This window comes from Crinia signifera, chromosome 4 (assembly GCF_055691185.1).
Source record: "Crinia signifera chromosome 4, ASM5569118v1, whole genome shotgun sequence".
NCBI classification, from domain to species: Eukaryota; Metazoa; Chordata; class Amphibia; order Anura; family Myobatrachidae; genus Crinia; species Crinia signifera.
The window spans coordinates 33,497,278-33,560,300 of NC_139220.1; the positions used below are offsets into that span (position 1 = coordinate 33,497,278).

General features: G+C 40.5%; 4 pseudogenes; all 4 read right to left on the reverse strand.

Annotated features, from left to right (window-relative positions):
- Window positions 1-4,513: 4,513 nt before the first annotated feature.
- On the reverse strand, window positions 4,514-7,168 carry LOC146072923 (protocadherin gamma-B4 pseudogene; annotated as a pseudogene).
- Window positions 7,169-24,482: 17,314 nt separating this feature from the next.
- On the reverse strand, window positions 24,483-26,390 carry LOC146073924 (protocadherin gamma-B1 pseudogene; annotated as a pseudogene).
- Window positions 26,391-41,749: 15,359 nt separating this feature from the next.
- On the reverse strand, window positions 41,750-44,498 carry LOC146072276 (protocadherin gamma-B1 pseudogene; annotated as a pseudogene).
- Window positions 44,499-52,553: 8,055 nt separating this feature from the next.
- On the reverse strand, window positions 52,554-54,875 carry LOC146072924 (protocadherin gamma-B7 pseudogene; annotated as a pseudogene).
- Between the last annotated feature and the right edge of the window lie 8,148 nt (window positions 54,876-63,023).

Sequence of the window (63,023 nt, forward strand, 5' to 3'; positions counted from 1 at the left end):
CCTGAAAGGTTTTATAAAATTCATTGCTAAATCCATCTGGACCTGTCGCTTTATTTAACCTTAGGAGTTTAATAGCATCTCTTACTTCTTGTTCTAATATTGGTTTATTTAGATCTATAATTTGTTCTGTCTTTAATTTTGGAAGATTAACTCTGCTAAGGAATTTATTTATATCTTCCTCATTAGGTTGTGGGATCTCTATATCAAATTTAAGATTATACAATCTTTTATAATATTCTGCGAATATTTCCGTAATTTCTGATGGGTTCGTTATTTTAGTTCCATTTTTATTATATACTTCTCTCACTTGTTTCCTAATTTGTCTACCTTTGATCTTATTTACCAGTAATTTTGAGGCCTTATTGCTTTCGGAATATAGTTTTTGTTGGAATTTCCTCATATTCCTCTTTATTTGCTCTATATTCTCATTTTCTATTTCTATCCTAAGTTTATTTAGTTTGATTGATAATTCCCTGTTTTGGGGGTTTTTTTTATGTTCCTCCTCTAGGGTTTTAATCTCGCCTGATCTTTTAATTTGGGTATCCATAGAGGCACCTGAAATTAATAAAATACAGCAGAAAACCTTGCTGTTTGCGGACGATGTCCTAATATTTCTCACGAATCCCCAATCATCAATTCCAAACTTAATGCAAATAATAAATCAATTTTCCAAAATATCATATTATAAGCTAAATAAAAATAAAACAGAAATGTTACCATTAAATATACAGAAGCAAGAATTGGACATATTGAAGAGGAAGTATAAATTTCACTGGAAAAGTAAATCCATAAAATATCTAGGCGTAAACTTAGTAGCTGAAGAAAGAAACCTGATAGAACTCAATTATATGCCATTACTGAAACAATTAGAGAAAAAAACCAAAGATTGGATGTTTAGGGAATTAACATGGATGGGCAGAATTGCGGCAATAAAAATGTTTGTACTCCCCAAAATAGTATACTTATTCAGAGCAATCCCAAGAATTCTCCCAAAGTACTGGATAAAGAGATTTGAAACTTTGATTAATAGATATGTATGGGATAACAAAAAGGCTAAGATAAATAAGAAAATTTTAAGACAGCCTAAAATCAAAGGAGGAGTAGCATTTCCCGAAATATACTTGTACCAACAAGCTTGTATTCTAAACCAATTTCCAGAAGCAATAAAAGGAGGGGAGACCAAACCCTGGGTAATCCTGGAGGAGGCTCTAATGGGAGGTTTTGGATTGAAAGACCTAGTCTGGCTACCACCGGACATGAGGGCGATAGATAAGGACCAGCCAAGGGCCATTAGAGACTCCCTCAGGGTGTGGGATGGACTTTTGAACTCCCAAAAGGAGTTCAAAACTCCTTTGAAATATATGGAAATCCAAACGCTAAGAAAATTGATCCCACACTTGGAGATAGAGTCTTGGAGGAGAAGAGGAATAAAAACCCTGGAAAATTTGAGAGACCAATATGGTGTCATTCCCTTTACACAGCTCCAGCAAAAATATGAGATACCTGCATCAGAATTCTATAAATATTTACAAATAAGAAGTTGGCTTAATAAGCAACAAATTAGAGATGTAGAACCAAAACATTTATCTAATAATGCACTCAATAGACTGAGAGGAGGCTATCAGATAAAAGGAATAACATTCTGGTATAACTACCTGTTAAACATCAGTTTGGAGGGGAAAACAAAGGCCCAGTCTAGATGGGAAGAAGATTTAGGACTAGAGATGAGTGAAGAACTCTGGGAAAGGACCTTTGGGACAATCCATAAAATGTCCAAATCAATCACACATATAGAAAGGGCATTGAAAATGGTATATAGAGTCTATTATACCCCAGAGAGACTGAGCAAATTTGACCCAAATCAGATTAATACTTGCTGGAGATGTGGAGAGGGAGGAGCCGACATAATACATGTTTTTTGGAACTGTAATAGGGTTAAAAAAGTGTGGAGAGAAGTGAGTAACTTAATAAGAACAATAATAGGAGAAGAAGTGGAATTAAACCCTCAAATGACCTTGTTACATATACCCACAGGAGAAATTGAACAAGGTAATATATACTTGTTAAATCAAATATTCATAGCAGCTAAAACAGCAATCGCCCAATACTGGAAACAAGAACAAATACCCTCAAGGATAGACATAATAAACAAACTAAATTTTGCCTATAAAATGGAGACAAATGATAAGACGGGAAAGGGGAAAATGTCCAGAAAATGGGAACTTTGGAAACAATATGTAGAAAGCGAAGGAATAGCCTAGGGAACTACAACTAAAATATAAAAATTATTGGGGTTTGTACAATGTCGGATCTGACCCCCCCCCCCCCCGTATAAATAAGATATATATGAAAATTATGTAAACAGCCCAGCAGATATAGAATATATAAGAGAATATAAATAAGTTCTTCCCAGAATGAATGTTTAAGGATGTAAGAGTGTGGTGTGAGAGATAAGTACACTAAAACATGTAGGAGAGAGGAGATGAGAGAGGCCTAAAACCTTAAAGCTAGAGAAAGGTATAGAAATAAGTAAACTAGAAAAGACCCAGTTGACCTCTCCCCCTATCATGATCACTGGTAGTAAAATAAAATGTTTTTAAATGTTTTATATGGTTTTGTATAAACTCTGTGATAAAGATAATGAATAAGTGTAATATCTGAAGTGAATGCATTTATGTAGACATGGGTGAATTGAAAACATGTCTAAATGTCTAATTGTATGTTTTTTTTCATATTTTGAATAAAAAAAAAAAAAAAAAAAAAAAAAAAGGGCTTCAAGGGAGTAAATCTGGGTAAAACCGAACACGCACATCTCTAGTAAAAGAGCGAATATTGGTGCCAAACTGCATTGTATGTCCTTTTATCCAAAATTTTACATTTGGCAGTTAGATTAAAAAGGTAACTGAATTTTAGTTAATTTAATCGCAACCTAAATAACACTATAATTTGCAAAAATATCAAGACTGGATAAAATGGAATTATGAAAATATGTACAGCTGGAACAGCTCACATTGGAGCAGCTCCTGGTGATTCTATCGCCATTTGCCAGCAGCCACCAGAAGGGGGCATATGTGCACAAGACACTCGTGCGCCCCATTCTGATGGAGCCCGCCGCCACCCTCCGCTTGCTTCCCACTGCTCCCCCATCCTCTCCCATAGCTGCCCACACCCACCACTCACCATGCCCATCTCCCTGAAGCGTAGATGGGCAGGCAATCCATTCCCTGCCGCTGTGCTGAGGAGGACGTGCGAGCAGGGCCGGCGCCACCACTAGGCAGCTCTAGGCATTTGCCTAGGGCGCCGGCCATTGGAGGGCGGTAGTCCGGAGCTGGAAACCCCCCTGGATGTAGGTGAGCGGCTAAGCTGCCCCCCCGCCACCCCCAGCAACCTCGTCGTCTCCCCCTGTCACTTCGCTTTTGACTACTTCAACCCACCCGCCCAACGCTGCTGTGGAGAGACGCGACTTCCCCCCACCCCCAGAAAACTCAGCAGCTGCCGCCGCATCGCTACCCGACGCCTGCCCAACGCCGCTGTGAATCGACGTGGCAGGCACCCGGCAGGTGAGCGGGTTCCCTCCTACCCCCCCCCCCGCAAACTCGGCGGCTGCCGCTGCACCGCTCCCGCCCCCCGCCCCCCCTCCCCCCGGAGCGATCGCATCCTCTACCCCCCCTTCCACAGCGGGCACATCATCTTTCCCAGTAACCGCGCGACGGTGGGCGCCGGGGCGACCCCCCCGCCTGGGGCGCTCCGGTGCCTAGCACCGGCCCTGCGTGCGAGTGTGTGAGATGCTCGTGCATGCCCATCAGATAGAGCTCCTGTCCTCCAGCCTGTGCCAGCTCAGGAGATCTGGCAAAAGTTCAGGCTGACTCACAGGCCATCCATCTGTATAAGCTGTAATTGCTAACAAGAAAGAACAAGGATAAGAAGACTGACCCCAAAATAATCTATTTTCTAGAGCAAATAAATAATGTCTACTCTACAACTAGTCTACACATTTACAGAGGTCAAATTAAAAAAATGTGAAACAAATATTCGCTACTGATACTAACGTAATTTCAGATACGAATAAATGAGAGTGTAATGGGCCCTACACACATTGCGATGTGTGCAGGGCTACCTAGCTATGCTAGGTCGGGCTGTGCTGCGCCGCTATCGCCTAGCACACAGAGCTGAAAGCCCACACACAGAGCAAGCTGTCAGCTCTGTGTGCTAAGCGAGCAGACAGCGCCAGTGTTCTCCGGTGGGAGAACACTGCCGATGCCGAGATTGATGGACACTGTCCATCAATCTCGGCCAGCGATAAAGACGCGCGGGGACGCGCACGGATGCCGATATAGCCCCCACACATACACCAATGTGAGGGCATTTGCTAAGCGACTTTGCCAAACTAAGCAAAATCGCTTAGCAAATGCCTTAATATCGGCATGTGTGTAGGCCGTATTATGCAGTTATTCCTCATCAATACATTGCAGGAAACTGTACAGCAAACCATACTGAGAAGCAGACTCTGCAATTAGATATATCTCCTTTTCATTTGAGAAAAGTCCAGGTGCCTTACCTGTGCAGAAGTAACTATAGGAAGATTGTCATTCAATACATTGCTTCCAACAGCAGAATCATCTGTGTCAATGAGGTTGTCTGTGGGGACATTCTGCCCTGGCTTCAGATAGGCAATTTCGTTATTCTTTGAGTCAAGGGTCACACACACATCATAGGAGAATGGATAAGGTAAGCTCCCATCACTGATCTCAGAAGGACATCCCAGGGTGAACTGTGGATACACGTTTCTGCTCAGAGCCTCAAAAGATGTTGGAGTATTTGATTTGTGGCATTTAAAGATGATAGTAGCCAACACTGCCACAATAAATAATATAGAGATGAGAGCTATGGCTATTACTAGATAAAATGTTACATTAGATGGAGTCTCTGAATTACGAGGTTGGCGTCTTATCTCTGGTTCAAGTTGTTGAAAGTTTTCAGCAACAACCAAGTTCACAGTGACTGTAGCTGACAGAGAGGGTACACCATTATCCTTCACCAGGACCACAATCTTTTGTCTCAAAGAGTCTGTGTCTGGAAGGTCTCGTCCTATCCTGATTTCACCAGTGTGTTGGCCAATGGTGAACAAAGACGGATCAGGAACTTGATGAAAGTGATAGGAGAGCCAGGCATTGTGTCCAGAGTCAGCGTCCACTGCAATCACTTTGGTTACTAGATAATCTTTCTCAGAAGAGTGAGGGATAAACTCAAATAATGCTGATCCCTCATTGTCTGGTGTTGGGTAGAGAATCTTAGGAGCATTATCATTCCTATCAATGATACATATCCTCACAGTGACATTGCTGCTTAGAGGAGGAGATCCGCTGTCTTTAGTTATCACCTGGAACTGAAATTCCCGCAGCTGTTCATAGTCAAATGATCTCTGAGCATAAAGAACTCCAGTCATTGAGTTTATGGAAACATATGATGAGACTGGTATATTCTCAATATTTTTGTTCACGAGTGAGTATATGATCCGTGCATTCTCCTTAGCATCCAAATCTGATGCCCGAACACTTTCTATAGAGGTTCCTGGTTCATTATTTTCTGGAACATACACACTATAAATAGTTTTTTCAAAAATTGGTGGATTATCATTCACATCTGAAATACTTAATGTTATCATGGTTTTAGTTAGTATTGGAGGAGATCCTTCATCTACAGCTATAATTTCTATATTATATTGGGTTTTTGATTCTCTATCTAGAGAACTTACAGTTACAAGCCTATAGTAATTATTAGATGATGGCACTAATGTAAATTCCGGTGTTTCTGTTATGTGACAACTAACGTCTCCATTTTTTCCAGAATCCAAATCTTTGACATTTATTAAAGCTATGAGAGTTCCAGGTTTAGAATCCTCGGAAACTGGGGAAGATATTGAAGCCAGCAATATCTCAGGTGCATTGTCATTGATGTCTTCAATCTGTATTAATATAGTGCAATGTGAGACTAGACCGCCACCGTCTTTGGCTTCTACATTCATCTCATAACTTCTTGTGGTTTCAAAGTCCAACTCTCCAATTGTTCTAATATCTCCATTTTGCTGGTCCAATGTAAAGGTATCCATTGCATTCTCAGGAATGTGGCTAAAAGAGTAGACGATCTGTGCGTTTGTGCCTTCATCTTTATCGGTTGCATTTAGATGGAGAACTAGAGAATTGATTGCTATATCTTCATTTAAAGTTATTCGGTAGGTGTCCTGACTGAACACAGGAAAATGATCATTAATATCTAGAACCAAAACTCTAATTAAAGCTGTCCCAGTCTTCGCAGGTTCACCCCCGTCAACAGCAGTCAACGTTAACTCGTATAAATCTTGTTTCTCTCGGTCCACTGATTTTTCTAACACAAGTTCAGGGTATTTAATTCCTTCTGCATTAATCTTTTCCCCCAATCTGAAGTGCTGATTAGGACTCAACCTGTAGCTGAGTAAAGCGTTATTGCCTATATCCGGATCCCGTGCATTTCCCAATACAAAATGTGTGCCAGTTAAAGCAGATTCACTTATTCCCACTTCAAAAAGATTCTTAGAAAAGCTTGGCGGATTGTCATTTATATCTTGAATTTCAATTTTAACATGAAAAACATTGACAGGGTTTTTAGCCAATATTTCTAGATTCAGAAAACAGTTCTGCTCGGTGCCACAGATTGCTTCCCTGTCAATTCTGCTAATGACATAGATATCTCCATTCTCCAAGCTGATATTAAAATAATGCTTTTTAGAGTAAGAGGCAAATTGCAAGTTACTAATTGCTAATTCATTAGTATTAAAGCCTAGATCTTTTGCAATGTTTCCGATAACACTGCCTTGCTTTATTTCCTCCACAATTGAGTACTGGAGTTGGCCTGAGGCAGAGAGACAAAGGAGGTAAAGATATGAAAAAATGACTTGCCTTATCATTGTTCTCTGTGTACTTTTATATTCGGTCATCTCAGTCCTTCTTAATAGCAAATTGTATCCTTTAAAATCACTGATAATGTTCAAAATCCCCCAATTAGATGACAAAGATGCAGGAAATCCAAATTGCACAACATGGATTGTATGGTGATTTCTGTTCTTCTTTAGAACAGCAGTCTCACTACTGCAAGCAATGTGTGCATATCCAGATACTCTGTTACTCTGCATTATTGTCCAACAGCGACACTCTGTGTTGAATTTTAGGAACTGCGGGGGATTTTACCAAATAAATGCATAGTTTAGTTACTGTAAATATAAAATCCAAATACAAATGAAATAAATCTAAGCATAACTCAACAATTTAAGTGACTATTCTACCACTAATATTAGTAATTATGCAAAACACAAAAAGTATGAAATAATAATAAAAATCTGAAAAAAAGAAGAAAAATGTATCATCAAAGTGATTTTCACTTTAGAAAAATGTTTCAGAAAGGCAAAAAAATTATCAGATAAAAGTGAAAATTACATAAAATGACCAGTTTTGCCACATTAATGAGTATTCATTTTAATAAATCACATATACAATGAAAACATGAGGTACATTTACTCATATGGGAGTTTCAATAAAGAACTAATCAGATCATATTTCTTATTTAATTAGTACCTTCTAGAAGATAATAGATAGCATCTGATTGGCTGGTTGCCAACATCCCATCTTCAATAGAAACGTAGTAACGTAGTAAATTTACCCCATGGAGTCAAAACACATAAAAATCACGCACCCTTATTCTGGTTCACTTGCAAAGGCAAATTCCTTCTTGGACAAAACCATGTGCACTGTAGGTGGTGCAGATGTAACTTATGCAGAGAGAATTAGATTTGGATGGGGTTTTACTTCAAAAATCTATATTGAGGTAAGTATAAAGCAGCCAGTATCTACCCTGCACTGTATTAACACTCAAATGTAACTCTCTCTGCACATGTTACATCTGCCCCACCTGCAGTGTACATGGATTTGTCCATTTGAGAAGGAATTTGCCTTTGTGAGTGAACCAGAATAAGGGCCATGATCAAAGTCTCTATCCCAGATAACCAAAATGAAATGCAAATTCTGTGCACCAAAAACTTCTCATTGATAATACAGATGTGTCCTCATACATTGTGTCTTTAGTTGCCCCAAACAGCACCCCCCTACTGCTTGGCGCACCAGGGCTTAGGCGACTTATCCTCACAGAGGGTAATCTTTGCTCACAATGTGCATGTTATCTGAGCAAATAAAACATGGAAGTGAAAAAACTACTTTTCTAGATTGCACTAATCTAGTTTATATGGGAAATTTTATATTTGTCCGTGATGGAGTGTAATCTGTTAAAGAAGTTGTACAATGTACTGTAGCAAATGTGGCTTTTTCTTACATCATATTCCATTAAGCTTCATCTGTGACTTTGGTTTGAAAAAGCCGCCCAGAGTGCGGCAAAACGCGTTCCCAAGGATACCTCCGATATCCCCCTGAGCACCTCCACACCGCCGGAGCCAGATCTCCTTGGAAACCTCTCCCCGATTACAACATCTAGGCACCCGGCGGACGCTGTGGCAGAGTGCCGCATGGAGTGTGGAGAGAACTCTCAACCTTGCACGGGAGATGGCTCACATAGAGCAACCCACACAGCTTACCTCTAAGCAGAGGGTCAGATGAGGCAGCGGGACGGAGCGGACGCTGAGGCTTCACTCACACACACCAATCAGTGTGAGCCTCGCTAAGTGGTAAGAAACATCCACCACTCTGTTGTATGGATTGTGCCATTTGGCATTTTGACTGTTCCCCATAAAGGAAACTTGCCATCTAAACCTAATTGGATCGTATACAGCAGTATTTGCAGATACGGCTTGCAAGACAGATTGGATCTGTCAGTGTGTACACCTACCGCAAAATCGGATGGTCCTCAGTCACATTAAGGAATTTTTAAAAGAAATACCAAGTTGGTCCTTTCAAAACACCAGGATCCACCTTTATTAATTGAAGGTCATTTTGCATTAACAGATTACACTGGGCCCAATGTGTGTCAAAATATTCAGTGACAGTCACTGATTGTGTTTGCAATTATTCCTTTATTTTTAGTTTTATTAATTTATTTCCATATGTATTGTTGTATTTGTGTGTTTTAATAAATTGCCATTCCTTGTTCACCCTTGAGCGTCCCACGTTTTTCCTTGGTTCATCTGTGACTTTGTTTTTAAAACTCATACCTTTGCGGTTAATGTCACAGCCCAGCATCCCCGGTACACTGTGAATGCAGATGCATTTGCAATAAGAATAAAGTGCAAAATGTAAAGAAATAGACAGTACACTATACTTCTCGAAGGGTCTCGGTCATGCCACATATATCATAATGTATGGCGTATTGATGGTAGGGGCAAGGGAGCGGTATGCCGGGCCCCGGTAAAATGTGAGGGGTGTGGCCTAATTGTGGGAGGTGTGGCCACCACCCGCAATTATGCCATGCCCCCAAAATGTATAGAGGGGGGTTAAAAAACATTCTAAAGTTGAGCAGGCGGGTGTTACTGCCCATCCCCACAGCAGCAGTACACACCTACAGCATGTGCTTTGCTGACAGCAGGCTCAGCATGAGTTCTCATTGAGATGCTCATGCTGAGCCTGCTGTCAGCGCAGCACATGCTGTAGAGGTGTGTGCTGCTGCTGCCCAGGAGGGATGGAGAGGGAAGGGAGGGTCGGACCAGCAAGCCCGGGCTCGGGTAATTTGCACCTACTTCCCCCTCCCCCCCATCTCGGTGGCCCTGGGTAGGGGTCAGAAGTAATAGCATCTGAGTTCAGCAGCTGTGTAGGATGCTAGCCGAACCCAGAAGTTTTTTAAAGGGTAAATCATTTACAAGGCAAAACTATGCCAAAAAATTGTCTGAGTTTAGGCGGCATCCCGCATGGCTGCCAAACTTTAACTCAATTACATCTGGCCCTAGGTGTCTGATGACACATCTGTATTTGCCTAATAATGATGTTAAAGATGACGGGAACTCTGAGGGGATCATTAGGATAATAGATAATATTGTCACTCTTTGTTGGCTGACACTGGGGGTGGGATGGGGCGTAGGGAGGGTGGAGTCGGCGGAGCACGTGCTCCACGCGCCGATAGATCAAATGGCGTTGGAGCCGTGCACTGGAAGCTGTGTTGCCGGCTCGTCCATCCTGCTTTCCCGACCACTCCCTGCTCTCCGTCTCTACTGTATCAGCCTCCCCGACAATCAGGGCTGCCAGAACAGAGAGCACTGCTTAGCAGAGCTCTCTGTGCTAAGAAATACACAGAGGACTCGGTGCCTGGCTGAGGGGACAGTGCACACTGTTAGCAATAGCAGTGGAAGTGTCAGGCACTTCCCTGCACCGCGCTGCAGTCTCTCACCTGCTGGGCTAGCAGCTGGCTAACTATCTATCTATCTATATATCTATATATCTATCTATCTATCTCTAGAAACCCCCCTTTGCAAATCCTGCGTTTGCCCCTGCCATCTACTTGGAGTCACAGCAGAATCACCCACTTGTCCCCTGATCTGCCATCATGGCAATCAGCTCTGTAGAAGGGAGAGATACCCACTCTACCCAGGTGCCTGTCACCAACCCGAGGTCACAGCGGCATTATTGTACAGCGGCTAAGAAGCATCTGCTTATACAAACATAAATACAATAGCCTTGAGTGACAGGACACCATTTATATGTATATGTTTGCAAGTGTTACCTCAACATTATTATTATTTTATTTTTATTTACTCTATTTATTTACAGTATCTTATATAGCGCAGCATATTCCGTTACACTGTCTTATATAGCGCAGCAGATTCCGTTACAGAGTCTTATATAGCGCAGCAGATTCCGTTAAGGTGTCTTATATAGCGCAGCAGATTCCGCTACAGTGTCTTATATAGCGTAGCAGATTCCGTTACAGTGTTTTATATAGCACAGCAGATTCCATTACAGGGTCTTAAATAGCGCAGCGGATTCCGTTACAGTGTCTTATATAGCGCAGCAGATTCTGTTACAGTGTCTTATATAGCGCAGCAGATTCCGTTACAGTGTCTTATATAGCACAGCAGATTCCAATACAGGGTCTTATATAGCGCAGCAGATTCCGTTACGGTGTCTTATATAGTACAGCAGATTCCATTACAGTGTCTTATATAGCACAGCAGATTCCGTTACGGTGTCTTATATATCGCAGCAGATTCCGTTACAGCATCTTATATAGCGCAGCAGATTCCGTTACGGTGTCTTATATAGTGCAGCAGATTCCGTTACGGTGTCTTATTTAGCGCAGCAGATTCCGTTACGGTGTCTTATATAGCGCAGCAGATTCCGTTACGGTGTCTTATTTAGCGCAGCAGATTCCGTTACGGTGTCTTATATAGTGCAGCAGATTCCGTTACGGTGTCTTATTTAGCGCAGCAGATTCCGTTACGGTGTCTTATATAGCGCAGCAGATTCCGTTACAGTGTCTTATATATCGCAGCAGATTCCGTTACAGCATCTTATATAGCGCAGCAGATTCCGTTACGGTGTCTTATATAGTGCAGCAGATTCCGTTACGGTGTCTTATTTAGCGCAGCAGATTCCGTTACGGTGTCTTATATAGCGCAGCAGATTCCATTACAGTGTCTTATATATCGCAGCAGATTCCGTTACGGTGTCTTATATAGTGCAGCAGATTCCGTTATGGTGTCTTATTTAGCGCAGCAGATTCCGTTACGGTGTCTTATATAGCATAGCAGATTCCGTTACAGTGTCTTATATAGCGCAGCAGATTCCGTTACAGTGTCTTATATAGGGCAGCAGATTCCGTTACAGTGTCTTATATAGCGCAGCAGATTCCGTTACGGTGTCTTATATAGCGCAGCAGATTCCGTTACGGTGTCTTATATAGCGCAGCAGATTCCGTTACACCATCTTATACAGCGCAGCATATTTCGTTACAGCGTCTTATATAGCGCAGCAGATTCCGTTACAGCGTCTTATATAGCGCAGCAGATTCCGTTACAGTGTCTTATCTAGCGCAGCAGATTCCGTGACAGTGTCTTATATAGCGCAGCAGATTCTGTTACAGAGTGTTATATAGCGCAGCAGATTCCGTTACAGTGTCTTATATAGTGCAGCAGATTCCGTCAGTGTCTTATATAGCGCAGCAGATTCCGTTACAGCGTCTTATATAGCGTAGCAGATTCTGTTATAGGTTCTTATATAGCGCAGCAGATTCCGTTACAGTGTCTTATATAGCGCAGCAGATTCCGTTACAGTGTCTTATATAGTGCAGCAGATTCCGTCAGTGTCTTATATAGCACAGCAGATTCCGTTACAGCGTCTTATATAGCGCAGCAGATTCTGTTACAGTGTCTTATATAGAGTAGCAGATTCCGTTACAGGTTCTTATATAGCGCAGCAGATTCCGTTACAGTGTCTTATATAGCGTAGCAGATTCAGTTACAGCGTCTTATATAGCGCAGCAGATTCCGTTACAGTGTCTTATATAGCGCAGCAGATTCCGATACTGTGTCTTATATAGCACAGCAGATTCCGTTACAGTGTCTTATATAGCGCAGCAGATTCCGTTACAGTGTCTTATATAGCGCAGCAGATTCCGTTACAGTGTCTTATACAGCGTAGCAGATTCCGTTACAGCGTCTTATATAGCGCAGCAGATTCCGTTACAGTGTCTTATATAGCGCAGCAGATTCCGTTACAGTGTCTTATACAGCGCAGCATATTCCGTTGCACTTTACAATTGGAAACAACAGTCATTAAACAAACTGGGTAGATACAAACCGACATGGAGGTAGGAGGGCCCTGCTCGCAAGCTTACAATCTAATATTGCCAGTCTGATACTTGAATCACCCTGCAAGGGCCCCTCCTACTACAAATCAGAGGGGGGCGCGAAACATGCCCTTGCTCCGGGCACCGTGGCACGTAGCTACATCACTGCTCCGCCGGCTACAGCTTTCATACTAATCTCATATGAAATTAGTAACGCAAAGGACAGCTCTTGCGAAAAGAGCTGCCCTTTGTGGTGCAATACCATCCCTGCACATGTGCAGAGTGATGGTGCCGGCCCCATGATCAGTGATGGATCCATCTGACAGCGCTGCGGAGGGTTAAAGGGCCAGATTCTCTAAGCTTCAAAAGTGATAAAATGGAGAGTGATAAACAGCCAGCATATCAGCTCCTGTCTGACATTTTTCAAACACAGTCTGTGACATGGCAGGTAGGAGCTGATTGGCTGGCTGTTTATCACTCTCCAATCATCACTTTTGAAGTTTAGAGAATCTGGCCCAAAATCTGGTGATTCCCTCAGCAGAAGTGCCCTGGCAGAGGGGCTTTAGTGCACCCCTATAATGGGGTTTTTACCACATTTTTTGTTTAGAGCATCCCTCCCCTTATAAGATGCAGTTGTCAAGTATGGCTTGGAGTGTTTATGCGAGAGCATGTAAAACAAAATGCACCATACAGTATAACCAAGTTAGAAAACATCCCCAGAAGAATGATGCCAGAATTAGTATGTGGCAACTCCAAATCATTGTAGCATTTATAAGTCTGTGTCTTCTCCTTTCCTTCACTCCTATCTTCATACAGTATAATGACAGTTTTATATATAGTTACGTAGTTACATAGTAGTTGAGGCTGAATAAAGACTTGCGTCCATCTAGTTCAACCTATGTTTATAATAGTTATAATTGTTGTATAGTATCTTCCGATATTTAACTATATGCTCCATGCTCTTGGATCAGTCCTGGTTCCAAAAATACGGGGGACAAAAAAACTGGGGTGTCCCCCATATTTTGAAACCAGCACAGGGCTCCAACAGCCAAGAGTTTCATGTCACAGCCGGGGGACACTTTTTATACAAGGTCCCCCGGCCGTACCATGAGTCCATGGCTAGTCTGTGCTGGATGGGGTCTGTGGGGAAGTCAGAAACCCCTCATTAAAGGGGGTCCCCCATCCATGGCTGAGGCCCGGGGATTGGTCCGGCGTCCCAGAGCGGTGGACGCCGGACCAGCATGTGGGGCATTAATGGGCCCTTTTAGACTTCTAGTTCACCTGTAAAAAGAATTTTAAAATAAAGACACACTCACCCACAATAGTACAGCTTTATTACATTCATTATTTTACACCAATATCGCAATACTGTATCTCTCTCCAAATCCAACTACTCACCTTATGCATGCATGTATCACATCCAGCACCCGGGGCATGTGACCCACTAGCCCCCCCCCCCCCCCCCCCTGGTTGCAGCTCTGCTGTAGGGAAGCTGGCAATCATGCTTGGCTTTCAAATGACTCTGCTAATATGTAGCAATACAGAGGATACATGTGGGGACAGCTGTTGTTATTACTGAGTAGTTGCCGCAAACAGTATGATGCTTCAATGTATTCCTCTGCTGCTGGCAGCTTTCTCCAGAAGAAAACAAAAGAAGGAACTGTAAAAACCAAAAGAACATAGAGCCAGCAGCCAGCAGTTGTGTATTCCTGGCATACTATGGGGGTGCCATCTACCAAAGCTTGGCGAGAGAGATAAAGGGGAGAGAGATACAGCTCCAAGTAACTGTCAGCCCCTAACTGTCTTTTGAGGGTTTTGAAAAATGACAGTTGCAACTTTGGGGCCAATTCAGGATCGTTAATTGCAATCCAAATTCAGCCCAAGCCCCAAGGTTTACATATGAGCATCTCTGTGTGTACGTGCATGTGCCGGAGGGCCGGAGGCGTGCAGGGGGCGGAAGCAGGGGAACACTGAGTGTTTTATGGGCACCCCCATGAAAACACCCAGCGATCCCCTGTAGAAGCAGGTGCGGCGATGCCTGCTTGGGGTGGGCGGCTGGCATCACATGACGTCAGTGCCCACCGCATCTTCGGCGAACAGCAACGGAAATAAAAGTCAGTATAGACTGCCTGTTATTACCGAAGGGGAGAGAAACCATCCAATGGTCAGCGACTATCCAATGATTTCTCTCCAACTCGGCCGCATGCGGGGGGATGTGGTTGAGTATGCATCTCCTGGCATGGTTCCCGAGGAGATTCCGCGGAGGGGGGGTGTTTGGCCGGGTGGCATGGGGCATTTATGGAGTTGCTAGGGGGAAAATGTACGCTGCCTAGGAAGCCAACCCCTGAATCAGGCCCTTTATCTCTCTCTATATTATCTCCCTCTAAGCTTTGAAAAATCTTCTCCTAAATGTAAACTGTAAAAGGACATAATTGCCATATATATATATATATATATATATATATATATATATATATATATGTTCTTATGTTACTTTTTGGCCGTTCTGCTAAAAGATCTTTCAGTCCCATTTGATGGGATAGAGTTTTAGCCAATCAAATATATATATTTAAAAAAAAAAAACATTTACAATGTGTATTTAAAATGAGTACTAGTGGAGTACTGTTAATTGTAAACAGCAGTGTCATTTGCTGCATGACGTCTTGTCTCTGCTCATGCACAGGCCAGGCGTGAGTGAGTGTAGAACCCTGTGTGTGTGTGTATCTTCAATACTATAATAATAAACTACGTGTCATTGCAACTTGTTCAATTCAATGTCGCCTGTGGATGGCTAATGCTTAATGAGACCTATGACAATGTATTTACTTTATAAATGATAGAAGGAGAAACCTTTTAATGAATGGTATTCTGATAAATTGCCAGCTAGCTGGATATATAATTTAAAAAATATAATAATTATAATTATTATTATTATTAATAATAATAATAATAATAATAATAATAATAATAAAAGACGTATGACAGCAAACAAAACAGCAGACTTTACATTTGTAGACATTCCATCACACTTATGTGTAGCTAATGCATCAGATTTCTAAAACCAGATAAAGCATGAACAAGTTATAGTATTCTAATATAGTCGGAAGGGGGTTGCACGCAACTGGGGATGCTGGGCTTTCCCCAGAGTGATGTAAATAGGATTCCCACTGAGACCACACCCCCTTTTGAACACATACCTTCAGTGAGTAAAGGAGACATAGAGTGCACAACAGGTGTCCCCACACCCCATAATGCCTCTGTATGGGGGTGATCCTATTACACAAATCTAGAAGCAGAGATGGCTACAGATTTCCTATTTTCAGATATCCTTCTATAGTCAAGGCCAATTATTAACTGATGAATTCAGCAAAGAGGAATACCTCAGCACAAGTATTCTGTGATGGACCAAGATCAGAATACATTTTGTCTAATTTCCAACCAATATTAAACTAATATATTCAAAGTATAACTAAATACCCAAAACTGCAAAAAAGTTTTGAAAACATTATTTTATGATGCTATGATAAAGTGATGTATATTTAAAAATGATTAAACACGTCTTACCTGTGCAACATTAACTGTTAACAAACTGTCATTGGGACAGTTAGTTTTGCTCTCTGCATCAATTGTATCAATCAAATTGTCTGTGGGGACATTCTGGACTGGTTTGAGATAAGCAATTTCATTCTGCTTCGAGTCGAGGGTCACACACACATCATAGGAGAATGGGAAAGGTAAGCTTCCATCACTGATCTCAGAGGGACATCCCAGGGTAAACTGAGGATACACGTTTCTACTTAGATCTGAAAACGATGTTGGGGTGCTTGAGTTTCTGCATTTAGAAATGACTACAATCACTACAGTCACAATGAATATAAGAGAAATCAGAGAAATGGAAACTACTAGGTAGAATGTAATATTAGAGGAAGCGTCTGAATTGCGAGGTTGGTGTCTTATTTCTGGAACAACTTGTTGAAAGTTTTCAGCAACTACCAAGCTCATGGTGACTGTAGATGATAAGGATGGAACTCCATTGTCTTTCACCAGGATCACAATTTTTTGTCTCAAAGAATCCAAGTCTTGAAGATCTCGTCCAATCCTGATTTCACCATTTTGTTGGCCAATAGTGAATAAACTTGGTTCAGGTGCTTGCATTAAGTGGTACGACAGCCAGGCATTGTGTCCAGAGTCAGCATCTACCGCAATCACTTTGGTCACTAGATAACCTTTCTCAGCAGAGTGAGGAATAAACTCCAATAATGCAGATCCCTCAGTGTCTGGCGATGGGTAGAGAATCTTAGGAGCATTATCATTTTCATCAATGATACATATCCTCACGGTTACATTACTGCTTAGAGGAGGAGATCCGCTGTCTTTAGCCATCACCTGGAACTGAAATTCTCGTAGCTGTTCATAGTCAAAAGATCTTTGAGCATAAAGCACTCCAGTCATTGCGTTTATGGAAACATATGATGATACCGGAATACCGTCTATTTTGTTAATAAGGACAGAGTATCTTATTTTAGCATTTTCATTAATATCAAAATCAGATGCATGGATACCATGTATAGAGGTTCCTTGTGGCTTGTTTTCTTGAACATAGACAATATAATTTGATTTCTCAAAAGCAGGAAGATTGTCATTAACATCTGAGATAGTCAACTGAATAGTTTTGATGGTGGACAATTGAGGAGAACCATTATCCGCTGCTTTAATTGTTATGTTATAATGAGCTATTTTTTCTCGATCGATATTTTCTTTGCTTACCAGTTTATAATAATTGGCAGAGGATGATATTAATTGGAAGGGTAAAGTTTCAGAGATTTCACAAACAACCTGTCCATTCTCTCCACTGTCCGAGTCTTGAACATGAATTAGGGCTATAACTGTAGCCGGTGCAGAGTCCTCTGGAATATTCGCTGAGAATGAGGTTATTGTTATTTCAGGAGCATTGTCATTGATATCATTGATATGGATTATTATTTTGCAGAGAGTGGCTAGACCTCCTCCATCCTTGCCTTCCACGGTTAATTCATACCTCTCTTTAATTTCATAGTCTAGATTTCCCAATATGTTTATATTTCCATTTATTGGGTCAATACTAAATATTGAGTAATATGATTCAGGGATGTCACTAAATGAATATGTTATTTCTGCGTTTGAACCTTCATCTTCATCTACAGCAATCAGCTGGAGAACCAAGAAACCAATAGGTGTATTTTAATCTAGACTCAGCTCATAAGTGTCTTTCTCAAATTTTGGAAAATTATCATTAACATCATGAACTATAATCTTGATAAGGACAGTGCCAGTTTTCGAAGGCTGGCCCCCATCCACAGCCATCAGAGATAATTCATAAATACTCTGCTTTTCTCTATCCAGTGGCTTCTCTAAAATAAGTTCTGGAAATTTAATGCCATCATTATTTATTTTTATTGCCAGTGCAAAATCCTCATTTTCAGAAATCTTATAGTCCCATAAAGAATTGGTACCTATATCGGGGTCCTGTGCACGTCCCAAAGCAAGACGTACTCCAGGTACAGCAGACTCACTGATCGTTATGTCAAAAATATTTTTGGAAAAACTTGGCGGATTATCATTTACATCCTGAATTTCCACTTTAATTATGTACAAGTGCAAAGGATTTTCGATCACAGCTTCAAAGCTTATTAAGCAACTGTTCTTCATCTCACATATGACCTCTCTGTCTATTCTCTCAGCAACACACAAATCTCCAGTTTCTAAATTTACATTAAAATATTGTATTTTACCTCGTGAGACAATATGGAACTTTCTAAAAGATAATTCCTTGACATTGATGCTCAAATCTTTGCCTATGTTTCCTATTACAGTGCCTTGCTTAAATTCTTCCGGTATTGAGTAGTTAAGCTGAGCATATATATGGTCAGATATAACATATAAAAGGAGAAACACTACTTGCCATTCCATTGCCCTTTTGCCTCCACTGTTAATCTTGTAACCGTGTAAACTGGAAAATTTCCACTTGGTTGTTTCCTCTAATGCTTCCAAAATACAAATATATATACCTGTATGCAGTCCCCAATTATTATTTTTTTCAGCAGAATAATCCAAGTTGCTGGAAAATGAGTAGATACAGTATGCTGTGTTGTTCCTTGTCCTGCAGATTTCTTCTGTTATATTGTAACAGGATTCAGCAATGCTACATACAGTACACACTGAGCTACAATTTACAGGCAAGCAGCGGCACCTAGAGTCTGTTTGAGGAACTGCAGAAATCTGTATTAGATTTCATTTTAGAATTTGTTTATTTCAGGAAAAATTAAACATGCATCACAATGACTTGTTTTTTAATTTTTAAATATGTTTTTCCGCAGCAATAAAATCCAACTACTAATCTTACAACACTATACATGAATGATATTTCTGTATAAAGTTTTTAAATAAAGATTTATAATATAATTTATCCTTCAATAACATAAGTAATCTATATGTACTTAAAAAAATAAAATGCAATTATTGTAGCACCAGTGTTGTTTCACGGAACATAAGAATATTTGGTGCATGTGTAAAACAAGACATAACAGTAATGTCTCTTATGTGTGTTACTATGTTACAGATATACTTACTATAGTCAGGGTAAATAAATGATGATAACGATTATCAATCAACATCAACAATATAATTATAATAATAACAACAATAATAATAATTTTACAATTCGTAATTACAAATATTTCTGTGAAATTACCTAGAGCTTAATGCAGAAGCTCAGACAACAGGGCCAGATGTACTAAGCTTTAAAAGTGATAAAATGGAGAGTGATAAACCACCAGCCAATCAGCTCCTACCTGCCATGTCACCGGCTGTGTTTAAAAAATGACAGGTAGTAGCTGATTGGTTGGTGGTTTATCACTCTCCATTTGATCACTTTTCAAGGTTTAGTACATCTCGCCTATTATAGCATATTATGAGATTTTGATTAATTCCCATATAAAGTATTAGTATCACTAAATATACACAAATTGCACAAAGATGTTAGTACAGTATATACATACTCTTCGTACACTTTACAATTATTAATGCTCACATAATAATCAGTTCCTGACATTGATTGGATTCACTCATTAACCAATAATAAATGATTGAGTAACAGGGAAGGGGGGAGAATGGGAAAAGCTGTGCACTAGCTGTTAGGTATAATGCATGAATAGATACCACAATAATAATCGTCCAAGCTTAAGAGTATTAGTGGACACTGACTCACGTGGCGGTGCTCCCCTGAGAGTATATATATATATATATATATATATATATATATATATATATATATGTAGAAAGAGGGAAAGGAAAGCACTGGGGGAACTCTTTCGTATATAAAATTTAACTTTTATTTGATATGCGTTAAAAAATCTGAAAAGCTGTTCCAGACAGTAGGACACACATATAAATTCATAAACGTAACATACACAACATGGGAGAAAGGTCGGTATATATATATATATATATATATATATATATATATATATATATAAGGGATTGGGTAACAGGGCGGCACTCCAATCATTTAAACAGTAGAATTCGGTGCCTGGTCCATAATAGTAATACAGTACACTTACCCCCCCACTGCGGAAGGAGTCCAAACCGGCACACGAGTAGTGAAGAAAAAAGATGTGGTTTATTCCATAAGTACAGGAGTTATAACAGCGGTCCCGACAGCTGTTTCAACTGGGTCCTACTGGTAGGACCCAGTTGAAACAGCTGTCGGGACCGCTGTTATAACTCCTGTACTTATGGAATAAACCACATCTTTTTTCTTCACTACTCGTGTGCCGGTTTGGACTCCTTCCGCAGTGGGGGGGTAAGTGTACTATATATATATATATATATATGTAGACAAGTGAATGGCGGCACCCGAAGGCTATAAATCAGGCAACAATAGCAAAGTTTTGCAGATCAAATGTTTTCGATGTTTATTACATCATCATCAGGATCTGATGACGATGTAAAAAACATTGAAAACGTTTGATCTGCAAAACTTTGCTATTGTTGCCTGATTTATAGCCTCCGGGTGCCGCCGTTCACTTGTCTGTTTTTGGGTACTTCGGTATTACCTGGCTGGGCATCGGAGCAATATACTACCAGTGTTGGGAAGTGCTGCGTCACTAAAAACCTCTCTCTCTCTCTCTCTCTCTATATATATATATATATATATATATATATATATATATATATATATATATATATATATATATATATTGCGAATAGTCGGCAGTGGCTCTCCTGGTTACAGCTTGCGGTGCCCGGACCACGGAAGGTGCAGATATGTATACAAACTCCGGCACTCAGTCAAAAAAAGCTCATCACGTCAAACAAGTGCTTTGCAACGTTTCGGACCTTTTATTAGGCCCGTCGTCAGGCAGTACAGTATCTGTACTTTTATCTGCGGATAAAAGTTTTGCTTTTTGAAAATAATGACTGGAGTGCCTTTCCTATTGGATTGATTGTATGATTATCTTAAGTGCACCTAGTCTGGCTGAACTGTGACCATAGAGTGCCAGCAAACGGAGAGTTATATATATATATATATATATATATATATATACACATGCATACAATAGGTAGATGGTCTGGCACTCTAGATGATTTAAGGCAATACAATATATATATATATGACACTTTCCCCTCAATTAGTAATGGCAATTAAGTTAAATGCCAATATCATTGAAAGCCTGCGAAAATATGAGTATACAGTAAGCACATCAATAACTCAAATAGAGTATTTCCTAAGGATATGAATCCAATGTTGTATCTCCTGATATTTGATGTGCAGTGACTCATCCTCTATTAATTTTCTAGAATCAATTTCTAGAAAAAAGAGTTTTACATTGACTGCTTGGAAACTTTGTCACAGTACAGTACAGTATTAAAGAATTGTATTATGTAAACAATTAAGTACCAGTATATGGTCAACTGATAGGATTGTACATCTAGCTGGTGTGTACTGGTATGTATAATGTACAGGTACACCTTGGTTAGATAATAAGAAAGCTGTGGCAGGTCACCTACCAGTGTATGAGGCAGCTGCTTCTTCCCCAGCTTGGATTAGCTGTTGTCCTATAGGTGGCCGTTGATGGGGGAGTGAGTGTGGCTCAATTATCCACTGTGTGTATGGTAGACGTAGGAGATATCATTCCTGTTTGTAGGCCTACAATTACAGTAATTTTGTTGGTGTGGGTTTCAATAGGATGAGAGCATCCAGAAGGTGAGTATAGGTAACTAGGTGTGTTAGATATTGGGGGACAGATATATTAAGGGTATATGCTGCTGCTTCCCATGTATTAATATAATATTGGTGGGGAGTGAGCGATATCCCTCTCACCCTGTATCACACAAGAAAAAGTATATTGTTTTTATTTGAAGATGTAATTATTGATCTAGCCAAAAGAGGGCCACTTGGCCTTAGTGGGGTGACCAGAAAAAAAAGTGAATAGTTAATTAACAAGGTGTACCTGATTATAGTTAGTATTCCAAGGCAAGAGTGAGATAGGGTAAAGAGAGGGGCCCTGCAGTGCATAGCAGGGACTGTAGATGGACCGCTTCGCCTCTTGGCTACTTCATACCTCCCAACAGTCCTGAAAACCGTGGGAATGTCCCGGTATTCAGAAAAATTCCTGCATCCCTCCCCGGGCTGGCAGTGTCCCTCGGAGAGGGGGGCTGTTGGGAGTCCCCCCCGTTGGCTGCTGAGCAGTGGTGAATAAACGCTGGGCGCACAGGCACAGCATCTATTCCCGCAGCCAGGGGGCTTGGGGCATGGCTAGAGGCTCACAGAGCCTCTGGGTCATGCCCCCAGAGCCTCGCGGCAAGCTCGACTGCCGTGACCCTCACATTGAATACCCCCTAAATCTCTTTGCACATATTACATCTGCCCCACCTGCAGTGCAACCTTATTTTGACTAGGTACAAAGGTCAATTTTTTTCCCTTTATCGCCCAGTAACAATCATGCCCTAAATCTGCAGCCAAAAGGGCCGACTCTATTACATAACCATCTTAGGGTTAACTTGAGCCTTCCAAAAAATCCAAAGAAATAAATGTATTCATTTGAAACATAATATTCAAATGTCATAATTTTGGTTATTTTATAGATGTCATTATAAAAAGTGTTTCCAGTTGTAACAATGTCATAGCCGAGCCAGGTACGATATGTTGACAGTTATCATGTTGACATTTATCATGTTCACATCTATAATGTAGACAGTGATAAAATGTCAACATATTGTCTCTTGTGAGCCAGTGGTGACTTATCTTTTCTGGCAACCGCAATATGGTCTTCCGCGGTCATGTGACATTCACTTCAGATCAGACCTCAGATGTTATAGCAGTCCGGCATTTCCACCCTATCCCTATTTCTTACTAATAACTCTCCTCACCCCGCAGCCTAAACCTAACATCCCAGTACAGCCAAACCCTCTCACCTGAAGTCTAACCCTAATGTCTAAAATTGTGGATAATGAACCTGTCCACATTCTGAAAATGTCCTCATGTTCCCTTTACATATTTGTATAATGTCGAGAATATAACTGTCAACATTGTAGTGTCAACATTATATATCTCACCTGTGTTATTGTTGACCTTTTGACTACATCCTCTATAGGCTCAGCAATTAAAGGACTACATTTCAGGAGTATACATAAAATATTTGTAAAATCCAAATAAAACTAAAAAAAAGTTAAAATGTAAAAACAGCAATAGCACATGTTATAAATACTAAAACATTATTATATTTTTTAAGTTTTCTTTTTTCCCTTTGCAGTTAGCCTTTGACCCTGGTAAAAATGGTCATCAATTCAACAGCCAAAGTAATGATATTAGCAGGTTAACCATTGTGGAATACTCATTATATTACCATTCTGTAACGTAGTAGATAATGTTTCAAGTTTCATCGAAATTATTAATTGTGTATTGTTATTCATGGTCCGCAGATTTCCACGTGTTGACAAAAACAGATTTTGTGTTAAAATTTTTATAATGATCTCTTACCTGTGGCTCGATAGGTTGGGGAAAACTGTTTGTTGATGGATCATTTGTTGCTGCTGAATCAACATGGTCAATGGGATTGCCGGTAGGAACATTCTCTACTGGATTCAGATAACTTAATTCATTCTGCTTTGAGTCAAGGGTAACACACACATCATAGGAGAATGGAAAGGGTAAACTTCTATCACTGATTTCCGAAGGACATCCTAGAGTGAACTGAGGATACACATTTCCACTTAGTGCTCCAAAAGATGTAGAACTACTTGATTTTCTGTACTTGGATACAACTATAGCAACTACTGCTATAATGAATAGAAGAGAAATTAGAGTTATGGAAACTACCAGGTAGAATGTTGTATTAGATGGAGAATTTGAATTGCTGGGTTGGTGTTTTATTTCTGGAACAACTTGTTGAAAGTTTTCTGCAACAACCAAGCTTAAGGTCACTGTAGATGACAAGGATGGAACCCCATTGTCCTTTACCAATACCACAATCTTTTGTCTCAAAGAATCCTTGTCTTCAAGGTCTCGTTCAATCCTGATTTCACCAGTGTGTTGGCCAATTGCAAACAAAGATGGACCAGAAACTTGTAGTAAGTGGTAAGAGAGCCAGGCATTGTGACCAGAGTCATCGTCTACTGCAATCACTTTGGATATTAGATAGCCTTTCTCAGCAGAGTGAGGGATAAACTCAAATAATGCTGATCCCTCCGTGTCTGGGGATGGATAGAGGATCTTAGGAGCATTATCATTCCTATCAATGATACATATCCTCACTGTGACATTACTGCTCAAAGAAGGAGATCCGCTGTCTTTAGCCATCACCTTAACTGAAATTCCCGCAGCTGTTCATAGTCAAATGATCTCTGAGCGTATAGAACCCCACTCATTGAATTTATAGAAACATATGAAGATACTGGGATACCATCAATTTTATTACTGATAATAGAGTAACTAATTTTAGCATTCTCATTCGTATCACAATCAGATGCATGGATGCTATGTATAGAGGTTCCTTGTGGATTATTTTCTTGAACATAGACAATAATACTCGCTTTTTCAAAAACAGGTGGATTGTCATTCACATCTGAAATAGTGAGTTGAATGGTTTTGTTGGTGGATAGTTGAGGAGATCCATTATCCATTGCTGTAATTGTTATATTATAGTGAGACCTACTCTCTCTGTCAATACTTGCTGTGGTTACCAGCTTATAGTAATTGGAGGAAGATGACACTAGCTGGAAGGGTAAAGTTTCAAAAATTTCACAAACGACCTCTCCATTCACTCCACTGTCTAAGTCATGAACATTAATCAGGGCTATAATTGTAGTTGTTGGAGAATTCTCTGGAATTGTATCTGATAAAGAAGTGATTGTTATTTGTGGTGGATTGTCATTCATATCCGTAACATTTATTATGATTTTGCAATGAGTAACAAGGTTACCGCCATCTTTAGCTTCCACAGTTAATTCAAATCTCTCTGTAATTTCATAGTCTATATCTCCTGTTACATTAATATTACCATTTACTGGATCAATACTAAATAATGAATGTATATTTTCAGGATTATCCCTAAAAGAATATGTTATTTGGGCATTTGAACCTTCATCTTCATCCACAGCATTCAGCTGAAGAACCAAATATCCAATAGGTGCATTTTCATTTAAACTTATCTCATATACGTCTTTAGCAAATGTTGGAAAGTTGTCATTAACATCATGCACTATGACCTTTATATAGGCAGTACCAGATTTAGGAGGGTGTCCTCCATCCAAAGCCGTTAGAACTAATTGATAAATACTCTGCTTTTCTCTGTCCAATGGCTTTTGCAAAATAAGTTCTGGAGACCTAATGCCATCTTTTGTAATTTTTATTCCCAGTTCAAAGTCCTCGTTGTCATCAATCATGTAGTCTTGTACAGAATTGGCACCTATATCAAGATCTTGGGCATTTCCCAAAGTCAGACGTACTCCAGGTAACGCAGACTCACTGATCGTTATGTCAAAAATACCCATGGAAAAACTTGGTGAATTATCATTGACATCCTGAATTTCCACTTTGATTGTGTACAAGTGCAATGGATTTTCAATCACAGCTTCAAAGCTCATCAGACAATTCTGTTTTATTCCACATAACATCTCTCTGTCTATTCTTTCTGCAATGTACAAGTCCCCATTTTCTAAATTCACATTGAAATATTGTGTTTTGCCACGTGAGACAATGTGGAATTTTCGAATTGATAATTCCTTTGTTTTCAATCCCAGATCTTTTGCTACATTTCCTATCGCAGTCCCTTGCTTTAATTCCTCAGGTATGGAATAGTAAAGCTGAGCAGAGATTTGATGGAATGCGAAGAAAAATAGAAAACATACTACCTGCCATTGGATTGTCTTTCTTCCTCCATAAATCAGCTTCATTTCTATTGCTAGATGATGAACGTCCAGCTTCTTTTGATCCAAAGTGATTCAATGAAATATGCAATTCCAAATGTTTTTCCTTTCAGCAGAAGAATCCAAATTGCAAGTACATGAGAGAAAAAATCCCTATTATGTTTTATACTGCAGATTTGTGCTGTGCAATACTCTAAATTCAGGAGTTCTGAACACGGAAAAGCAAAACACAGTTCAATAGCGGCGCTTAGTGTCTAATTTAGGAATTGCAACACTACTGTAACTAGCTTATTTGTCACTGCTGGCAAATGTATAAAACATTTCTCCCAACATCAATATTCAAAGTTTCTAAAATTACAGATCGTATTATTATAATTATATTTATGCATTTATGTTAGATTTTGCTTGTTTCAAAAAAGCAGAACAGTGAGCATCTTGTAAATGTGAATAGGAGGTAAACTTGATGTATTTCCCAATGGATAAATCAGATGAATAAAATCCCAACTGCTATCATTCACACAAATATTGAAAGAGAAACAACAACATTTGAAGTACGTGGAAAGGAAATCAAAATCCATCACTTCATTACTTGTCATTCCAGAAATATAGTATATCTTTTGGAATGTTCATGTGAGAAGCTGTATATTGGAAAAACTACACGTAATTTAAAAACAAGAGCAGCAGATCATACTGTATATACAATATCTGTAAGGGGCTAAAAACTCACCCATTTTCAGATCACTTTGCTAGTAAACACAATAAGTGTGAAGGAAATATAAATAGATTTATAGGTATGCAACAAGTGAAAGGTAATTACAAAAATAGGGATATTGAATCCCGTACAGCTAAAACTGAAATGAAGCGGACATACAGATAATATTCAGTATATTTATAGATGGAGAACCTCTCAGTCAGGGCCGGGGCTCACCAGAATGCTGGCGGATATGCACTCCATCTAACAAGCGTCTCTAATGCATGCAAGTCCCAATTTCCAGGCAGCGGGGGACGCAAACCCTGCCTGTCTCCGCTTCAGGGGAACGGGCTGGGTTAGGAAGGGGTAAAGGGAGGCGGCGGTGATCGATGGGTACCGGTGGGAAGGCGGTGGGGACTGTCGGGGATCTCAGTTGGAAGGGGGCGTGCTAGCGTCTCGTGCTCGTGCGTCCCCTTCCTGCGGCTGGCAGGGGCTGGCAGTTGGTGATCTGACCGCCAGACTCCTGCTGAATGAAGGTGGCTCCATCTGTACATATATTACACGTAATATATATATATATATATATATATATATATATGGTGGCGATGCTCGGCACTCAGGTAGTGGTATCAAGTGAGTTCAGTATTTTGCCGGGTGCCCTCTCCAAAGAATTTGGTTATATGTGGGTGGGTGGGCTATACTCTCGGTCCTTAAATAGCATGTGGGGTATGTCCAATGATGACCCCCGCAGCCAAGTTGTCACATGGAGAAAGTGATTGCGTCATCAGGGGCAGCCCCTGCCAGCATTGATGACGTCAGAACGTAAACATTACACCAAAAAAGTAAATAAAGTGCAAAAAAACAGGTACAAGTATATACAGTGATATGTACAGTAATTTACAAAACAGATTCTTTTCAGCGAATCACCATGGGGTTCACAATAATGTGGAACTCCTGTTGCATGGATAGAAGTTTTACAATATTCATTACGTAATGGTTTGCAAGTAAGCCGTACTGTGCTGGAGATGGAAGTTAGAAGACCAAAGGAATAGTTACTAAATGCAAGCGGCTGCTCATAAAAAGCAGTTATAAGTAAGACTTTCATTCAGTCCCCTAGGCAATACAGTATCAAGTTCATGTATCCACTTTGTTTCCAGGCGTAATAATCTATTAGCCCGATCTCCTCCCCGTTTATCCTCCTGCACAATATCTATCATTTTATAGCGGTGCGATGTCAGGTTGTGTTTGAATTTCACAAAGTGTTGGGCTACTAGTTGTTCTACTTTAATGCCTTCTAGTGCCTTCTTGATTGCACTGCGATGTTGCGCCATCCGTTCTTTGAATTGGCATACGGTTTTACCGATATAGTAAAGACCGCACAGACATCTAAGCATATACACTACCTACTTGCTACTGCAGTTGAGTGTGTGCCTGTTTTTATACATTTTGCCAGTATGAGGATGTGCGAAAGTGTCGCCTGTCTCTAGGTATGAGCAGGTGGCACAGCCCAAGCATTTATAGTTACCTGCTTTTTTGGTTAAAAAGTGATATAGATATATATATATATATATATATATATATATATATATATATATATATATATATATATACAGGGCTATTTTTCAGCAGGCTCCAGCAGGAACTCAGGCCCTTATTCTAGTTCACTCTTTCTGACAAAATATTTGTTAGATGGACAAAACCATATGCACTGCAGGTGATGCAGGTGAGGCAGGTGTTACTTGTGCAGAGATAATTAGATTTGGGTGGGGTTTTACACCTGCCTCACCTGCAGTGCACATGGTTTTGTCCATCTAAGAAATATTTTGTCAGAAAGAGTGAACTAGAATACGAGCCTCAGTTCCTGCTGAAGCCTACTGAAAAATAGCCCTGTATATATATATATATATATATACTGTATATATACATAGAGATAAAATTACATACTGTATCTGTACATATATATATGTTGTAAATAAAAGAGGTATGTTATAACTTTCTAGCATAAAATTAGAAAACTAAATCCATTGATTTGATTTTTGGATATCAAAATCCATCTTTCATATACGAGTATATTTCTCTGAAAGAATACAGTATATGGGTAGACATTCAGCGATTCCTGCCACTGCTGAAATTGACAACTTTATTGGTGGTGCTGCGGCCAACAATATTGAGCATACACACTGGCCGATGTTCACAATATATCAATAATGATATCAGTATCATGCATATAGTTAACTATATATTCCACAGCATGCACCCAGCATGTTTTATCACTGAGTATGAAGTGCGCTATAGGGTCATTCCATGGTAGCAATCATTTTGACTAAACAGATCATGTGAAATATATATATATAATGTCACAGAATAGTATATAAGAGAAGCGGACTAGGCCTGTTTCATACAAAAATACAGAATGTTACGCAAATATGAATTACTGAATTATAAGTAAGTATCAAATATATAATACATACAGTATATTGTAAAAATATTGGAGGCTATGCAATAGGGTCAGAGTTTTCAAAAGCAGCGTGATTTCCGCAATCCCAGCTGCAGATTTATAGGGACAATAGTTTTTTTTTTTTTCAATAGTTTTTATTGACAATTTTCAACATTGACAATAGTTTTAAAGGTGTTGGAATTTAAATGATTATCACTCTAAGGGCCTAATTTTAACATAATGCAAAGTTAAGCAAAAAAAAAAAAAAGCACATAACTGGAATACGTTTGGAGGAGGTGTTCTAATTCCGCACAGAGTGTTCCTTTTGCTCGGTCCTCATGCAAACCCTTGATGTTTTCATTCTAATGTTTAATTTATATTTAACACTATTATTTATGTGTTATTCGTTCCAGGTGTTTTTTTTATATATTGGCAGCTATGGTGCTACCCTTCTCTAGATATATACACGTGACAAGAAAAGGGGGGAAGAAAAGGCTAGAGATATTCTGGGTGCACTCGTGGGTTTGTTTTTGTGGTCCGTTCAATTGATTTGAAATAAATTATTCTCTTTAAAATGTAACCTTTATTTGTACTTTCATTTAAAACAAAAAAGGAAAGATATATCCAATCTCTCCTCTCCGTAAAAAATAAAGAAAGAAAGAGTGGTGCTTTAAAGTTAGAAATTGTGCTTTAAAAAAAGAATGATTGTGAGGTTCTGACTGGTTAGTGCCGTTATTCATGTACTTTTGTCATGTACCCCTTGCTGTCGTCCAAATTAATTTTCCCTGTTCAGGGTACATTTGATTTTGCACTTTAAAACCAAACAAATAAAAGGAGGTTAAATAATTAAAGTGTTGATAGTAGGGATACAATTAAAAACCGGGTCTGAGGGTGCTTTTAACATAGTAATCACCCATCAGGGTGCCTGTACAATGTAACATTGGGTGTAATCGCGTCACATCGCTTCGGGCTGCACTCACCACACTACAGTATATAGAATCAACTCCACGTCGACGTGGATAGTGGGGGTATGAAAAGGTCGGAGGACGTGTACTGCCGCCCCTCGCGGGCTCGCCACGCTTTGGGTTGGTATTCATAGTGGCGGTGGCATTAACAATGGGAGTGCATATAACATCGATGTGATCAAAACTATGGCATAAGATTAAAATCGTGGGCACCGTGCTAGGAAACAAGTACCAATTTTTATAATGATATCTTACCTGTGGCTCGATAGGTTGGGGAAAACTGTCTGTTGGTTGATCATTTGTTACTGCTGAATCAACATGGTCAATGGGATTGCTTGTAGGAACATTTTCTACTGGTTTCAGATAACTTAGTTCATTCTGCTTTGAGTCGAGGGTAACACACACATCATAGGAGAATGGAAAGGGTAAACTTCTATCACTGATTTTCGAAGGACATCCTAGAGTGAACTGAGGATACACATTTCCACTTAGTGCTCCAAAAGATGTAGAACTACTTGATTTTCTATACTTAGATACCACTATAGCAATTATTGCTATAATGAATAGAAGAGAAATTAGAGTTATGGAAACTACCAGGTAGAATGTTGTATTAGATGGAGAATTTGAAGTGCTGGGTTGGTGTTTTATTTCTGGAACAACTTGTTGAAAGTTTTCTGCAACAACCAAGCTTAAGGTCACTGTAGATGACAAGGATGGAACCCCATTGTCCTTTACCAATACCACAACCTTTTGTCTAAAAGAATCCTTTTCTTCAAGGTCTCGTTCAATCCTGATTTCACCAGTGTGTTGGCCAATTGCAAACAAAGATGGACCAGAAACTTGCAGTAAGTGGTAAGAGAGCCAGGCATTGTGACCAGAGTCATCGTCTACTGCAATCACTTTGGATATTAGATAGCCTTTCTCAGCAGAGTGAGGGATAAACTCAAATAATGCTGATCCCTCAGTGTCTGGGGATGGATAGAGGATCTTAGGAGCATTATCATTCCTATCAATGATACATATCCTCACTGTGACATTACTGCTCAAAGAAGGAGATCCGCTGTCTTTAGCCATCACCTGGAACTGAAATTCCCGCAGCTGTTCATAGTCAAATGATCTCTGAGCGTATAGAACCCCACTCATTGAATTTATAGAAACATATGAAGATACTGGGATACCATCAATTTTATTACTGATAATAGAGTAACTAATTTTAGCATTCTCATTCCAAAGTCAGACGTACTCCAGGTAACGCAGACTCACTGATCGTTATGTCAAAAATACCCATGGAAAAACTTGGCGAATTATCATTGACATCCTGAATTTCCACTTTGATTGTGTACAAGTGCAATGGATTTTCAATCACAGCTTCAAAGCTCATCAGACAATTCTGTTTTATTCCACATAACATCTCTCTGTCTATTCTTTCTGCAATGTACAAGTCCCCATTTTCTAAATTCACATTGAAATATTGTGTTTTGCCACGTGAGACAATGTGGAATTTTCGAATTGATAATTCCTTTGTTTTCAATCCCAGATCTTTTGCTACATTTCCTATCGCAGTCCCTTGCTTTAATTCCTCAGGTATGGAATAGTAAAGCTGAGCAGAGATTTGATGGAATGCGAAGAAAAATAGAAAACATACTACCTGCCATTGCATTGTCTTTCTTCCTCCATAAATCAGCTTCATTTCTATTGCTAGAAGATGCACGTCCAGCTTCTTTTGATCCAAAGTGATTCAATGAAATATGCAATTCCAAATGTTTTTCCTTTCAGCAGAATAATCCAAATTGCAAGTGCATGAGAGAAAAAATCCCTATTACAGTATGTTTTATACTGCAGATTTGTGCTGTGCAATATTGTAAATTCAGGAGTTCTGAACACGGAAAAGCAAAACACAGTTCAATAGCGGTGCTTAGTGTCTAATTTAGGAATTGCAACACCACTGTAACCAGCTTATTTGTCACTGCTGGCAAATGTATAAAACATTTCTCCCAACATCAATATTCAAAGTTTCTAAAATTACAGATCATATTATTATAATTATATTTATGCATTTATGTTAGATTTTGCTTGTTTCAAAAAAGCAGAACAGAGCATCTTGTAAATGTGAATAGGAGGTAAACTTAATGTATTTCCCAATGGATAAGTCAGATGAATAAAATCCCAACTGCTATCACTCACACAAATATTGAAAGAGAAACAACAACATTTGAAGTACGTGGAAAGGAAATCAAAATCCATCACTTCATTTGTCATTTCACTTGTCATTCCAGAAATATAGTATATTTTTTGGAATGTTCATGTGAGAAGCTGTATATTGGAAAAACTACACGTAATTTAAAAACAAGAGCAGCAGATCATACTGTATATACAATATCTGTAAGGGGCTAAAAACTCACCCGTTTTCAGATCACTTTGCTAGTAAACACAATAAGTGTGAAGGAAATATAAATAGATTTATAGGTATGCAACAAGTGAAAGGTAATTTCAAAAATAGGGATATTGAATCCCGTACAGCTAAAACTGAAATGAAGCGGATATACAGATAATATTCAGTATATTTATAGATGGAGAACCTCTCAGTCAGGGCCGGGGCTCACCAGAATGCCGGCGGATAAGTGCTACATCTAACAAGCGTCTCTCATGCATGCAAGTCCCAATTTCCAGGCAGCGGGGGACGCAAACCCTGCCTGTCTCCGCTTCAGGGAAACGGGCTGGGTTAGGAAGGGGTAAAGGGAGGCGGCGGTGATCGATGGGTACCGGTGGCCGGCGGGGACTATCAGGGATCTCAGTTGTAAGGGGGCGTGCGAGCGTCTCGTGCTCGCGCGTCCCCTTCCAGCAGCTGGCAGGGGCTGGCAGTTGATGATCTGACCGCCAGACCCCCGCTGAATGAAGGTGGCTCCATCTGTACATATATTACACGTAATATATATATATATATATATATATATATATATATATATATATATGGAAGAAAAGATAGGTGGACCTTCGGCGCAGGATAAGGCTGTCAACCACACCAGCAATAAAGGGACAGTCAGCCAATAGATCAATAATTGTAGCTGGTCACACTCGATCCATAAATAGGATGCAGCCTCCTCCAATACTCCCCAGACTCACGGGAGAAGCAAAGACAATCTGTTAAAATAAAGAACAGGAGGGGCGCTCCATAGTGTATCACACAGACGTTTTAATAGAACAGGCAGTAAAAACACACCCAGGTAAGGTTACAATGGACTCGTACCAGAAAGAAATCTGCTGTGGGCTGGGTACCACAAGATTCAAAACATGAAATGCCAGGTAACCTCCTACCGCTGATCCGGGGCTCTGCTGGAAACCAGGACCTCCTGCTGAAACAAGCAGCGTGCCGGGACAACCACACAGGAACAGGCGCGGTGGGGGAGCTGTACAGGGTGAGAGATGCCGTCACAAGCCCCGCCCTAACGCGTTTCGTAATGCAACTTCATCAGAGGGCGTGGCTTGTGACTGATGGCTCTCCATACTTAACACGCTGATCCACCAATCAGGGCGCAGAGGCGCTGCTATACACCTATTATGTGTGTAATCAGTACAGGTGTCTAGACAAGTCTGCAGCAATGATTCCAAATGGAACCTTTTGTGGATGACTGTACAGATACAAAAACCCTAAAAATAAGCACATATATATTCAAAAGGAACAACTGTCCTGCCGCATCAGATGAATCCATAATCTGTGCAAAAAGAGCAGATATAGTAAGCGCTAAAGATATCTAAATGCGCCTCCGTGCACCCGAAGCGTGCAACAGGTGATGTTAATAAGCATAGAACCATTTTTTGGTAAACAGTCAAAAATGAATAAACCATTATACTATGCGAATAATGCAGACATTATATAGCATTAAAGATTATACAGATTATACAGAGCACTTCTATGCACCCAACTGGTGCCGCAGGTATAACAATTATATACACAAACACGAAAAAATAAGTACACCATAAAATAACATAATTTCATCAAAAACACATAAATACTAAATAAGGACATTTATCCCACAATTTTAGATAGAGACAAAAGAACATTAGTATAAAACAAGTACTGGTTACTAACGATTTATAAAAGGGGTTATTTCATACCCTTCGTTAAGGCCAAACGGGGTTAGTGTATTTAATGTGAGGATCCAGAACGTTTCTCGTCTGAGTAGCGCCCGGTCCCTGTCCCCTCCTCGTTTATTGGGGGTAACAATCTCTATTCCCTTCCATTTTAGGCCTGATATATCACTATTATGAAAATTCTTAAAATGTCTAGATACACTATGGTTTAAAATGCCGTGCTTATTATTGCGGGTATGTTCCAGGATCCGAGTTTTAAGATTTCTCTTAGTTTTTCCGATATATCGGAGCCCGCACGGACAAATTAAAAGGTACACCACATAAGTGGAATTCAATTGACAAATTGTTTCATGTTATAGCTTTTATTCTGACTAGAGTGAAAAGAGAACCCTCTATCAATTAACGGGCAAATTTTAACTGATATATTTTATTCAATTTAACATTTAACATACAGTTTACAATGTTCAAGCGTATTAATAGACACATACACATATACATAGTTCGGAATATTTAGATTTACAGTTTTATAATTTGCATAGAACATTTTGACATTTTTCAGAACATTGGAATTTCTATTTTCAACTCAAAATTAGATACAAATCTTAAAATTATGAAATGACATTAAAACAAGACTAACAAAAAAAAAATAAAAAAAATAAATAAATAAATAAATGTAAAAAAAAAAAAAAAAAAAAAGTAATGATTGCCCGGAAGGTTTTATATATATAATTATATACATATCATATAAAGAAGAAAAACAAAACTCAGTTAAGTGTTTCCCTTATCCCATCTATTCTTATTTATAGAGGACATAATATAAATCAGAATACATATTGATCAAGTTTGGCACGTTTTTCCCCATCATGTAGTGATTGCGCATAAATAAACCAAGGGTTCCAAATCTGAATAAATTTTACGGATCTATTATGTAAAAATGCTGAAATTTTTTCCATTGAAGCAATAAACCAAATTCTATTTGATAAGATCTGAGATGAAGGGGGTTCTACGCATTTCCAATGTGACGCAATAAGACATCTTGCTGCACTTAATATCTGGTTTGCTAATTTTTCTGATAGAGGATCTAGGTAGTTTATTGGATGTCCTAGCAGGAAAGACCATGGATCCCTAATTACAGTAGTTTGTAAAACCTTGCTTAATAGATTTGCTACTTTGTTCCAAAAATATTTAATTTTAGGACAAGTCCACCATATGTGCAAGAAAGAGCCCAACTCGTCACATCCTCTCCAGCATAAAGGTGAAGCAGAGCTATACATCTTATTTAGTCTAACTGGAACCAAGTACCAGCGATAATATATCTTATATGCATTCTCCTTAACCAGAGTAGAGATAGAATTTTTGGATAATCTCTCACGAATTAGTGACCAAGACTCTTCATCTGGGGGATCTCCCAAATCTTCCTCCCATTGTCGTTCAAATTTGGAGGTGGGAGATTCAGATGAATGCAATAACAGATTATATATTGACGAGATCATTCCCTTCTTAAGGGGCTCATCTAAACATATACGTTCTAATGGAGACTTTAGAATTTTGATGGGGAAGCAAAGGGTATCTACAAAATTCTTTATTTGTAGGAACATGAAAGCATTAATTTCTGGGAAAGAATATTTTTCTCTTAGATCTCCTAAACTCATACATTTTCCCTCTTGAAGAACATCTGCTGCAAAAACAATTCCTTTAGTAATCCATTTTGTTATATCCGCTGTTGTTCGTCCCTGTTTGAAAGCTTTATTATTCCATAGTGGAGTAAGGGGAGATGGATTAGACAGTAGTTTATATTTTCTGATCCATTGTTTCCAAATTGAACAGGTAAAATTAATTACAGGGTTACTAGTAACTTCAGGAGGTCGACATATTGATGAAAGCGTTAATATAAGAGGAAGCGAATCTATTCCACTGGAACTCATCTCAAGGTCGACCCACCATGGTCCTAAACTAGACGCAAACCAGACCACTGCCTGACTAATATGTGTTGCCAAATAATATAATTTAATATCAGGAAATCCACGTCCCCCACTGGACGGTTCCTTACGTAAAGTCAAAAAACTAATTCTAGAATTTTTCCCTTTCCAGACAAACTTTGCAAACCATTTATGGAGTTGCGAGAGTATTTGATTAGGAACACTAATTGGCAGTGTTTGAAATAAGTAGAGAAGGCGTGGTATAATGTTCATTTTGAGAGCGACTATTCTACCAAACCAGGATATATAATATGATTGCCATGTGTTTAAATCCCTTTTTATAGAACTTAGAATTTTTGGAAAATTAGCACTATATAATGAATTATAATCCCTAGTAATATAGACGCCAAGATATTTTATTTTATCTGTCTTCCAAGCAAAATTATATTTTCTTTTAAGAGAGTTTAGATGTCTATGAGGCATGTGTAAAGGTAGGGCTTCAGTTTTCGTGTGATTGATCTTGTAGCCAGATAAATTACCATATGAATTAAGAATATGAAACAAATTAGGGAGCGAGGTTTGGGGTGAAGATAAGGTAAGTAATACGTCATCTGCGAATAACGAAATTTTATAATCCTTTTTGCCAATCAAAATTCCTTTTACAGACCTGGACTGACGAATGTAAGCTGCGAGCGGTTCTATAGTTAAAGCAAAAATCAGGGGAGACAATGGACACCCCTGTCTTGTGCCATTTGTTATCGGAAAGGAGTTTGACACTAATCCATTAACCATAATTTTTGCACATGGGGCTGAATATAATGCTAATATACCCTGCAAAAATGGACCCTCCAAACCAAAATGACGAAGTGTCTCAATCATAAAAGGCCATCTAATTCTATCGAATGCCTTCTCGGCATCTAGAGAAAGCATTATTGCCGGGCATTTCCTTGTATTAATAATGTGTATAAGGTTTATAACCTTTCTTGTATTATCACGGGCCTGACGACCTGGTATAAACCCTACCTGATCCTTATCAACTAGATACGGTAAAATAGTATTTAAACGAGAAGCTAAAATTTTTGAGTATAGTTTTAAGTCGTTGTTTAGTAGAGATATTGGCCTATAATGGGCACAATTTGTTGGGTCTTTACCTTCCTTGTGAATGACAACTATACGTGCCTCTAAAGCTTGTGGGGAAAATGGAGCACCATTCATAATACTATTAAATAGAGTGATTAAGTGTGGAACTAGAACCTCTGCAAAAACTTTATAATAAGACGCAGTAAACCCGTCTGGGCCTGGTGCCTTATTAGATTTTGAGAGTTTAATCGCTTGTAGTAATTCTTCTTCAGTGATAGCTAGGCCTAAGGATTTAGTAGTTTCTTGAGATAGGTGTGGAAGTTTGCAAATTTTACATCTCCCACACGGGAAGCATCCTTTTAACTCCAAAAATGTTTTAGAGCCACAAAATCCAGCGGGTTGCACTGACTCTAGTTGACTCTTAGAGACAATGGCTTTAATAGTCTTGGCTCTAGTATATACCACTTTGGGGGCATCTTCTAAGTGAACACCCAACACTGGGTCACGTTTGAGGATATGCCAATTTTTCTTTAGGACATTGACAATACGGCGCTCAGGACCAGTTTAAGTACCAAACTGAAACAAAGAACTCTGAATGTTTGTTTATTACTAAATATAGACATTTTAAGAATTTTCATAATAGTGATATATCAGGCCTAAAATGGAAGGGAATAGAGATTGTTACCCCCAATAAACGAGGAGGGGACAGGGACCGGGCGCTACTCAGACGAGAAACGTTCTGGATCCTCACATTAAATACACTAACCCCGTTTGGCCTTAACGAAGGGTATGAAATAACCACTTTTATAAATCGTTAGTAACCAGTACTTGTTTTATACTAATGTTCTTTTGTCTCTATCTAAAATTGTGGGATAAATGTCCTTATTTAGTATTTATGTGTTTTTGATGAAATTATGTTATTTTATGGTGTACTTTTTTTTCGTGTTTGTGTATATAATTGTTATACCTGCGGCACCAGTTGGGTGCATAGAAGTGCTCTGTATAATCTGTATAATCTTTAATGCTATATAATGTCTGCATTATTTGCATAGTATAATGGTTTATTCATTTTTGACTGTTTACCAAAAAATGGTTCTATGCTTATTAACATCACCTGTTGCACGCTTCGGGTGCACGGAGGCGCATTTAGATATCTTTAGCGCTTACTATATCTGCTCTTTTTGCACAGATTATGGATTCATCTGATGCGGCAGGACAGTTGTTCCTTTTGAATATATATGTGCTTATTTTTAGGGGTTTTGTATCTGTACAGTCATCCACAAAAGGTTCCATTTGGAATCATTGCTGCGGGTTTGTCTAGACACCTGTACTGATTACACACATAATAGGTGTATAGCAGCGCCTCTGCGCCCTGATTGGTGGATCAGCGTGTTAAGTATGGAGAGCCGTCAGTCACAAGCCACGCCCTCTGACGAAGTTGCATTACGAAACGCGTTAGGGCGGGGCTTGTGACGGCATCTCTCACCCTGTACAGCTCCCACACCGCGTCTGTTCCTGTGTGGTTGTCCCGGCACGCTGCTTGTTTCAGCGGGAGGTCGTGGTTTCCAGCAGAGCCCCGGATCAGCGGTAGGAGGTTGCCTGGCATTTCATGTTTTGAATCTTGTGGTACCCAGCCCACAGCAGATTTCTTTCTGGTACGAGTCCATTGTAACCATACCTGGGTGTGTTTTTACTGCCTGTTCTATTAAAACGTCTGTGTGATACACTATGGAGCGCCCCATCTGTTCTTTATTTTAACATATAGATATATATATATATATATATGGTGGCGATGCTCTGCACTCAGGTAGTGGTATCAAGTGAGTTCAGTATTTTGCCGGGTGCCCTCTCCAAAGAATTTGGATATACGTGGGTGGGTGGGCGATACTCTCGGTCCTTAAATAGCATGTGGGGTATGTCCAATGATGACCCCCACAGCCAAGTTGTCACATGGAGAAAGTGATTGCGTCATCAGGGGCAGCCCCTGCCAGCATTGATGACGTCAGAACGTAAACATTACACCAAAAAAGTAAATAAAGTGCAAAAAAACAGGTACAAGTATATACAGTGATATGTACAGTAATTTACAAAACAGATTCATCTCAACGAATCACCATGGGGTTCACAATAATGTGGAACTCCTGTTGCATGGATAGAAGTTTTACAATATTCATTACGTAATGGTTTGCAAGTAAGCCGTACTGTGCTGGAGATGGAAGTTAGTAGACCAAAGGAATAGTTACTAAATGCTCATAAAAAGCAGTTATAAGTAAGACTTTCATTCAGTCCCCTAGGCAATACAGTATCAAGTTCATGTATCCACTTTGTTTCCAGGCGTAATAATCTATTAGCCCGATCTCCTCCCCGTTTATCCTCCTGCACCATATCTATCATTTTATAGCGGAGCGATGTCAGGTTGTGTTTGAATTTCACAAAGTGTTGGGCTACTGGTTGTTCTACTTTAATGCCTTCTAGTGCCTTCTTGATTGCACTGCGATGTTGCGCCATCCGTTCTTTGAATTGGCATACGGTTTTACCGATATAGTAAATACCGCATGGACATCTAAGCATATACACTACGTACTTGCTACTGCAGTTTAGTGTGTGCCTGATTTTATACATTTTGCCAGTATGAGGATGTGCGAAAGTGTCGCCTGTCTCTAGGTATGAGCAGGTGGCACAGCCCAAGCATTTATAGTTACCTGCTTTTTAGGTTTAAAAGTGTTATAGATATATATATATATATATATATATACTGTATATATACATAGAGATAAAATTACATACTGTATCTGTACATATATATGTTGTAAATAAAAGAAGTATGTTATAACTTTCTAGCATAAAATTAGAAAACTAAATCCATTAATTTGAATTTTGGATATCAAAATCCATCTTTGATATACGAGTATACAGTATTTCTCTGAAAGAATACAGTAGATGGGTAGACATTCAGCGATTCCTGCCACTGCTGATATTGACAACTTTATTGGTGGTGCTGCGGCCAACAATATTGAGCATACACGCTGGCCAATGTTCACGATATATCAATAATGATATCAGTATCATGCATATAGTTAACTATATATTCCACAGTATGCACCCAGCATGTTTTATCACTGAGTATGAAGTGCGCTATAGGGTCATTCCATGGTAGCAAACATTTTGACTAAACAGATCATGTGAAATATATTATATATATATATATATATATATATATATATATATATATATATATAATGTCACAGAATAGTATATAAGAGAAGCGGACTAGGCCTGTTTCATACAAAAATACAGATGCAACAGGGTCAGAGTTTTCAAAAGCAGCGTGATTTCGGCAATCCCAGCTGCAGATTTAAAGGGACAATACAGTAGTTTTTTTTTTTTTATTCAATAGTTTTTATTGACATTTTTCAACACTGACAATAGTTTTAAAGGCAAAATCAGCATGGTGTTGGAATTTAAAAGATTATCACTCTAAGGGCCTAATTTTAACATAATGCAAAGTTAAGCAAAAAAAAAAAAGCATATAACTGGAATACGTTTGGAGAAGGTGTTTTAATTCCGCACAGAGTGTTCCTTTTGCTCGGACCTCATGCAAACCCTTGATGTTTTCATTCTATTGTTTAATTTATATTTCACACTATTATTTATGTGTTATTCTTTCCAGGTGTTTTTTTTATATATTAGCAGCTATGGTGCTACCCTACTCTAGATATATACACGTGACAAGAAAAGGGGGGAAGAAAAGGCTAGAGATATTCTGGGTGCAGTCGTGGGTTTGTTTTTGTGGTCTGTTCAATTCATTTGAAAGAAATTATACTCTTTAAAATGTAAACTTTATTTGTACTTTCATTTAAAAAAAAAAAGGAAAGATACTGTATATCCAATCTCTCCTCTCCGTAAAAAAGAAAGAAAGAAAGAGTGGTGCTTTAAAGTTAGAAATTGTGCTTTAAAAAAAGAATGATTGTGAGGTTCTGACTGGTTAGTGCCGTTATTTATGTACTTTTGTCATGTACCCCTTGCTGTCGTCCAAATAAATTTTCCCTGTTCAGGGTACATTTGGTTTTGCACTTTAAAACCAAACAAATAAAAGGAGGTTAAATAATTAAAGTGTTGATAGTAGGGATACAATTAAAAACCGGGTCTGAGGGTGCTTTTAACATAGTAATCACCCATCAGGGTGCCTGTACAATGTAACATTGGGTGTAATCGCTTCACATCGCTTCGGGTTGCGCTCACCACACTACAGTATATAGAATCAACTCCACGTCGACGTGGATAGTGGGGGTATGAAAAGGTCGGAGGACACGTACTGCCGCCCCTCGCGGGCTCGCTGCGCTCGCCACGCTTTGGGTTGGTATTCATAGTGGCGGTGGCGTTAACAATGGGAGTGCATATAACATAGTAATCACCCATTAGGGTGCATGTACAATTAAAAAATCGTTTTGATCGCATCAATCGCATCGCATGCGATCCGGTCGCATTTGATCGATGTGATCAAAACTATGGCATAAGATTAAAATCGTGGGCGCCGTGCTAGGAAACAAGTACCAATTTTTATAATGATATCTTACCTGTGGCTCGATAGGTTGGGGAAAACTGTCTGTTGGTTGATCATTTGTTACTGCTGAATCAACATGGTCAATGGGATTGCTTGTAGGAACATTCTCTACTGGTTTCAGATAACTTAGTTCATTCTGCTTTGAGTCAAGGGTAACACACACATCATAGGAGAATGGAAAGGGTAAACTTCTATCACTGATTTCCGAAGGACATCCTAGAGTGAACTGAGGATACACATTTCCACTTAGTGCTCCAAAAGATGTAGAACTACTTGATTTTCTGTACTTAGACACCACTATAGCAATTACTGCTATAATGAATAGAAGAGAAATTAGAGTTATGGAAACTACCAGGTAGAATGTTGTATTAGATGGAGAATTTGAATTGCTGGGTTGGTGTTTTATTTCTGGAACAACTTGTTGAAAGTTTTCTGCAACAACCAAGCTTAAGGTCACTGTAGATGACAAGGATGGAACCCCATTGTCCTTTACCAATACCACAATCTTTTGTCTAAAAGAATCCTTGTCTTCAAGGTCTCGTTCAATCCTGATTTCACCAGTGTGTTGGCCAATTGCAAACAAAGATGGACCAGAAACTTGCAGTAAGTGGTAAGAGAGCCAGGCATTGTGACCAGAGTCATCGTCCACTGCAATCACTTTGGATATTAGATAGCCTTTCTCAGCAGAGTGAGGGATAAACTCAAATAATGCTGATCCCTCAGTGTCTGGGGATGGATAGAGGATCTTAGGAGCATTATCATTCCTATCAATGATACATATCCTCACTGTGACACTACTGCTCAAAGAAGAAGATCCGCTGTCTTTAGCCATCACCTGGAATTGAAATTCCCGCAGCTGTTCATAGTCAAATGATCTCTGAGCGTATAGAACCCCACTCATTGAATTTATAGAAACATATGAAGATACTGGGATACCATCAATTTTATTACTGATAATAGAGTAACTAATTTTAGCATTCTCATTCGTATCACAATCAGATGCATGGATGCTATGTATAGAGGTTCCTTGTGGATTATTTTCTTGAACATAGACAATAATACTCGCTTTTTCAAAAACAGGTGGATTGTCATTCACATCTGAAATAGTGAGTTGAATGGTTTTGTTGGTGGATAGTTGAGGAGATCCATTATCCATTGCTGTAATTGTTATATTATAGTGAGACCTACTCTCTCTGTCAATACTTGCTGTGGTTACCAGCTTATAGTAATTGGAGGAAGATGACACTAGCTGGAAGGGTAAAGTTTCAAAAATTTCACAAACGACCTCTCCATTCACTCCACTGTCTAAGTCATGAACATTAATCAGGGCTATAATTGTAGTTGTTGGAGAATTCTCTGGAATTGTATCTGATAAAGAAGTGATTGTTATTTGTGGTGGATTGTCATTCATATCCGTAACATTTATTAAGATCTTGCAATGAGAAGAAAGATTACCTCCATCTGTGGCTTTTACGGCTAATTCATATCTCTCTGTAAGCTCATAGTCTATATCTCCTGTTACATTAATATTACCATTTACTGGATCAATACTAAATAATGAATGTACAGTTTCCGGATTATCACTAAAAGAATATGTTATTTGGGCATTTGAACCTTCATCTGCATCCACAGCATTCAGCTGGAGAACCAAATATCCAATAGGTGCATTTTCATTCAAACTAATTTCATATACGTCTTTAGTAAATGTTGGAAAGTTGTCATTGACATCGAGCACTATGACCTTTATAAAGGCGGTACCAGATCTAGGAGGGTGTCCTCCATCCAAAGCCGTTAGAACTAATTGATAAATACTCTGCTTTTCTCTGTCCAATGGCTTTTGCAAAATAAGTTCTGGAGACCTAATGCCATCTTTTGTAATTTTTATTCCCAGTTCAAAGTCCTCGTTGTCATCAATCATATAGTCTTGTACAGAATTGGCACCTATATCAAGATCTTGGGCATTTCCCAAAGTCAGACGTACTCCAGGTAACGCAGACTCACTGATCGTTATGTCAAAAATACCCTTGGAAAAACTTGGCGAATTATCATTGACATCCTGAATTTCCACTTTGATTGTGTACAAGTGCAATGGATTTTCAATCACAGCTTCAAAGCTCATCAGACAATTCTGTTTTATTCCACATAACATCTCTCTGTCTATTCTTTCTGCAATGTACAAATCCCCATTTTCTAAATTCACATTAAAATATTGTGTTTTGCCACGTGAGACAATGTGGAATTTTCGAATTGATAATTCCTTTGTTTTCAATCCCAGATCTTTTGCTACATTTCCTATCGCAGTCCCTTGCTTTAATTCCTCAGGTATGGAATAGTAAAGCTGAGCAGAGATTTGATGGAATGCGAAGAAAAATAGAAAACATACTACCTGCCATTGCATTGTCTTTCTTCCTCCATAAATCAGCTTCATTTCTATTGCTAGATTATGCATGTCCAGCTTCTTTTGATCCAAAGTGATTCAATGAAATATGCAATTCCAAATGTTTTTCCTTTCAGCAGAATAATCCAAATTGCAAGTACATGAGAGAAAAAATCCCTATTATGTTTTATACTGCAGATTTGTGCTGTGCAATACTCTAAATTCAGTTCTGAACACGGAAAAGCAAAACACAGTTCAATAGCGGCGCTTAGTGTCTAATTTAGGAATTGCAACACCACTGTAACCAGCTTATTTGTCACTGATGGCAAATATATAAAACATTTCTCCCAACATCAATATTCAAAGTTTCTAAAATTACAGATCATATTATTATAATTATATTTGTGCATTTATGTTAGATTTTGCTTGTTTCAAACTAGCAGAACAGTGAGCATCTTGTAAATGTGAATAGGAGGTAAACTTAATGTATTTCCCAATGGATAAGTCAGATGAATTAAATCCCAACTGCTATCACTCACACAAATATTGCCATAAAAAACACCACAATTTGAAAAAGAAAACAAAGTCTATGACTTCATTCCAGAAATATAGTATATCTTTTGGAATGTTCATGTGAGAAGTTGTATATACTGTAGGAAAAACATCATGTCATTTAAAAACAAGAACAGCAGAACATATACACAATCTGAAAGGAGTTTAAGGCCCGTTTTCTGACCACTTGGCTAGTAAACACAATGCTTTCTGCGAGCTGTGACAGCGAGCAGGGCTGCCTGCTCACTGTCACAGCTCGCAGGGTCACTATTCAACTGACCCCCGCCCCGCACATGCCATTTCCTCCTCTTACTAGGTTTTTGGAGCGTAGGGGGAAACAGTGTGTGTGGCCAATAAAAACAGCGAGGCTCGCAGGTAAATGCAGCGGGCTCCCTGCATTAGCCACGAGCCTCGCTGTTTGTAGGAAGCCTCACTGTCCTCTGACAGCAAGGATTTCCCTGCTGCATTGAATAGGGTGAGTGGACGGCACGGAGGTTAAACAGCAAGGATCGCTTGTTTTCGGCGATCCCCGCCGTTTAACCCATTTGCCGGCTGCATTGAATACACCCCAATAAGTCTGAAGGAAATATAAAATAGATTTATGGGTATACAACAATTGAAAGGTAATTGGAAAAATAGGGATATTGAGTCCGTCAAGCTAAAACCGAAATGAAGAGTATATACTGTACAGATAATATTCAGTATATTTACATATATTATACATTATATATATATATATATATATATATATACAGTACATATATATATTTACTGTATATACATAGAAATAATCATACATACTCTATAATTAGAGAACAAATCCATTGATTTGATTTTTGGACATCAAATTCCATCTTTCCTCTTTAGTATCTTTAGTTTCTTATATAGCGCACACAGATTCCGCAGCGCTTTACAGAGCATACAACTTCATTGGTGGTGCTGCGGCCGATTTGATAGCACATACACCCCAAACAATATCAGCTAACAATGTGTTTCAGAGACATCACCGTAGCCCCGGCTATACTTGCAGAGGTTGATGATATTGTCAGATTGAGCTGCATGCACAGGAGTGGGACGTGCATCATTAACAATATTGAGCATACACACACTGGCCGATGTTCGCAATATATCATTAATGATTTCAGTATCGTGCATATAGTTAACTATATATTCCACAGTATGCACCCAGCATGTTTTATCAAATGCACTATAGGGTAATTCCATGGTAACAAACATTTTGATTAAACATATCATGTCAAATATATTTCTTTGAGCGTGTGTGTTGATTATTTTGTGCAAAGTAAAAGGTGTTTGTGTGGTACATGATATGCTTTAAACGGGGCCGTTGCAAGGCATCTCCCCCGGGGGGGGGCGCTGCGATTCAGCCGTTCCCCCTCGCCCAGTGGTGGGGAGGGGGAACAAGTGATGCGTCCACTCACCTCCATCCGGGGGGGGGGGGCCTGCTCCAAACTCCCGCCCTCCAGTGGCCGGCACCCTAGGCAAATGCCTAGAACTGCCTAGTGGTAGCACCAGCCCTGGCTTTAATTTTGATGCAACGCTTGTCATGAAAACTTGTAATCATTTTCATGGAATGACCCTATATTGATGCATATCTCTGTGTCTTGTACAATGCTTGAAGCCATGGTCATATTTTCATTATTTCTATTTGCTGACACAGGGGGTAATAGATTGTCCCCTTTGTATGATTATAGAAATACAGAAAGCATGACCTGTTGGGGGTACTTCAGGATAGAAGTCTATAACTACTGACCTAGATTAAAGCATGTTCCAGGTGAGGCACTGTAAGTTCATAATAACTAAAGTGTGCCTTAGTGTCTTATGTTAGGTTTCATTGCTAGGGGTTATACACATGGCCAAAAAATAGTCAAAGTATCAAAATAGCAGGATTCACAGTGGAAACCAAAAGTATAAGAATATCCTAAAATGTATTGGATGTAAAATTCTTCAAAAAGTATACATTTAATTTGCGCATTTAATTAGGCACAAAAAAATAATTTAAGCCCTTCAGTGGTACTCTCGAGAATTTTCATGGGTTTGCTCCAGTGCGCGGAAAATTCTCAGGAGTGCCTATTGCCGGACAGCGACGCTGAGCTTAGCACTGAGATCAGCGCTGCACTCAGCTTTGGCGGATGCCCAGCCATGTATACCTTCCCCCTGCTGTGTGCGGTGTAATCTTGTAATGTCATGCCGCACATAGCCGGACTGCGGGCGGCTTTTGTGTGAAAGCCGCCCGCAGTCCGGCTATGTGCGGAGTGACGTTGGTGACAGGACGTTGGTTCAGGACAAATTGGTGGTTTTTTTTTTAAGTAGCACTCCCCAGAAAACTCGCCCAGTGGGGAGCACTTTAATAAATATCAGTTGTATTAATTCTGTTATAATGGTCAAGTTAATGGTTATGCGTATTCAGACACAGTGGGTCTCTGAATATACTGTATGATAATGAGGCTGCCGTGGAGATGTGCAGAGTTGCATAGTGATGGTATCTCTGATCCACTGCTCATGTACACAGATGCACCATCAGTCAAAACCTACAGTTGCTCAGAATGTTCATCGGAAGTAAGCAGCTGGAGACTTTGAAAATGCATAAATATGTAAATTCAGACACACCCCAACAACATACTGAAATGAATTTGCTTCCCATCCTTTACCTTCTACAAACAGCTGTCACTCACTTTGCAAATACTGTAAATCCTCACTGTGTCCGCTATCACTAGGCATGAACAGTGCAACTGATATCCATTTGCACTACACAAAACTTTGCTCAGATCTGCAAATTTTGCCATTATATGTAGTAAATCCATGGATCTGGCAATTAGTTTTTTCCCACAATTCAACACCATAATTGTAGGCTTATTGGATTCTTACACAAAAAAAATAACACCCTAAATGTATTTATTAAAATGTGCCAGCATCTACTATTGTGCTGTTATGTGTGTGTGAGTGTAAATGTATTAGGAAATAAAGGGGGTTATTCTAATTGCATCGGTGTCCCATGCGTTCGCACGGAGGACCGATGTTTAGAGTCTGCAAACCTACAATTATAACTCAAACTAGGATTTACCTTATGCTTATTGGGCATTAGTAATCAAACAATAATGTTACAAAACAACAAAAAGTGACAATTCCTTTGCTTTTTTTTTCACATTTTACACAGTAAATCAATGAATTTGGGAATCCACAATCTGCCTATGAGGTCACAAAAATAACCTCTAGATGTCCACACTTGCCAATCCTTCGGAAATACAGTACAGTCGATACCACTTTAATAAACAAAGCAATGTGCCAAAAAGAAGAATACAACTATATACAGAACATGTACAATATAGTTATAGAAAATCATTTCAAAGTCACTTCCATCCAGTATTTTAAGCTAATGTATAAAGCACAATTGTTTATCAATTTACTGGAAAAAAGTGATTATGGATTAATATAACTATTGTGATATTACGTCTGAAATTACATTTATAGAAATAAGGGAGTAATTCAGATTTGAACGCAAGCCAATCCTAATTGCATTTACATTTCATCCATGGAATTTTTTGCAGATATTTGCCCCTATAAATATACTTGTTTTAATAGCTGTCATCATCCAACAGTTCTATTCCTGGTGCAAAGGATCCATCTGAAACATCCAGAAAAAGGCGCAAACTCAACTCTGCACAGCCTGCAATACCATTGATATCTTGGCTAGATTAAAGGTCTATACACACTGGGCGACTATGCCCAGCGTGTATAGACAGCGATGATCGCGTTAATCGATGTGGGGAAAGCCGCTCAGCACACACACACACACACACACTGAGCGGCTTTCCTCCTGTCCGGTGCCGACAGAGGGGGGGTGGCGTTGCACAGCGGAGCACTGTGCAAAGCCGTCCTGAAAGCCGCTCATCTGCTGGTATAACCAGCAGATGAACGGCTTTCCCGGCGATGTTGCGGGAGCGCGCAGCAGCGCTCACCGCCGGGCCATACACACTGGGCGGGTTTCAGCTGAAAGACGCTCAAACCAGTGTGTATGGGCCTTAACACTGATGTGGAAGGGACTACAGGCCCATATATCCACATAATAATAATAAACCCAGTATATATGTATGATTATGACCACCTGCCCATCTAACAACATGGTTAATATCTCTTATATATTTGGCTACATGTGTCAATCATCCTGAGAGTGTGTGTATAACGCTGGACAGGGTCACACATGAAACTCCACCCCCCACCCAGCCTTATACACACACCACACATAATACACACACACATGTAGCCTAATATATAAGAGATAATACACACATATTGGCCCCTGCCTGCCTGCCTGCACTACACCCCCCGCAATACCACACACCTATAATACTCACAGACACATGTAGCTCAGCCAGCGTCGATGGGGGTGGAAGGTAGTGCAGTGAATAAATTAAGTCTGCGCAGCTGCAGATCTGTGGTGCTGACATAGCAGCCTCTGGCAGCCAGGGTGAGCAGCTCTGCCTCTGCCTCCTCTCAGGCTGACCTTGAGTCGCAGACAGTGTCACATGGTCACAGCCTGAGAGGAGAGAAGCATGATGCAGCTGTGACTCAGCAGAGCTGCCTCCTCCTTTATAGTAAAGCTCTGGGATGGCTGTAGCTCCTCTCAGGCATTTCCAATCTGCCGCTGGCCGGGTGAAGCAAGACTGCCCTGTGAGTGTCAGGCGCCACAGGTATGTCACATGTGGGAGGGGGATGCCAGCAAGTCTGGGGGAGGAGGGGGAGAGGAGGAGGTTGTCTATAATAACTTAGGGGGGGTGCACAAGGCAGCAGCAACCCGCTCCCCCCCCCCGGCCTGCACACCCCACCGTCCTGCACACCCACCCCTGGCACACACACACACACCACCCCCCCCCCTGCCTGCACAAAGCAGCAGCAGCAACCCGCTCCCCCCCCCCCGGCCTGCACACCCCACCGTCCTGCACACCCACCCCTGGCACACACACACACACACACCCCCGCCTGCACACAGCAGCAAGGTCACCGGGCAGACACACACAGGTGTACTCATTACTCACTGACACACTTCTCAGGTCACTGCGCAGACACACAGGTGTACTCATTACTCACTAATATACTACCCAGGTCACAGCGCAGACACACAAGTGTACTCATTACTCACTGATCCACTTCCCAGGTCACAGCGCAGACACACAGGTGTACTCATTACTCACTGACACACTTCCCAGGTCACAGCGCAGACACACACGTGTACTCATTACTCACTTACATACTTCCCAGGTCACCGCGCAGACACACATGTGTACTTATTACTCACTGACACACTTCCCAGGTCACAGCGCAGACACACAGGTGTACTCATTACTTACTAACATACTTCCCAGGTCACCGCGCAGACACACAGGTGTACTCATTACTCACTAACATACTTCCCAGGTCACCGCGCAGACACACAGGTGTACTCATTACTCACTAACATACTTCCCAGGTCACCGCGCAGACACACAGGTGTACTCATTACTCACTGACACATTTCCCAGGTCACAGCGCAGACACACAGGTGTACTCATTACTCACTGACACACTTCCCAGGTCACAGCGCAGACACACAGGTGTAATTACTCACTGACACTTCCCAGGTTACAGCGCAGACACAGGTGTACTCATTACTCACTAACATACTTTCCAGGTCACAGCGCAGACACACAGGTGTACTCATTACTCACTAACACACTTCCCAGATCTCCTCGCAGACACACAGGTGTACTCATTACTCACTGACACACTTCCCTCATCACTGCGCAGACACACAGGTGTACTCATTACTCACTGACACACTTCCCTCGTCACTGCGCAGACACACAGGTGTACTTATTACTCACTGACACACTTCCCAGGTCACAGCGCAGACACACAGGTGTAATTACTCACTGACACTTCCCAGGTTACAGCGCAGACACAGGTGTACTCATTACTCACTAACATACTTTCCAGGTCACAGAGCAGACACACAGGTGTAATTACTCACTGACACTTCCCAGGTCACAGCGCAGACACAGGTGTACTCATTACTCACTGACACTTCCCACGTCACCGCACCGACACACAGGTGTACTCATTACTCACTAACATACTTTCCAGGTCACAGAGCAGACACACAGGTGTACTAATTACTCACTGACACACTTCCCAGATCACCTCGCAGACACACAGATGTACTCATTACTCACTGACACACTTCCCTCATCACTGCGCAGACACACAGGTGTACTCATTACTCACTGACACTTCCCAGGCCACCACGCAGACACACAGGTGTACTCATTACTCACTGACACACTTCCCACGTCACCACGCAGACACACAAGTGTACTCATTACTCACTGACACTTCCCAGGTCACCGCGCAGACACACAGGTGTACTCATTACTCACTGACACACTTCCCACGTCACCACGTAGACACACAGGTGTACTCTTTTCTCACTGTCACTTCCCAGGTCACCGCGCAGACACACAGGTGTACTCATTACTCACTGACACACTTCCCACGTCACCGCACAGACACACAGGTGTACTCATTACTCACTGTCACTTCCCAGGTCACCGCGCAGACACACAGGTGTACTCATTACTCACTGACACACTTCCCAGGTCACCGTGCAGACACACAGGTGTACTCATTACTCACTGACACACTTCCCAGGTCAACACGCAGACACACCACCAAAATCCCTAACCCAACACACCCCTTCCCGCCAACACCATCCGCCCCACCCAAAATTAAACACATTCATCCACAAATAACAAACATAATTCACATTAAAATATATTTATAATTTTAATGGGGCGTAGCCCCTTACGACGGTGTGAAGAGCGCCCGTAGGGCGCGATGAAACACCTAGTATATATATATATATATATATATACTGTATATATCATAAGTATTCAAATTATATTTTTATTTTTATCACAAACTATTGCAAATTTTCTTTTGCATATTTAGGGACATTGGGAAATGGCAATAATATGGCACTGCCCATAGCTCCCCTACTACTCATTGGCCACAGCTCCTCTACTTGATGATCAGGCACTGCCCATGTGGCCTTTGATCCAGCAATGGTGACATATACATGGTGACATGCATATTTATAATGGGTGCAGTATGTGCATTGCACTGAGTCCCAGGGGGGCTACATTGCAAACACTGCACCCATTTTTTTAATACTTAACCCTCCAAAGTCCCATGATGAAAGCAACAGCACTGTTGGAATATCTGGGAAAATGGCCGCTACACTACTTTTCTGGAGGTCTGCGTAGTAAAGTTGAGCGCTCTAGCGCTCAGATCCCAGTGCTAAAGCCAAAGAAGAGGAGGGGGCCCAAATGGAGGAGGCTGCACACGGCCTCCTCCTCTCTTAAAGCACCCCTGTCTATTTGTAAATGTAGACCAATTTGATTCTATTAATTTAAAAATAAATATTTGATAAAATAAAATAAATCTGAATATGGAGAGCATTTATCTGCATATACCATAAATAGCATCTCTGCAATCAAAACATATTTTTCGGTAATACTTTATCTAGGTTTACAGTATTTGATTGTATATACCTGGATATAGTATACGTATGCAGTGAAAAATTATATATATATATATATATATATTAGTATTCATACTGTAGTTTATATATATATACTTAGAATACTCAATAGGATGCAAGTATTACATTTTATTTCTAAATACCTGTGCAACTTTGGTAGAAGGCAAATCATTGGTTGAAGAATCATTTACAGTCGCAGTATCATCTGTGTCAATTAGATTGTCTGTGGGGACATTCTGCACTGGTTTCAGATAGGCAATTTCATTCTGCTTTGAGTCGAGGGTCACACACACATCATAGGAAAATGGGAAAGGTAAACTGCCATCACTGATCTCAGAAGGACATCCCAGGGTGAACTGCGGATACACGTCTCTATTGATAGTTCTGAAAGATGTTTGAGTTTCTGATTTTCTGCATTTAACAATCACTGTAACCATTACTGTCACAATGAATAAAAGGGAAATCAGAGCTATGGAAACCACCAGGTAGAATGTTATATTAGATGATGTTTTTGTATCACTGGGTTTGTGTATTATCTCTGGAAGAACTTGCTGAAAGCTTTCCGTCACAACCAAAGTTAAGGAAACTGTAGATGAAAAAGATGGATGTCCATTGTCTTTTACCATAATTACAGCCTTATGCCTCAAAGAATCCATGTCCTGAAGGTCTCGCCCTATCCTTATTTCACCTGTACATTGATCAATACTAAAGAATGATGAGTCAGTAGCTTGCAGTAAGTAATAAGAGAGCCAGGCATTGTGTCCAGAGTCAGCGTCCACTGCAATCACTTTGGTAATTAGATACCCTTTCTCAGCAGAGTGAGGAATAAATTCAAATAGCGTTGATCCCTCATTATCTGGGGATGGGTAGAGAATTTTAGGAGCATTATCATTCCTATCAATGATACATATCCTCACAGTGACATTGCTGCTTAGAGGAAGAGATCCACCGTCTTTGGCCATCACTTGGAACTGAAATTCTCGTAACTGTTCATAGTCAAATGATCTTTGAGCATAAAGAACACCAGTGATTGAGTTTACCGAAACATACGATGAGACGGGAATATTTTCGATATTACTATTTAAAATGCTGTATGTAATTTTTCCATTCTCATCATTATCAAGATCTGAAGCATGAAAATTGTGTACCGAGGTCCCTGGTTGATTATTTTCTTCAATGTAGACAACATAGTTATTTTTCTCGAAAACTGGTGTATTGTCATTCACATCAGTTATAATCAACTGAATAGTTTTATTGCTGGACAGTGAAGGAGGTCCTTTATCCATAGATTCAATTGTAATGTTGTACAAAGACTTCTTCTCCCGGTCCATATTTGTTGCTGTTACTAGTTTGTAGTAGCTATTAGAGGAGGGCATTAATTGAAAATCCAGCGTGTCAGAGATCTGACAAATGACCTCACCATTCACTCCAGAATCTAGATCACGGATATTAATCAATGCTATGAGAGTACCAGGTGGGGAGTTCTCTGGAAGTGTTGCTGATAGAGATGTGATTGTTATTTCTGGAGCATTATCATTCACATCAATCACTTCTATTGATATCTTGCAAACAGCCACATGACTCCCACCATCATTAGCTTCAACAGTCATTTCATAATAATCTGATGCTTCATAGTCCAAATCTCCAATTACCTTAATATCACCATTTGAGGAGTCAATTTTGAATATATGTTGGGCGTTTTCAGGAATGTGTCTAAAAGAATAAGCTATTAGTGCATTTGAACCCTCATCTTCATCCGTTGCATTCAACTGAATTACTAGAAAGCCAACAGGTGCATTTTCATATAGTCTTATGTGATAGGTGTCTTGAGTAAATATAGGAAAGTTATCATTAAAATCTTGAACTATAATCTTAATAATGGCAGTGCCAGATTTTGGAGGATTACCTCCATCAGTAGCAGTCAGCGCTAAGTCATAGAAACTTTTCTTTTCTCTGTCCAATGTTTTTTCTAGTATAATTTCAGGATATTTAATTCCATTTTTAGTAATTTTTTCACCTAAACTGAAAGAGTCATCACCAGTAAGTGTGTAACTTTGTATTGAATTGATACCTAGATCTGGATCTTTTGCATTACTTAAAGCAAAACGTGCCCCAGGTAAGGTAACTTCATTTATTTCTATATCAAAATGTTTCTTAGAGAAAGTAGGTGCGTTATCATTCAAATCCTGTATCTCTATAGTGACTGTGTACAAATTCAAAGGATTTTCAATGACAGCTTCAAGATTTATAAAGCAGCTCTGCTTAGCTTCACATAATATCTCTCTATCAATTCTGTCTGCCACATATAAGTCTCCATTTTCCAAATTAATATTGAAAAACTGTTTTTTCACCTGAGAAATTATCTGGAATTTTCTAAATGTTAAATCTTTGACATTCAATCCAATATCTTTTGCCACATTGCCAACTACAGATCCCAGCTTCATTTCTTCAGGTATTGAGTATTGTAACTGGCCAGAGACTTCATTGATAAAAAATAAAATAAAGCAAAATACTTGCGTTATCTTTGTCCATTGTGTGCTTCTGTATCTTGCATTGTTATTCATAGTTAGGCAGAAATACATAAATAATGTTGTGTTATTTTAGAAATCCAATATAAGAAAAAAGAAGACATCCATGAATTGCAAGTTGTTTTGTGTAGAGATTCAGGTTAATCCAGGTTGCAGGATGTACAGTGGAAGTGTTGCAATGTTTTCCCTTGATCTGCACTGTGAGACTGTAGTGAAATACATTTGGTTTCTACATTCAGATTGAGTAAAAACCTTTTTTTTACACGCAGTCCAATAGCGACACTTAGAGTTAGAAATGAGGTGTTGCAATGTCTGTAAACTGCATTTGATCTTTATATTTATATGTGGTTATAAAGCTTTAAGCTTAATTTAAATATGGAACAACAATTAAAATAAAATTGAATAGGACATGAGTTATACTTTTAAAATGTAATAAAATCTTAATAATGCTTCTCCACCTTAAATTAAATATATATTTTAAATTTTTTAATTGCTCTCATTTCTTTTGCAGACCTTATAGAGAGGATCTGATTGGATTAATGAGTGTAAATGTAAGTCTTACATGTTTTTCTAAATTTTATATTATTTATTAGGATTGCTTACGTTAAGTAAACCTATGTAAACATATATTATTTGACTAGGTGATTCATCGCGCCCTACGGGCGCTCTTCACACCGTCGTAAGGGGCTGCGCCCCCTTAATTTGTGAACGTTTGTATATGAGAAATATGGTTAGAATTGTATGAAAGATGCCCTGTATTGCAACTTAGGTGTCCGCGAATCGCGGGAGGGGGGGTCGCGGAGGGTGCCGCGAATTGCAGGAGGGGGGGTCGAGGGGGGTGCCGCGAATTGCAGGAGGGGGGGTTGTGGGGGGGTGGATGCTGCGAATCGCGGGAGGGGAGGGATTGCAGAGAATCGCGGGAGGAGTGTCGCGCGGTGGGTTGCCGCAAATCGCGGGAGGGGGGTTACGGGGGCGGGGGTTGCGGCGAATCATGGTAGGGGGGGTCGTGGGGGGTGTGCCGTGAATCACGGGAGGGGGGTCACGGGGTGGGGTGCCGAGAATCGCGGGGGTGTGTGTGTGACAGAAAGGTCAACACATGTAAATGTTGACATAAGTGTGGCACTTCATTGGTGTCCATGTCGACACATGAGAATGAATATGAAAACATTCAAAAAATAAAAAAAAAAACTTCAAAAACTCATGTCAACCTTTTTCATTGTCGACCATAGCCATGTCAGTGTTTTCCATGTGCAATTTAATTCTGGAGCTGCCGCGAATCGCGGGGGGGTGCCGCGAATTGCGGGAGGGGGGGTCGCGGGGGTGGGTGCCGTGAATCGCGGGAGGGGGGGTTACGGGGCGGGGGTTGCGGCGAATCATGGGAGGGGGGGTCGCGGGGGTGTGCCGTGAATCACGGGAGGGGGGGTCACGGGGTGGGGTGCCGAGAATCGCGGGGGAGGTGTGTGTGTGTGTGCCGTGAATCGCGGGAGTGGGGGTTGTGGGGGGGGTGTGACGCAAATCGCCACAAGAAAAAATCAACACAGAAAGGTCAACACATGTAAATGTTGACATAAGTGTGGCACTTCATTGGTGTCCATGTCGACACATGAGAATGAATATGAAAATATTCAAAAAATGAAAAATAAAACTTCAAAAACTCATGTCAACCTTTTTCATTGTCGACCCTAGCCATGTCAGTGTTTTCCATGTGCAATTTAATTCTGGAGCTGCCGCGAATCACGGGGGGTGCCGCGAATTGCGGGAGGGGGGGTCGCGGGTTTGGGTGCCGCGAATCGCGGGAGGGCGGGGTTCACAGGGGTTCCGGTGGGGGGTTGCCGCGAATTGCGGGAGGTGGGGGGTCACGGGGGGTGCCGCGAATCGCGGGAGGGGGGGTTGCGGGGGGGTGTGACGCGAATCGCCACAAGAAAAAATCAACACAGAAAGGTCAACACATGTAAATGTTGACATAAGTGTGCCACTTCATTGGTGTCCATGTTGACACATGACAATGAATATGAAAACATTCAAAAAATGAAATAAATCTTCAAAAACTCATGTCAACCTTTTTCATTGTCGACCATAGCCGTGCCAGTGTTTTGCATGTGCCATTTAATCCTGGGGCTGCCGCGAATCGCGGGGGGTGCCGCGATTTGCGGGAGGGGGGGGGTTGCGGGGGGTGGGTGCCGCGAATCGCGGGATAGCGGGGTTCATGGGGGTTCCGGTGGGGGGTTGCCGCGAATTGCGGGAGGGGGGGGGGTCGCGGGGGGGATCCCGGGGTGCCGCGAATCGCCGGAGGGGGGGTTGCGGGGGGTGTGACGCGAATCGCCACAAGAAAAAAATCAACACAGAAAGGTCAACACATGTAAATGTTGACATAAGTGTGGCACTTCATTAGTGTCCATGTCGACACATGAGAATGAATATGAAAATATTCAAAAAATTACAAAAAAACTTCAAAAACTCATGTCAACCTTTTTCATTGTCGACCAAAGCCATGTCAGTGTTTTCCATATGCAATTTAATTCTGGAGCTGCCGCGAATCACAGGGGGGTGCCGCGAATTGCGGGAGGGGGGGTCGCGGGGGTGGGTGCCGCGAATCGCGGGAGGGCGGGGTTCACAGGGGTTCCGGTGGGGGGTTACCGCGAATTGCGGGAGGTGGGGGGTCACGGGGGGTGCCGCGAATCGCGGGAGGGGGGGTTGCGGGGGGGGTGTGACGCGAATCGCCACAAGAAAAAATCAACACAGAAAGGTCAACACATGTAAATGTTGACATAAGTGTGCCACTTCATTGGTGTCCATGTCGACACATGACAATGAATATGAAAAAATTAAAAAAATTAAAAATGAATCTTCATGTCAACCTTTTTCATTGTCGGCCATAGCCATGTCAGTGTTTTGCATGTGCCATTTAATCCTGGGGCTGCTGCGAATTGCGGGGGGGGGGGGGCCGCAAATCGCGGGAGGGGGGTCGCAGGGGGGGTGCCGCCAATCGTGCAAGGGGGGGTCGCGGGGGGGGGTCTTTTTGCCGCGAATCGGGGGGCGGGGTCACGGGGGAGGGTTTGCCGCGATTCGCGGGAGGGGGGGGTCGCGGGATGGTGGTTATGCCACGAATTGCGGGAGGGGTCGTGGGGGGGTTCTTTTTGCAGCGAATCGCGGGAGGGGGGGTCGCGGGGGAGCGGGTGTTTTGCCGCGAATCGCGGGAGGGGGGGGCGCGCGGGGGGGAGGTTTTGCCGCAAATCGCGGGAGGGGGGCGCTCACCTGGTGGCTGTGGAGTAGCAGTGCTGGGCAACATGGGAAGGCAGTGGGTGTCTGGCACTGTCTGTGGGCTCACTGGGCTGGTTCTCTGTCACATACCTCCCAACATGACCCTCTCCAGGAGGGACACAATGCTCTGTTTCTAGACTTCCCCTTAATGAATGATTGCCATCACCTGTTTTAAACAGGTTAATTTCTCAGAAAGGTGTTCAGCACAGATGAAGGCAATCACACATTAAGAGGAAAGTCCAGGAACAGAGCGTTATAGACACAGACACCCACTTTGAGTGACAGATGTAGCCAAATATATAGGAGATTAGCTGCTTCAGTTTGTTTTTTAACACATCTCTGTTACAATTCATAGGTCAATTAATTTGCAAACTTATGATAAAGTGTTAATTGTATCCAAATCAAGAAGTAAATAGATCATCATAAACAGCAAAATGTTTATTCAATGTTTACCCTCTTGATCACACACACACATATAAATATATAAGAGACACGGGTTTGGCGCTCCCAAAATCCAGTATGCAACTTGCACTCGGTGCCTTCACAGTGGAAAATAATAGAAGCAGTTTTGCTGCGGCACTCGATGACTTTCACATCGATAAAAAATCACACAAAGCCATTGCTGGATATCAACGTTTCAAATGGTAATCATTTGTCTTCAGGATATAGTTTAAAGGTATAAATGGTATTATAGGTAAAAGATGACATTAACCAGTGGGTAGACAAAAATCGAAGTAAACGGTTACGAAGAGAAGTGTCATAATTTATATTTAAAATAATGAACACATTTTTTCTGCACGTGTCAAGCTAATCATATTTATATCTCCCAATAGAACTCAAAGCACTTACATGATTAAAGAAGGTGAGGAAGACATCTTGGGCACACTTAGTAAAGAGGCGTACACACGGGGTGATTTAAGCCCTATTTCTAAGCGATATAGACTGTGCATGCACTATCTATCCTGCTTAGATCGCAGTGTTTTGCCTATAAAGCATGGCAACACACTGTTCTGCACAGATCGCTCAGCACACATCGCTGGTGCTTCGCATGTGTGCAGTGATGTGTTGTAGAGCGATCTGTGCAGAACAGTGCACTCTTGATCTGTGCCTCTTATGTTCAGAGCTTAGCTATCACCTTATACACTTACAGAAGTGTCTTCTTACTGTACATCTTTGCTCCATACACTATGAATCGGCTATTTACACCATGACAATCTGGTTTTTGGCACAGTAAGTCGCAACAAAAAATACTGAGTGTGATACAACTTTTTGTAGACCAAATGTCGCTTTTCAGAAACTTTTATTCGCAGAAAGATGACTTTTTATCCAAAGAAAATAAACCTACCAGAATGATTTAAGACTCAAAATTCAGAAACATACACATAACCTTCAATGTTTCCCTCTATAATTACATCCCTCTGTACAGTCCACACATATCCTCACATTTCATCTTTCTTCACTTTCACATCCTACTGACCCTTGGCCAACATGGCTGGGTGACCATATAATCATACTTGCCTACTCCCCCAGATCACCTGGGATTCTCCCCAAACATTTTGTGACTCTCCTGGCCCCCAGAAGAATAGGAAAGACACCCAACATATCCGCACAACCCATACCTGGTTGCCGACTTTGCTAAAGTCTTGCTGAATCACATCATTCTAGCCACACTTCATCTGTACAATAACAGTAATGTTGCCATCATATAGTGGGCCCAAGAATCACGACTTGCATACAACCACCCTGTGACACATCACCCCCCTGCACCACCCTAGCGGTTGTCTTTACTTCTCTGTCCTGGATCAGTTTGGAAGTCAGCAGGTATGCATATCATAAATTATATCAAGAATATTTGCAATTTGGATGACATTATACAATAGTTATCACCAACTTCTTGTGTCTATTACCTATAGAGTGTAGGCTTGCAAGAAGGGCCTTCCTACCTCTATGACTGTCTATAATGACTCAGTTTTGTTTTATTATTGTTGTAAAGTGCAAAATAATATTCTGCATTATTTAAGAAACTATTAATAAAAAAATAACATGAATGAAGTATTTGTACAATAGTATTTGTAGAATCTTTCTGCAAATAATGAAAAAAAAAACGGGGAATTTATGTGCCCCCTTCTGACGTATGGTGGGGCCTGGCGGCTGGTGGTAGCTGGCGATTCTATCACCAGCCCCTGCAAGCACTAGAGGTTCTCCATCTGTACTGTAGGATCCAAAGGCACCTAAATGAAAAACATCTACACTAGTACATATACATGCTAAGGCGGCTTGTATTTTAGAGTATCTTAAAACTTGTGGAAAGTATATTCTTCAAAGTATAGATTTAATTTGTACATTAAATTGGCACAGAAAGCATGTTACTTTTTACAGTAAAAGAAGGAGATCTTTAATAAATATCAATTTCATTTGTTGTATTTTAATGGTAAAATGATGAGATATTCGTATATTGAAACATAGCTGATCTGTAAAAACATAATAATAATGCTGCCATGGAAATGGGTCCAGAGATGCATTTGGATGGCATCCTACCCCAAACACTGCCAAACATCACCAGCTGGTTCTTATTGGCATTTGGTGTGGATCCCCTATTTGAATCAGCTCTAGCTCTAGAGCTGTCTCTGGTGTACACCGTTGTAAAGAAGAATTTAGGATACATTGAATAAAGTACAGTACATAAAGGGTAGCTTTGCAGTAGCCACCTCAGGCAGCCTGTTACCGCTGCCTCGAATAACCTGTATAGTCTACATAAGTTCAAAACATCCGAAAATATAACCATCAGCCTATACTCCATAGAGCAGGCCTAAAAGTAATAAATACTGATAGATGTGTTCAATTTAATGTTATTGACCAATTATTAATACAGATGTAGCCGGACTCATTCATGCAGGGGCTGCCAGCCGCCAGCTTCCGCCAGTCAGCACGCGCGCATGAGACACTCGCACGCCCGGTGGCAACGGAGCTCCCCTGGGTCCCCGCAGCTTCCCCCGCCGACGATGATGGTCCCCCTCACAATCAACTCACAAACCCATACACAACTTCAAACCATCAAAAGATTTTTGCAGTCTGTTCCAAAGTGAGTAGCTCAGACCCTTCAGCTAATCTGCAACTGAGGCAGGTAGATATCGCAGGTCCTCCATTAAAATGCTTGGGCATGCCTGCATTTTTCATGACACTCTCAGAAAATGGCTGGTAAACACCCCTAAAACCAACCTCCTATCAGTCAACCTCCGGCTAATTTGCTTTTAAGTTCCATACTAATTCCATGTGAATGTGCTATGTGTAAGGTATGCATGCATAGTCATTCGATAATCACTCAATTCGCAAATTCTCTAATTAGCAACTCTGAATTAGGCCCTTCCTCTGTGGAATTTAATTGCGATATTTGCATCTATAAATACATTTACTTTAATAGCTGTCATCATCCAACAGCCGTATTCCTGGTGCAAATGATCCATCTGAAACATCCAGAAATTGGCGCAAACTCAACTCTGCACATTCTGCAATACCATTGACATCTAGGCTAGATTAACACTGGTGTGGAAGACACAATAGGCCCAATCTCCACATAATAATAAACCCATTATACATATATAATTACAACCACCTGCCTAACTATCCACATGGTTAGATACAAACATAAATATTATAATTGTATTTCTATGTTGCAAGTTTTCTTTTGCATATTTAGGTAGACATTGGGACATAGCAATAACATGGCACTGCCCATAGCTCCTCTACTTCTCACTGGCCCCAGCTGATCCACTTGATGATTATCATGCACAGCAATGGTAACATACCCTTGACTTACCCTTTGTCAATGTACAGATGGGTCTGTTCCCATCTTGGCAGGGGATGGCGCTGGCGTCGCCAGCCGCCATCCCCCGCCAGCGCCATGGCGATCGTGAGAAGGGGACGCGCGCGCACGAGAGGCGCGCGCGCCCCCTTCCGACGGCGCTTCCATACGTTTCCCCGGGTCCCCGCCGGCTTGCCGGCGGTAACCCGGGGTCCCCGCCGCCTGCCCGCATCCCCCCTAACCCCCCCCTAACCCCGTCCGTCTCCCTGAGGCGGAGACGGACAGGGTTTCCGCCGCGCTAGCGACGGAGACTGAGACGCGCGTGCGCGTGAGACGCACGCGCGTCTCAGTCTCCTTGCTGGCGGGTCGCCAGCACGTACGTTCTGGCGACCCGCCAGCAAGGATGGGAACAGACCCATCTGTATACTACCAATTTCACTCTTTTAATTCTAAAATAAACATTTAATAAGATAAAACAGATCTGAACGTGAAGACTATATTCCTGGATATACTATAAATATGCAGTGAGAAATTATATACTATATAGTATTGTTTATATATAGTAACAACAGTTGTAATTAATGGAATGCATATATTACATGTTAATTGCAATTACCTGTGCAACATTAGTAGCATTCTTTGAAGAATCATGTACAGTTGCTGAATCATCTGTGTCAATTAGATTGTCTGTGGGGACGTTTTGGACTGGTTTCAGATAGGCAACTTCATTCTGCTTTGAGTCAAGGGTCACGCACACATCATAGGAAAATGGGAAAGGTAAACTTCCATCACTGATCTCAGAAGGACATCCCAGGGTGAACTGCGGATACACGTCTCTACTGATAGTTCTGAAAGATGTTTGAGTATCTGATTTCCGGCATTTAAAGATTACTGTAACCATTACTGTCACAATGAATAATATTGAAATCAGGGCTATGGAAACCACCAGGTAGAATGTTATATTAGATGATGTTTTTGTATCACTGGGTTTGTGTATTATC